This window comes from Gossypium arboreum, chromosome 13 (genome assembly GCF_025698485.1).
Source record: "Gossypium arboreum isolate Shixiya-1 chromosome 13, ASM2569848v2, whole genome shotgun sequence".
Taxonomy (NCBI): Eukaryota; Viridiplantae; Streptophyta; class Magnoliopsida; order Malvales; family Malvaceae; genus Gossypium; species Gossypium arboreum.
Window position 1 is genome coordinate 40,611,656 of NC_069082.1, and position 72,089 is coordinate 40,683,744.

Here is a 72,089-nt window from a genome sequence, read left to right on the forward strand (position 1 = left end):
TCCGGAATGGACCCCTAATTTCCAATGCCATTGTTGGGCCTAACGACCCTTTCCAAATCCTCAGCATTGCCTGCGACAATGCATCTTCTCCCACGGTCCGATCATACGGTCCATTCCCAGCCACAGGTGAGGCTGGAGCCTCTTCTACTCCAACATTGGGCATATGGCCCAATGTCGACGATTCATTCCTAACACTTTCGCGGCCTCGGCCATGGCCTCTTGTACCTTTTCTAGCACTCATCGTCGATCCACGCATTTTCTGGATTAAAATTTTTTATGAAGTTTTAGTTAGTTTAACAATTAAACCGATGTTTTATGAAAATATTTAAAGAAAAGATTGTTTTTGAAAATCCTCTACAGTTTCAAGTTCCTACGGGCTTTGGTTCCATTCTAACGAAAACATCTAATGTAGCCCTCTAACTATCTACTATATAACAATTTAAACAAACTTAAGTATAAGAATACTTACTTGGTTCGACGTCGGAGACTCGGTGTGCCGCACAGCAAGATTATGATTCAAAATATTTTAAAATCCAAGTAATAAGTAGAAAAAGAAACCAAATAATAATAAGGCCCACTTTACAGCCCGAGTTTTGCAACCTGGGCTCTAATACCACTAAATGTAACACCCCAAACCTGGTCCACATGCTATGGTCGAATTTAGTGTGTCACATTGAAGTGTTTTAGCGAAAATCGTGTTTTCATCAAAAACCCTTCTTAAAATAAAAGAAACCCTAATTAACTAAAAAAAAAACCTTTCAGTTACGAAAGCCTTGTTTAAAAAATTTTATTTTTTTAAAAAAAAATTAGTTGCGGAAACATAGAAAACATACTATAATTTAAGAAATCCATGTTCAACTTCTAGTGATAATAATAATAATAATAATAATAATAATTATTATTATTATTATTATTATTATTATTATTATTATTCAAGTAATAATAACATAATGAAAACCTTATTATAATCTGGTCTGAACACACTAAAAAAAAATAAAAACTTAAATGCTTAAAAAAAAACTAAGCTCGAATTATCTTGCTAGCTGGCCACCCAGAGTCCCTCCAAACATCGAACCTTCTACTGAGCATCACCTGAAAATAAAATAAAAGAGGGGGTGAGTTTTTGCAAACTCAGTGTGTAGAACCCTCGATGAAAAACAAGCATTCAAAGAAAAATCATCAAACATGCAATGCAAACCCATCCAAATTATCCATCCGCTACACACCAGCTCCGTCCCCCGCCACACCATGTGGGGATATAAATATCGACCCACCCAGCCCACACACCAATGGTAGCCCGTTTGCGGAACTACCTTCATTTACATATTAGGCTTTAAAAGCCATCGGTGGATCCACGATTGTCAGGCAACCATGCGATCCTCATATACTTCCTCCGTTCCATAGTTCCCACCCTATATGCAACCTAAGTAGAACATCATATGTATGCATGTCACATCCATAAAACTTACATTCAACACCTAGGGGTATTTTGGTCATTTTTGCCCTTAGGGGCATTTCAGTAATTTCCCTTAATTATGGATTTCACTTGCCTTGACCCATTAACAAGTCCCGCAAGCTAAGATGAACGAATACTATGCACCAGGTGGGATTCTAGAGAAGAGGAGGTGGGCCATTAAGACCGCTTAAGTACCAAGCTCTCCCTAGATCCAATCCTAGACATGCATATACCCGTTGCCACACCTTAACCCTTTGACTTGTCCACGGTCGCAATATATTAATTAAGTCTAATGTAATTATCATATACTAGGCCCAAAACCCCTTACAAAGCCCAAACAAATTCACATACCTGTATTTGGCCCATCAGGCCCAATCATATTCATATGGCTTATTAGGCCCAAATCACATTTATATGGCTCGTTAGGCCCAGTCACATTCATATTCATGCTCACATACAAATTCCTATCACATAGCATCAATATTCAGTTTTTGCCTATTATGGGCCCAACAGCCCATCGGGCCCATTTAGCCGATTCTGGCCCGTATGGCCAAATCACAACCCAAGTCCACGGAATCCCTCGTGGGTCTTAGGCAAGCTATTGGGCTCCCCTTTACGAGTGTTCGCGCACTCGCAAGACTACCGTAGCCAAACCTTCGGTTTTTCAGCATTTTGGCATTTCGGCATTTCGGCATTTCGGCTTTTGCCAATTCATAGTGTGTGTGCAATGTATGTAAACACCTGGTAAGCAAGCTTGCCGCAATTCCCTTAGTCATCAACATTGAACACCAATCCTTAATAGCTTTCCTTGAACACGTACTCCCTAGATCAGTACTGCAACACCTAAGGAGCAATTCAGCAGTGAGCTAAAATCCGAGATCCGATACTAATTCCACTAGATTCGGTCAAAGAGTATTCAGCTCTAGAGATTTGAATGGAAACAATTGCTTATTCGGCACCAAGGGAGAGAGGAAGAAGAATCAGCTAAATCTAAAAGTGAAACAAAGAAATAGACACAAGGAAAAATAAAAAGGAGAACAAGGGTTTTTGGCTTTTGGAGAAATCGACAGAAAGAAAAGGAAGAAAACAAAAGCGTTTTCTGCTTTTATGGAAGAGGGTTTCTGGAAAGTGAGAAAAAGATTTTGGCATTAGCCTCATACCCTTGCATTCAGTACCTATTTATAACCTTATGGCCGAACTCCTCAGGCCCAAGCCCCCATTTCGGCTCCACTTGCTCCTCACTTCTTATCTCCTTGTTTTTCTCCCTGATAACCCCTTGATCCTTTCCTCAGATTTCTCTCCTGAACACTTCCCTTGGAGTCCATTTCCACGCCACTTCCAACCTTCTAAAAGACCAAAATTAAACTTCTAAAAACATTAAGCTAGGATTCGAACCTTGGACCTCCTTGCTAGCTATTAACACCACCTCCCTACACTCTAAGTGGCGTCACTTAGCCACTCATCCACAAGGCTTTTTTTGATGCTATTTTCCCCTATCTTTATTTAAAAGCCCAACTACTTGCCAACAAGGTCCTATTAATTATTAAACTATAATTTTATTTACCTCTAGGTCTGAACTCAAACCTTAATTAAGACCTACTATAATTATTACCTGGCTAGGAATATAAAACACAATTTTTATCAAAACTGAAAACAGAGAAAGTTCAGGATTTCAGGATTTTTGGGTTTCGGGATTTTTTTAGGGTGTTACACAAGCTATTAAGTAAGGTGCCTTTCATATTCTAAGCCTTTGGTAAGGTTACCGATGAGTAAGATAGGAAAGTAAGAACTAAACATTATTTAAGCAAATTAAATTATGACAGCATAGTAGTAAGCTAAATTGATTACTAATGCTTATTATTTTACATGTAAACTTACTAAGCTTTGTAAGCTTACTTCTTTCACTTTCCCATGTTTCAGAGTACTTAAAAGCAAGCTCGGGTTAGAGGTCGTCGGAGATCACTTCACACTATCGACTATCAAGTTACCAAATGGGTATCTTCGTTTACAAATATTCTAGTTTATGGCCTGTATAGGGACTTAGCCATTTTGTGTGTATGTCCTTATGATATGGCTAAAGAATGGTATGTAAATATTTGATAATGATTAGCTATTGAAATGGCTAATTAAGAACATGTTTCGTGTTATGTATGCCTAAATGGTAGTTAATACAAAGAAATCATGAAAAGTGAAATTAGCATTAAAACAAGATTGAACAAGAGCGATGATGTGAACTTGAAAAATCACCAAGAATAGTAGAAATGGAATTAGTTGATGAATGAGATATAGAATTAAATATTATTGAGTCTATTTTCATGTGAAAGAAATAGAGTAAGAAAAAGAAGTGTATATTAAGAGATATTTGAATTTTAGTGAGATAGGGTCAGAGAAATTTCTGAATCCCTTGTTTTGAATTTATAAATTCACTAAAAATTGTTAAAAAAGGAATTATGAGTCATAGTTTATATTTCTAGATTCCTTAGTGAATATACTTTGAAGAGAAACAAACAGCATGGTTAGTTGAATTCTGTACAGCGAGAAAAATTGATTCATAGTGAGGAGAGGTCAGAGTAGTTGAATAGTGCAACAGGGGAAACTTTAACTAAAAAACTGTACTAATTGGCTGGACCAAAAATTTTGAAAAAAAATTAGTGAGAAGGTATATGAGTCTAGTTTCAGGAAAAGTTCACGAATTTAAATTTTGAGTTTTGTGACTCAAGTTATGATTTATTTAGTGACTATGATGCAGGTGGACAGTTCTATAAGGAATAATGAAATAAATTGTTTTGATTTGTCTAAGTACTCGGAAAATTTTTAATGTTCCCGGTTTGGTCCCGAACCATTTAAATTGCATGTTTTAGGGTCTCTAAGGCCCTTTTTAGGGACATATTGAATGAATGTAAATAAATTAATTTTAAAAGCAAATTTTATGCCCCGAATTAGTAAGTTAAGTCAGGTAACGCCTCGTGCTCGACTCCGGCGACGGTCTCTGGTAAGGGGTGTTACATTTATTGTTATTAGAGCAAAGGTTTAATCAATTCTAAAAATATTCAGTATGAGTAAGAGTCTAGCTATACATGCCATATTGAACTCTGATAGTGTGACGACTCTCGACCCTGATATAAAATGTTTTGTCAGACAGATGCGCACTCTAACCGAGATAAGTTTGATAGTACAAATAGTATGTTTATAATGAGTTGAGGCTCATAAATTGTAAGAATAATGGTTCATGATGTTTATGTGATAATGAATAAATTGTGTATAAGAATTGTTTGGGAAATATGAAAGATGTGATAAGACGAAAGGAAAATTTATATTGAGATAAGTGTTCATGTTAAATTGGCATTTGTATGATGCTATATGTATAACTAAAGAAGTTAAGTGAATGCTATGAGTAATTTTACTCAAGATTTATGAATGCATGTATAAGTGCACTGATTTGCATAAGATGATCATGAAGTCATTGTATTACGAACATGCATGTTAAGTTGCTTGAAGCAAATTGTATAATTGTGATAATATTTTAATATGATGAGTGTTAAGTTATATGCATAAGTATGTAAGAGGTAAGTCAGAGGTGTTACAACCTCATCCCCCTTATCAACAAGGTAATTCAGAATTAGATTTCATGAAATTCAGATTGAATAGGCTAAAGTGGAAAACTAAATAGTTCAGTTACAGATTTATTGACGATGTAATCAAAGTCGAGAATGATTTAGCAAATGAACACAGTTGCAGAAAAGATGCAAGGTTAATAATAAAATCATCCGGATAACTAAAATGTCACAGTAAAAGAAAGGTCAGGCTTAGCTAATGTGACATCCCAAAATTGACCCTAGTCGGGATGTGGTTTCGGGACCACAAAACTGAGGCATAAAAATAATTTATAATTTATTTTGATGCCTATAATATGTGTTAATTCATGTGTGACATTTTTGATGTTTCGATTTAGAGTTATAAATGTGAATTTCACTAGAAAGGGCCTAGTAGTAAACATTGAAAGTATGATGGGGAAATGTGGGATGACTAGTTGATAATGCATGCAAAAATAAGGATTTGCATGTCAAATTTCCCCTTAACATGAAGTGGCCGGCCATGACAAGGAATCATGGGCTAAACATGTCATGAAACATGTTTTGTTGGTGCACTAGGGAGAAACAATAAACAAATGAGTATGGGTAATAAAGAAAGAAAAAAAAATGTGTGTGTGTGAGTGAAACCCCCCTTGCCGTGCATTGTGGAAGAGAAAAGAAAAATTTTGTTCATCCATTTTCTCTTCTTTGGCCGAAAATACTAAGGAAAAGGGAGGATTTTTGCTTCATGCTTGGTTTAGAAGAGAACTAGAAGGAGATTTGGCTATACTTGCATCAAGATTAAGGTATGTTTGAGGTTGTGTCATGAGATTCATGCTTGTTTTGGTTGCTAACTTGATGTGCATGTTAGCCATGGTTCAAATCCTTGTTATGCCATGGAAATGGTATTTGGCCAAGGTGGATTTTGTGTTAATGCCATTGCATGTTAAATATGAAGCTTGTTAATGGTGTATGTGATGGGGATTGATGGCTCTTGGACTTTCTTTTTAGTATTTTTGAGTGAGACATTAAGTTCTTTGCTTAATCATGACCAAAATGATGGTGTTGTGATGTATTCGGTCATGGTATATCCACAAGTATGATTCATGCATGTTGCATGGTAGGTAAGATTTGAGCTTTGAATATGTGTTTGCACATGATGAATTGGTATGACATATATACTATTTCAAGGTATATATTTGCTTGGGATGATGTTTTCGGTTATGTAGTACATGAGAGATGTGTATTGAGCTACAATATGTAATCGTTAGTTAGTAAAATGCATGCTGTTTTTGTGTGGTATTAAGTGCATAATCGGCCTCAACATGGGCATGCATATTCGCCACATGAGGGAAATTGGTGTGCATGCATTCGGTTAGAGGCAAGCATATTGATGCCTATTCTTGGCTTAGAAAATTGACTAAGAGGAATACTAACTAAGGTGTTGAGTTCGATTCATGATTTTGTACATATGCGACTTTGATGCCTAATGAGTAGATATTTATATATTGGCTAGGCATCTTGAATTCCTCTTCCGATGCTCAAATGATAAAACCAATTTATTTGTTAAATTTAGCTCAAGAAGCTAGAGGTGGAGAATCAAGCAAAGGCAAAGGAAAGATAATCGAGTAGTCGATTGGAAATCGTTCATCCAATATAAGGTAAGTCATAAAGCATATATTTGGCATTGATTTAAATGATCATAATATATATATGCAATTGTGTTTAATGAATTGATGTGTAAGTGGAAATGTGTGTGTATGGAATGATGCCATTGTTGAATGTATAAAGGTAGTAAAATGCATAACGTATTGGTCTTGGCACTAAGTGTGCGGGTATAAATGGACACGGTGACAAGATTGGCACTAAGTGTGCGGATTTAAAATTTGTACAGCACTAAGTGTGCGAATTTGATTATATAGCACTATGTGTGCGAGCTGATTATATAGCACTAAGTGTGCGGACTTATTATATGCTTTTGCATCACTATTGGCACTGAGTGTGCGATATTATCGAGTTGATCACGGACAGCGGATCGGGTAAGTACCTCGAGCTCATGATGAATAGAAAATACGTCCATGCTTGGGGTTGAATTGGTAAGCCTTAAATCTATGTGATGATTGAAATTGTATGGTTGTGCTGGAAAATGAGTTAATGTGTAAAAATGCTTGATTATCTTGTTGTGTAGAATATGAAATGTGGATGTATGAATTGGTACGAGATTGGACCGAAAGGTTCGAGGTATTATGGTATGGATTCGATATGGACGAGTACCTAGTTTCATTTGTTGTACATGTAGTAGTAATTTTATCAGTGGATTGACGAATGCTTATGACTTACTGAGTTGTAAACTCACTCGGTGTTTTCTTGTCACCCATTTTAGGTCACGGGACTCGTCTTTGTTGTGTGCTCGGAACCGTCGTTGAAGTCATCACACCGGCTGAAATCTTGTGGTATTACTTTTTTTTGTTGTTGAAGAACATTTGGCATGTATAGGCTATTATATTTTGTCGATTTGTGGGATTGTAAACTTTAAGCCATGTGAAAATGGCCTATGTGGTCGTCGAGTGGGATGCTAGAACCTATAGCCACGAGTCTTAGAAACTCAAATTTTGTTAAGGTGGCCATAATTTGTGTCATGTATGATGGATGATTAAGGCCAAGGAAAATTCATGAAATTGGCATAGTCTACTGCAGTAACTGTTGCGGACAGCAGCAGTGAGATGAGATTGAAAAATCACTAAAAATAGTATAAGTAGAATTAAATAGTGAGTAAATTATGGAACTGATCCTTGATGAATCTATTTTTATATGGACGAAACGAAACGACCATATGAGCAGTATACTGGGAGATATTAAAGTTCTCGTGAGACAGGGCCAGAACGATTTCTGGGTCCCCTGTCGTGACTTTGAAAATTTACCATAAATTATCCAGAAAGAATTAGGAGTCATGCCTTATATGTACAGATTCCATTTTGAGTCTAGTTTCATTAGAAACAAACGGCACCAGTATTAAAGCCCTGTACAGAAAGATATTCAAGTTGTAACGCGCGGAGGTCAGAGCAGTCGATCCCTGTAACATGGGTGACTTTAACTAATAAACTGTACCAATTGGCCCAACCAAAATTCTAAAAATAAATCCATGGATGGATATATGAGTCTAAATTCAGGAAAATTTACGAAACCAGTTTCCGAGTTTTGGAACTCGAGATATGATTTTAAGGCGACGGTGACGCAGTTTTCCAGCCTGTCCAGAAATGCCAAATTGGTCGGTACTTTAAGAGGATTTGTCTCGTTAACCCCTCGTGTCCGACACGGCGTCGGTCACGAGTTAGGGTGTTACAATTTTATTGGTATCAGAGCTATGGTTTAGTCGGTTCTAGGACTACCATAGCGCGTGTGAGTCTAGCTATACATGCCAAATTGATAGTGCTTAATAATGTGATGACTTGACGGTTGAAATTTTTGTTTTAATTAGCGATGGAACCCGGTAGAGAGACCCTTGGCGGATGACGTTGAAAGTGTAGCGGCTGCTCTGCGCAAGGGACACCGCCTGTTGAGCCTCGGTCATCCGCGAATAATCAAAATGAAGGGGCGAAACAAGCCTTCTTCACTATGATGAATGAGTGGGTCGCGCATATGCCCGAACCAACCCGGCTGTCCAACCATTCCCGAATTTAAACACTCCACCCCAAGAGCCCGCAATGCCTCCGATTCATCGATCCTGTGAGGCTGAGTAAACCACCGTGGACTTGATTAGGAAGCGTGGGGCGAGGAGTTCAAGGCCATAGTTACTTGATGATGCCGAAAAGGCCGAAGTTCGCTCGATAACACCATTAGAGTGTTAGATGAACTGTCATGCACCCCGACGAATGTCTTAAGTGTGCTATATCCTTGTTAGAGACTCACTTACTATTGGTGGAGGACTTTAATTTCCATAGTCCCAAATGAACGAGTTACTTGGGATTTCTTCCAATCCAATTTCGAAAGAAATACATTAGTCAACGGTTCATCGATCGAAGCGTAAGGAATTCTTGGAACTCAAGCAAGGCCGGATGATCAGATCTCAATACGAACATGAGTTCGTAAGACTTAGTCGGTATGCTCGGAGTGTGTGGCTGATGAGGTTGCGATGTGCAAAAGATTTGAAGAAGGATTGAATGAAGAGTTAAAGTTACTAGTGGGAATTTTGGAGATAAAGGAGTTCGTGACACTAGTCGAACGAGCTCGCAAGGCGGAAGAACTTGGGAAGGAGAAGAAGAAGGCTGAATTTGAAGCAAGAGATTACCGTAAAAGATCGACGAGTAAAGCTCCGTTCTCGGCTACAAAGAGGTTCGTGGAGGACACCAGAAGTCGAGAACGATCGGGAATTTCCATTAGAACCCGACCATCGACGGACTCCGAGCTACTTGAGTAGCTAGTGTGGGCAATAATCGTCAAGAGAGACCTGAATGCCCCCAATGTGGAAGACGACACCTAGGTGAATGTTGGGGTAAGTCTGCATTAATAGGGCTGTTATGGATGCGGTTCAAGGACCACTTCATTAGGGATTGCACGAGCTAGATGAGAAGAATAAGATGCAAGGTGCGAGATCTAGTGGGGCGACAGACTAGAGGTAGACCCCGAGGGTTTCGAGGAGGTAGGGCGGTAATCGAGGGGAGCCACCGATACGGCTGTTCGATCCGAGACCCGAGCTCTGCTAGAGCATATGCCATCCGCGCACGAGAGGAGGCATCCTCCTGACGTTATCACCGGTACTTTTACTCTCTTTGATACTAGTGTGATTGCATTGATTGACCCCGCTCTACTCATTCATATGTATGTGAAACTTTAGCATCCAAGAAGACTCTACCTGTTGAGTCTCTCGAGTTCGTAATTCGAGTGTCAAACCCTTTGGGTCAATACGTACTGTTGATAAAGTGTGCAAGAGATGCCCCTAATAATTCGAGAATCCTGCTTTCCTACCGATCGATGCTTTTACCATTTAATGAATTCGATGTTATTCTTGGTATGGATTGGTGACCGTACATGATGCAAAGGTGGATCGCAAAAGGAAAACCATTGATTTGAGGAGTACAAATAATGAGGTAGTCCGAGTCGAGTCATCGATTTAAAAGGAGCGCCAATGATGATATCTTCTATGACCGCCGAGGTACGTGAAAAGGGTGTGAAACATACCTTGCGTATGTGTTTGGAAGTAAAGAGACGGAAAGGAAACTCGAATCGGTACCAGTGGTTTGTGAGTATTCGATGTTTTTCCCGAGGAGTTACCGGATTGCCACCGGTTCGAGAAGTGGAATTCGCATCGGTTGTACCGGTACTACGCCGATTTCAATAGCCCCGTGTCGTATGGCATTAACGGAATTAAAGGAATTGAAGGTTCAATTGCAAGAACCGACGGATAGAGGTTTCGCTCGACCGAAGTTTTTTCTCCATGGGCGACTTGTATTGTTTGTGAAGAAGAAGGACGGAACCATGAGGTTGTGCATCGACTATCGTCAACTCAATAAAGTGACGATAAAGAATAAATATCCATTGCCACGAATTGACGATTTGTTTGATCAATTAAAGGGAGCCTCGGTGTTTTCAAAGATAGATTTGAGGTCGGGTACTATCGGTTGAGGGTCCGAGAATCGGACATACCCAAAACCGCTTTTAGAACGAGGTATGGTCACTACGAATTCTTGGTGATGCCGTTTGGGCTCACTAATGCCCTGCGGTGTTTATGGATTTAATGAATAGAATTTTCGTGCCATACTTGGATCGGTTCGTAGTTGTATTTATCGATGACATTCGGTCTATTCGAGAGATGAAACCGAGCATCTTGAACACCGAGGCTAGTGTTGCAAATCTTACGAGATAAGCGCTTATACGCAAAGTTCAAGAAATGTGAATTTTGGTTGAAAGAGGTTAGCTTTTTGGGGCACGTGGTGTCCGCACGGTGTCGGGTGGACCCGAACAAAATTCGCCATAGTCGATTGGAAACCACCAAGGAATGTTACCGGTTAGGAGCTTTTTGGGGCTTGCTTGTTATTACCGACGATTTGTAAAAGGTTTCTCGACAATAGCCACGCCAATGACAAAGCTACTCCAAAAGGATGTTAAGTTTGAATGGACGGAGAAATGTCGAAAAGTTTCGATCAACTGAAAGCTTATTTGATCAAGCCCCAATTCTAGTGCAACCCGAATCGGGCAAAGAGTTTGTCATTTATAGTGACGCATCCCTACTTGGGTTGGGTTGCGTATTGATGCAAGAAGGGCGAGTTGTGGCCTATGCGTCGAGGCAACTAAAGCCACATGAGAAAAATTATCCGACCCATGATCTCGAATTGGTCGCCATCGTATTCGCTTTAAAGATATGGCGACATTACTTATTTGGTGAGAAGTGCCATGTGTATTCGGATCACAAAAGTCTCAAATATTTGATGACCCAAAGAGACTTGAACTGCGACAAAGCGATGGCTCGAGTTGTTAAAGGATTATGAGCTCGTCATTGATTATCACCGGGAAGGGCTAATGTGGTTGCGGATGCCTTAAGCCGAAATCACTATTTGCTTTATGACGATGAATGTACACTTGTCTATTCTACCCGACAATGTGTTAGTAGCCGAATTGAAGGCCAAACCATTGTTGGCTCATCAAATTCGGGAAGCTCGTAAAGTTGATGAGGAGTTGCTTGCAAAACGGGTGAGTGTGTTCGAACAAGGAATCGAGTTTCAAATTGATGATGACGATTGTTTGAGGTTCGAAGTCGTCTGTGTGTTCCAAAGAATTGAACTTATTTCGATAATTCTAAATGAAGCCCATTGTAGTCGAATGTCAATCCACCCGGTAGTACTAAAATGTACAATGACCAAACGCCAATTTTGGTGGCCCGTGAAACGAGACATTTCAATTTGTTTCAAGGTGTCCGATATGTCAACAAGTGAAAGCGGAACATCAAGTGCCATCGGGATTACTTCACCGATCATGATACCCGAATGGAAATGGGATCGAGTCACAATGGACTTTGTATCCGGACCGCCATTGTCGGTGAGTAAGAAGGATGCGATTTGGGTCGTTGTCGATAGACTAACTAAGTCGGCTCACTTTATCCCCGTCGTCACGGATTTTTCAATGGACAAATTAAGCGGAATTGTACGTTTCTCGATTGTGAGATTACACGGGTGCCTATTTCTATCGTGTCGGATAGAGACCCAAGATTTACGTCGCGATTTTGGAAGAAATTGCAAGATGCTTTGGGTACCAAGTGCATTTTAGCACCGCTTTTCATCCCCAAACCGATGGTCAATCCGAACGGATAATTCAAATACTCGAGGATATGTTGAGATGTTGCATCCTTGAGTTTAGTGGTTCATGGGAACGGTATTTACCTTTGATTGAATTCGCCTACAACAATAGCTTTCAATCAAGCATTAAGATGGCGCCTTACGAGGCTTTATACGGTCGTAAATGCCGCACCCATTATTCGGGTGAACTTAGTGAAGGTAAATTCTTCGAGGTTGATTTGGTTAAGGATGCCGAGCAAAAGTTCGAGTAATTCGTGAAAGTTTGAAAGTCGCCGGATCGCCAAAAGTCGTATGCGGATTTGAAAAGAAAAGATATTGAATATCGGGTTGGAGACAAGGTCTTTCTCAAAGTTTCACCTTGGAAGAAGGTGCTTAGATTTGGTCGTAAGGGCAAATTGAGTCCGAGGTTTATCGGGCCATATGAAGTATCCGAACGAGTTGGGCCATCGATATCGATTAATTTTGCCCCGAGCTCGAAAGGATTCACAACGTTTTCATGTCTCGATGCTTGACGATACAGTCGATCCATCACACGTAATTGCTCCATCCGAGATTGAGATTCACCTAATTTGAGCTATGAAGAGGAACCGGTTCGCATTATGATGCGTGAAGTAAAGGAGTTACGCAATAAGAAAATCCCGTTAGTGAAGGTGTTATGGCATAAACACGGAATTGAAGAAGCCACTTGGGAACTTGAGGACTCTATGAAAGAGCGATACCCGAGCCTATTTACTGTAAGATTTTGGGGACGAAAATTTCTTAAGTGGGGAGAGTTGTGACATCCCAAAATTGACCCTAGTCGGGATGTGGTTTCGGGACCATTAAAACCGAGGCATAAAAATAATTTATAATTTATTTTGATGCCTATAATATGTGTTAATTCATGTGTGACATTTTTGATGTTTCGATTTAGAGTTATAAATGTGAATTTCACTAGAAAGGGCCTAGTAGTAAACATTGAAAGTATGATGGGGAAATGTGGGATGACTAGTTGATAATGCATGCAAAAATAAGGATTTGCATGTCAAATTTCCCCTTAACATGAAGTGGCCGCCATGACAAGGAATCATGGGCTAAACATGTCATGAAACATGTTTTGTTGGTGCACTAGGGAGAAACAATAAACAAATGAGTATGGGTAATAAAGAAAGAAAAAAAAAAATGTGTGTGTGTGAGTGAAACCCCCCCCCCTTGCCGTGCATTGTGGAAGAGAAAAGAAAATTTTGTTCATCCATTTTCTCTTCTTTGGCCGAAAATACTAAGGAAAAAGGGAGGATTTTTGCTTCATGCTTGGTTTAGAAGAGAACTAGAAGGAGATTTGGCTATACTTGCATCAAGATTAAGGTATGTTTGAGGTTGTGTCATGAGATTCATGCTTGTTTTGGTTGCTAACTTGATGTGCATGTTAGCCATGGTTCAAATCCTTGTTATGCCATGGAAATGGTATTTGGCCAAGGTGGATTTTGTGTTAATGCCATTGCATGTTAAATATGAAGCTTGTTAATGGTGTATGTGATGGGGATTGATGGCTCTTGGACTTTCTTTTAGTATTTTTGAGTGAGACATTAAGTTCTTTGCTTAATCATGACCAAAATGATGGTGTTGTGATGTATTCGGTCATGGTATATCCACAAGTATGATTCATGCATGTTGCATGGTAGGTAAGATTTGAGCTTTGAATATGTGTTTGCACATGATGAATTGGTATGACATATATACTATTTCAAGGTATATATTTGCTTGGGATGATGTTTTCGGTTATGTAGTACATGAGAGATGTGTATTGAGCTACAATATGTAATGCGTTAGTTAGTAAAATGCATGCTGTTTTTGTGTGGTATTAAGTGCATAATCGGCCTCAACATGGGCATGCATATTCGCCACATGAGGGAAATTGGTGTGCATGCATTCGGTTAGAGGCAAGCATATTGATGCCTATTCTTGGCTTAGAAAATTCGCTAAGAGGAATACTAACTAAGGTGTTGAGTTCGATTCATGATTTTGTACATATGCGACTTTGATGCCTAATGAGTAGATATTTATATATTGGCTAGGCATCTTGAATTCCTCTTCCGATGCTCAAATGATAAAACCAATTTATTTGTTAAATTTAGCTCAAGAAGCTAGAGGTGGAGAATCAAGCAAAGGCAAAGGAAAGATAATCGAGTAGTCGATTGGAAATCGTTTCATCCAATATAAGGTAAGTCATAAAGCATATATTTGGCATTGATTTAAATGATCATAATATATATATGCAATTGTGTTTAATGAATTGATGTGTAAGTGGAAATGTGTGTGTATGGAATGATGCCATTGTTGAATGTATAAAGGTAGTAAAATGCATAACGATTGGTCTTGGCACTAAGTGTGCGGGTATAAATGGACACGGTGACAAGATTGGCACTAAGTGTCGGATTTAAAATTTGTACAGCACTAAGTGTGCGAATTTGATTATATAGCACTATGTGTGCGAGCTGATTATATAGCACTAAGTGTGCGGACTTATTATATGCTTTTGCATCACTATTGGCACTGAGTGTGCGATATTATCGAGTTGATCACGGACAGCGGATCGGGTAAGTACCTCGAGCTCATGATGAATAGAAAATACGTCCATGCTTGGGGTTGAATTGGTAAGCCTTAAATCTATGTGATGATTGAAATTGTATGGTTGTGCTGGAAAATGAGTTAATGTGTAAAAATGCTTGATTATCTTGTTGTGTAGAATATGAAATGTGGATGTATGAATTGGTACGAGATTGGACCGAAAGGTTCGAGGTATTATGGTATGGATTCGATATGGACGAGTACCTAGTTTCATTTGTTGTACATGTAGTAGTAATTTTATCGATGGATTGACGAATGCTTATGACTTACTGAGTTGTAAACTCACTCAGTGTTTTCTTGTCACCCATTTTAGGTCACCGGGACTCGTCTTGTTGTGTGCTCGAACCGTCGTTGAAGTCATCACACCGGCTGAAATCTTGTGGTATTACTTTTTTTTGTTGTTGAAGAACATTTGGCATGTATAGGCTATTATATTTTGTCGATTTGTGGGATTGTAAACTTTAAGCCATGTGAAAATGGCCTATGTGGTCGTCGAGTGGGATGCTAGAACCTATAGCCACGAGTCTTAGAAACTCAAATTTTGTTAAGGTGGCCATAATTTGTGTCATGTATGATGGATGATTAAGGCCAAGGAAAAATTCATGAAATTGGCATAGTCTACTGCAGTAACTGTTGCGGACAGCAGCAGTGAGATGAGATTGAAAAATCACTAAAAATAGTATAAGTAGAATTAAATAGTGAGTAAATTATGGAACTGATCCTTGATGAATCTATTTTTATATGGACGAAACGAAACGACCATATGAGCAGTATACTGGGAGATATTAAAGTTCTCGTGAGACAGGGCCAGAACGATTTCTGGGTCCCCTGTCGTGACTTTGAAAATTTACCATAAATTATCCAGAAAGAATTAGGAGTCATGCCTTATATGTACAGATTCCATTTTGAGTCTAGTTTCATTAGAAACAAACGGCACCAGTATTAAAGCCCTGTACAGAAAGATATTCAAGTTGTAACGCGCGGAGGTCAGAGCAGTCGATCCCTGTAACATGGGTGACTTTAACTAATAAACTGTACCAATTGGCCCAACCAAAAATTCTAAAAATAAATCCATGGATGGATATATGAGTCTAAATTCAGGGAAAATTTACGAAACCAGTTTCCGAGTTTTGGAACTCGAGATATGATTTTTAAGGCGACGGTGACGCAGTTTTCCAGCCTGTCCAGAAATGCCAAATTGGTCGGTACTTTAAGAGGATTTGTCTCGTTAACCCCTCGTGTCCGACACCGGCGTCGGTCACGAGTTAGGGGTGTTACAGCTAATGCACTCATTCAAGTATGATGTGTAAGGTATATGATTGCTAAATTTTCTTTCGAATAAATTCCAATTGTGAATGGGATAATGTGAATTCAATAATGACAGAATTAAACAGAGGAATGATAATTGAGCTGTATTAATAGTTGAATGTAGATTTTATAGTTGAGAAATTATAGAAAAATCTTTTACGACTATTATATGTGTACATTTACTTTCAGAGATATATATAAATATATGCAAGATCATAGATACAATTCCTACAATATGAGAATGTTATTTAAATTTACAGACAAATGAAAGCATTATAGTTTGTTTGAGCTGTGATTGATATTGCTCTATCTATTCCAGTTTTCTACTTCAACATGCAGATGAAGGTTGACAGTAAGATCTGTATGATGTTAGTGATCTGTATTGTTAACTATTTCTTTATGAAAGTAAAGGAAAATTTTATAGCTTTTTTCATAGTTGTTCCCAGTGCTTGTGAGTATTATCCTTTCCTTTTGGAAATTTTCTGAGACGCTATTGAAACCTTAACTATCCTACATGAGATGTGGTTACTAGGAATTCTGTGCAGCTCCATGTTCTGAGATTTTATTATCTCGATTTTATTAATAAATTACTATTCAAAGTATCAGCCATGAGACATTAGCAGAAAATGTTCTATTGATGAAAATGGTTTCTTCTTATTATGAGTATGTTTATGATGATTACGATTTCAGACCTGATAATGAAAGTACAGAGGTATAGTTATCAGAGGTATAAAGATTCTACTTTTTCACTGGTTGTTATTGAAATTTGTGTTTAAATCTCTCAGATGATCAGGATGTTTTATTTTCACCCGGGACATTATTTACTAAAGTAATTGAGAAGTCAGTCTTATTATGGCATTATGATTTTTGAGTAGTATGAGTATTGTGGCCTCAGTGTAGTTCAGTTCAGACATGTGTACTGATTTTCATTTTTCGTATAATCTTGATATATATATCAGTGAGTTAAAGATCGAATGCTATGTTCTTTCGAGCTATGTACTAATAATGATTTGTGATTAGCTCTTTGAAGAAATCACGATAAATGTATGTTTGAGATATCATGACAACATAGAGAAGAACAATTTTTGAAAAGTTATTGTCTTTTAGTTGAGACTAATTCAGTTGAGTAGTTGATTGAGTTATATGTATGTTTGAATTATTCATGGCTTCAGAGGTAAATGCTGATTTTTCATGTATAAAGGATAAATGACCCGAGTAAATAGTAAATATTCTAAAGGTTATGGTACAGAGTTGTATACGCATATCAGAATGGTTGCATCAGAGGTATATTTTTGCAAATCCAAGTTGTCTGATTGTTAAAGTTCTCATTGTATGAAGTTTAGTTTGGCTTGAATTCATGCTAATAAAGTATAAAAAGTTGAAGATATTGACAATTGAAGCATCCATTACGATTCAGCTTGGTTTGAATAAAGAGTTTATGGTTTCTAGAAATGTGTTAATAAGAAATCAAGAGATTTAGCTATACTAGTAAGAGTGTGAAATGTTATGTACCAAACTTTGAATCCGATACTTGAACTTTTAGAGAGTTAAAGTTCATTTTCAAGTATCTCAGAAGCTATTACAGTTAGTATTGATGTTTGTGTGAAAATGTGAGGGTATTTCGAAGAATTGTGCAACAGAATTAGCATTATCACCGAAAGGTTAAATGAGCTATGGTTGATTGCTCGAAGAAGATTGTGTATTCTTCTCAGTACGAATGAGTTTTTCTATTGAAGGATTATCTGAGTTATTCATTTTGATGTTGTCAATTCATTCAGAGTGTAAATTTTAGTTGTTATGGTTGGAAATCCAGGGTTGCACCGTGACTTCAGAAGAAAGCTACAGTAAGTTTTGACCATGAGATTGCTAAATGTTACTGCATGTCACCTTTGTACTGATAGTCAAATTGAGGAAGAGGAATTCGTAGAATTTAAAAGTGTTGCTGGAAATCAATTTCAAATCCATTTGTAGGTAAAATTTTTGGGGACGAAAATCCCTAAAGGGGAGAGAAATGTAACATCTCGAAATAGGGCCTAAATAGAATAGTGGTTGTGAAACCATGAATTTGAGGTAAAAAAATTATTTCAATTAAGTTTTAAGGTTTATTCATTGATTGAATAATTGTGTGAAAATTTCTTGAAGAAATTTTATGTATAAGTGCCTAATTTGATAATTAGGACTAAATTGTAAAATTAGCAAAATGTGTGTTCTAGATAAAAAAGGGGATTTAATTGAAATGGGTTCTTAAAGTGGAGGTCCTTATTTAGTAATTAGACCATTAGATTGAAGTTTGGACAAAAATGGGAAGTAGGACAAATTTGAAAGAAAAACCTTTAAGGGCATTTTGGTCATTTAGTAATTAAAAGAATTAAAAGGGGAAAATAAAGCCAAAATTTATCCATCTTCTTCATGGAGGCCAAATATAGCATGGGGGAAAGCCATTGTTAGGGTTTCCAAGCTTTCCAAGCTCAATAGTAAGTCCGTTCTAGCCTTGTTTTTAATGTTCTTTACGTTTTTGGAGTCCCGGTAACTTGATTTAGATTATTCTAGCAATAATTCATGCTAGGGTTCATATTTGGAAAAATACCCATAGGTTAAATGTGTTTATTTTTATGTTTTATGGTAGAATATGAAGCTTGAAATTATGTTAAACAACTTTTGCTAAGCGATTTTAAGTGAAAACGAGTAAAACGACATAATCGGTAAAAATACCTAATGTTCATAAGTACATGATAGAGTGGGAATTTGATGTTGCCATAGAAGGGAAAAATGTTCAGTGTGTCATAAAACATAAGAAAAATGGATAAATTTCAATTTCCGAGCCTAGGGGCAAAATTGTAATTTTTCTAAAATTTGAGTTAGGGAATGTTTTGAATAGTACATTAATTAAATAAGTAAAATATGATGTTTTAGATCTCAAAAAGTGAGATTTGGACCTAGAACAAGAGAAAAATCGAAAATCGAGAAAGTTGGTAAAATGGTCGTTTTGGTATCGAGGTAAGTTCATATGTTTAATAAGCATTTAATTATGCATATTTGAATGATAGATTGATATTTTGGCCATAAATAATTTAGTATTGAGTTTTAGATATAATGATTAATGTTCGATAATAATTCTATATTAAAAAGATAACTTGTATAATTTATATGTAAGACCATATTTTGTATTATGGCTTTGTACGATAACAAGAAAGCAATTGACTAGCATAGTTTGATGAGAATAAATTAAGTTGATGATATGATGAGATTGAGAATGTAAGTATGTAAGTTGAGTAGCATTTTATTATTATGCAATTACTGTTATTAGTATTGTTATTGTTGAGTTATGCGACTAACCTTGAGAATTTTGAACAAGTATGTTTCAGCTATGACTTGATAAGACATTGATATCTCAAAGTCCATGGTTGTACCATGGAAATTAAGGAAGAAATGACAGAAAATTCCATGTTCATAACATGGCATTAAGGAGGAATTGGCAGTTAAGGATACCATGTAAGACCATGTCAAGACATGGCATTGGTAAGGCAAGGATCCCGTGTAAGACCATGTCAAGACATGGCATCGGCATTGATTAAGGACTCCATGTAAGACCACATCAAGATGTGGCATTGGCACTAAGACAAGGATACCATGTAAGACCATGTTTGGAACGTGGCATTTGGTAAGACAAGGATACCATGTAAGACCATGTTTGGAACATGGCATTTGGTAAGATAAGGATATCATGTAAGACCATGCCAAGGCATGACATTGATAAGTTCTATAAGGCAAGGAAATCATGTAAGACCATGTCAAGACATGGCATTGATGAGTTACTATAAGGCAAAGGTCCCATGTAAGACCATGCCAAGGCATGGCATTGGTGAGTTCATAAGGCAAGGATACCACGTAAGACCATGTCAAGACATGGCAATGGTAAGTTCAAAAAGGAAAAGGTTCCCGAGTAATCCAAAGAGTAAGTTAAAGAAACGACAAGGTGAGAACATGAAGAAAGAGAACAGGTATGCATTTAAGGCTTATTTAGTATTGAGATTGTAAGTAATTGAGATTATCAAGTATTAAGTAAGTGATGAGTTTTCAGTTATGCTTGTGACACTTTATGACATGATTGACAATATGCCTATATTAAGAAAGAGTACTCATGTGTTAAGTGAGATGTTGCAGGTATGCAAGTAAGCTATTAAGTAAGGTGCCTTTTATATTCTGAGCATTTGGTAAGGTTACCGATGAGTAAGATGGGAAAGTAAGAACTAAACATTATTTAAGCAAATTATGACAACATAGTAGTAAGCTAAATTGATTGCTAATGCTTATTACTTTACATGTGAACTTACTAAGCTTTATAAGCTTAGTTCTTTCACTTTCCCATGATTCAGAGTACTTAAAAGAAAGCTCGGGTTAGAGGTCGTCGGGGATCACTTCACACTATCAACTATCAAGTTACCAAATGGGTATCTTCATTTACAAACGTTCTAGTTTATGGCATGTATAGGGACTTAGCCATTTTGTGTGTATGTCCTTATGATATGGCTAAAGAATGGTATGTAAATATTTAATAATTATTAGCTATTGAAATGGCTAATGAAGAACATGTTTCGGTGTTATGTTTGCCTAAATGGTAGTTAATACAAAGAAATCATGAAAAAGTGAAATTAGCATTAAAACAGTATTGAACAACAGTAGTGATGTGAACTTGAAAAATCACCAAGAATAGTAGAAATGAAATTAGTTGATGAATGAGATATAGAATTAAAGCTTATTGATTCTATTTTCATATGAAAAAAATAGAGTAAGCAAAAGAAGTGTATATTAAGAGATATTTGTATTTTAGTGAGATAGGGTCAGAGAAATTTCTGAATCCCCTATTCTGAATTTATAAATTCACTAAAAATTGTACAAAAAAGAATTAGGAGTTATAGTTTATATTTCTAGATTCCTTAGTGAATCTAATTTGAAGAGTAAAAACAACATGGTTATTTGAATTCTGTACAGGGAGAAAATTGATTCGTAGTGAGGAGAGGTCGGAGTAGTCGAATAGTGCAATAGGACAAACTTTAACTAATAAACTGTACTAATTGGCTAGACCAAAAATTCTGGAAAAAAATTAGTAAGAAGATATATGAGTCTAGTTTTTGGGAAAATTCACGAATTTAAAATTTGAATTTTGTGACTTGAGTTATGATTTATTTAGTGACTATAACGTAGGTGGACAGTTTTATAAGGAATAATGAAATAAATTGTTTTGATTTGTCTAAGAATTCGAAATTTTTTTAATGTTCCCGGTTTGGTCCCGAACCGTTTCAATTGCATATTTTAGGGTCTCGAGGGTCATTTTAGGGACATATTGAATGAATGTAAATAAATTAATTTTAAAAGCAAATTTTATGCCCCGAATTAGTAAGTTAGGTCAAGTAATACCTCGTGCTCGACTCCGGCGACGGTCTCGGGTAAGGGGTGTTACAAAGCCATATACCAACATGCTACTTAAGACAATACAACCATAATTATACTTTTACTAGTATTCTGGTCATGTTGTTTTCTCGAGTCATACTTACCAATATATTTATATCTGGAGCTACGGAACTCCAAATTAAGATCCACTAATTTGCCTTGAAACTAGACTCACATATCTTCTTACCATAAAATTTTCAGAATTTTTGGTCTAGCCAATAAGTACAGTTTATTCTTTAAATTCTCCCCTGTTTTGCTGTTTCACAACTTTGACCTTTCTTCACAAAAAATTATTTATCTCTTAGTACGGGATTCAGATAATGTTCCGTATGTTTCTATTGAAAATAGACTCATTAAGGTCTTAGTCATATGAAATCTAACCCATAATTATTTTTTTTTACAATTTCTAGTGATTTTTCCAAATCAGAACAATTCCGAACTCATTCTGACTCTATCTCACAAAAATTCAAATATATCATAATATGAAATTCCTTTACTTACAAAGTTTCATTTATATGAAACTAGACTCAATAAGCTTTAATTTTATATTTAATTCAACCTCTAACTTAATTTCCCCCATTTTTGGTGGATTTTCAAATTTGGACTATTGCTGCTGTCCAGACAGTTTTAGAGCAACAAAATGATAATCATCATAAGATTGCCATAAAAATTATTCTCATATGTATCACTCATTTATTTGCATTCTTACCACAAGTCCATTTAACTTCCCATGTCCAACACATGTTCATGGGTTTCGAGTACATACCTGTGTTATCTCTTAGCACCACCACTCGTCCAAACGTGACAATCATATCCATCATAATAGTATCTTATAACATAAATAAGTTTGTCATGACAAAAACCCTTTTTATTCATTTCTCATATTAATCCCGTTAAATTTTCTCGAAATTTTCAATGGATATCCCATGTATCGTCAAATCATACAAGTGATCATTTCAAGTACGCACTCCTGCGAACCTCACATCTTATGGCGGGATTACCAGTCCAGGCTAAATCCCCCGTAGTATAAACTCATAGAGTAAATGTCGAGATTACCAGTCCAGGCTAAATCCCCTGTAACGGCAATTACTCTCATGAGCTTAGATCTGAATTACCAGTCCAGGCTAAATTTAGACCCTAATCGGATTACCCGTTGATAAACCGTAATTTATACATATTTCTATCCCATGCTTAGCACATTTTATGGATGATTTTTCCTTAGATTTGGTGAATTCGATGCTCCTAATGCCTTAATTTCATGTTTTATACTTAGGTGAGCATAGGAGACTGAAAGGAATGAGAAATGGGCCAAAAATGGAGAAAATGGACCAACATATGAAATCAACACGGCCTGGACTTCCTCTGTAACACCCCTTACCCGAATCCAAGGCCGGAACAGAGTGCGAGGCAGTACCAGACTTAACCATACACATAGACGAAAATCGGGCCATAAAATTATATTTAATTCAAAACTTTTTGAACACATGCATAGACTTATATTTAAAGACATATAACGTGGCATAAATGAGCACTTACACATCCATAATCATGCAATAACATGTCTTTCACTTTAAACATATTTGCTTACCATCCTGTATATAATATAAATTCTTAGAACATATTTGCTTACCATCATGTATATAGTATACATTCTTATATTAACTAGAACTAGACATGCTAAATCTTATTCTCATTTTATACCATCATAACGTAGTTACTAATTTGTCCATTAAACATCCATATTCAAGGAAACATTACTCATTTCCATTTAATTCATGATCCATTGGCCTGCATTTAACTTACCTGATGTATTACCAATCATGCATAACAAACAAAGCTAACTATATCATCACATCAAAACATAGGACATGGCATGATTAATTAAACTTATAAACCATAATGGGTAAGGACCACATCTTATGATCATATACGATAACTCAATGCAGACTGATACGTATGGTCAAAATCATAATAATACTACATATCACAAACCAACTTCCTATACATGCCACTCACTTGATATTTCTAATATTTGAATTAATTCTCCTAAAAATGATAGTTTGATAGTGTGATTTTGACTCTGACGATCTCCAACCCCGAGCCGACCTGCCAATACTAAAGAAATGGAGAGGATGGGTAAGCTTTACGCTTAGTAAGTCCATATGAAATTAATAAGCAATCACTAACATGCTTTTCAAGATAAAACACTATAATTGTATAATTACACATGTTCAGGTTAAACTGTTTTATCGAGTTATAGTTATTAAATCATTCATATCTGAAGCTACACAATGCCAAATTTAGTTTTGTTAATTTTCCTTGAAACTATATTCATATACTTTTCTCCAATAAAATTTCCAGAATTTTTAGTTTAGCCAATTAGTACAGTTTATTCATTAAAGTTTCCCCTGTTTTGCTGTCCAACAATTCTGACCTCTCTTCACTAAAAATTATTTATCTCATATTTCAGGACTTGGATGATGTTCTTTTCCATTCCTCATGAAATTAGACTCATTTAATATTCTATTCATATAAATTATAACTCATTATTATTTTTGTACAATTTTTAACAATTTTTTCAAGTCAGAACAGGGGATCTTGAATTCATTCTGACACTGTCTCACAAAAATTAGAATATCACATAATATAGAACTTTTTTTCTCCCCCTGCTTATTTTATATGAAAATAGACTAATTAATATTTAATTCCATATTTTTTTTGAAATTTAATTCAACTTACACAATTTTTGGTGAATTTTCAAAGTCATGCAACTGCTGCTGTCCAACACTGTTTTACTACTAAAATTCACTCTTACATAATTTCACTTAATCCATTTTGTCTTATCGAAGTTCACTCAAATATCGAGTACATTGCTCATAATTTTCATAAGCATATACCTGCACTTATTCATCATATAATCATGTTCACATGTATTTTTATTTAATCAATTTTCCCGTTGAACTCTTCAGAATAATAACTGATACTCAGTTGCCTGCACATATTTTCACACTTGTAGACAAGGCTATCTAGTACGCATAGTAGCCTGCACTTAGTACTACAATGTGACCAATTATCCGGTACACATAGTAGCCTGCACTTAGTACTGCACATGTGATCGAAGTTATCGGGTACGCATAGTAGCTTGCACTTAGTACTACACATGCGACCAATTATCTGGTACACGTAGTAGCCTGCACTTAGTACTACACACGTGACCTAACCATCTGATACACGTAGTAGCCTACACTTAGTACTACACACTTGATCGAAGTTATCGGGTATGCATAGTAGCCTACACTTAGTACTACACATGCGACCAATTATCTGGTACACGTAGTAGCCTGCACTTAGTACTACACACGTGACCTCACAATAGATCATTCGTATCATTTCTATTCCGAAGGCTCAAACGGGAAATTCCTTACTTTCCAACATGTTACAATTTATTCATAGTCCTTCTTCAATTTGCAATTTACAACAAATAGTTATTCTATAGGCAGCCACATTTCATATGATAACAAAATATAATAAAATAAAAAGAATCGATAAATTATTTACGTACAAATTTGTCGAAATCTCATCAGGTACAACCGTGTAGCAATTCATACAACCCAGGTAATAGTAATTTAACACTCAATTCATGTAACAATAATTTGCCATTCAATTTCACATGACACAACAAACATTACATTTTTCCATATCATACATACCATCCATCAACTTCTCTTAAACATATTAAATCATACAATTTATGCCATATCAATAGAGAATTACAATTCATGCATGGTATTGCATTATTATTAACACACGAACTTACCTCGATCTAGAAACGACAATTTACCATTTTAGCCCGTAACCTTGCATTTTCCCGATTTAAGCCCGAATCTCGATTTCCTTCATCTATAATATCACATTTGGCCTAATAATTAGTCACATTATTCATACGGGTCCAAAAATCATATTTTTACAAATTTTCATTTTGACCCCTAAACTTTTGCATATTTACACTTTTCCCCAAGGTTCAGAAATTAAACTTCATCCTATTTTCTTATGTTTTATGACATGCTGATCATTTTTCCCTCCTATGGCAACATCAAATTCTCACTCTAACATGTACTTATGAACATTAGGTATTTGTACCGATTATACTGTTTTACTCGTTTTCACGTAAAATCACTTAGCAAAAGTTGTTTAACACAATTTCAAGCTTCATATTCTACCATTAAACATCAAAATACATGCATATCATTCATGGGTAAATTTTTAAACACAAACCCTAGCTCAAAATAATGGTAGAAATAGCTAGAACATGTTACCGGGACTTCAAAAATGTAAAGAATATTAAAAACTGGGCTCGGGATCACTTACAAATGAGCTTGGAAAGCTTGAAAACCCTAGCCATGGTGTTTTTCATGAAAAATTCGGCCATGAGAAAGAAGATGAGCAAATTTGGCTTATTTTGGCATTTTTAATTCATTTAATTACCAATTTACTAAAATGCCCTTAATGAAAAACTTTTAAAAACCTGTCATACCATGTCCATTTTTGTCCACAAACTTCAAAATGGTCTAATTACCATTTAATGACCTTTAATTTAAAAACTCATAACAATTAGACACTTCTAATATGTAGAACTCAACTTTTGCACTTTTTATAATTTAGTCCTTTTAACCAAATTGAATGCCCAAATGTCAAAATTTTCAAATCAAATTTTCACAAAATCATTCCGTGAAATCGTAGACCACAAAAATATAATAAAAATGCATTTTTCTCATTAAATTTGTGGTCTTGAAACCACTGTTCCAACTAAGCCCAAAATCGGGATGTTACATCCTCACATGGGTAGACCACACGACCGTGTCAATTTGGAAGAGTCGAAGCACGACTCACACGGGTAGACCACACGCCCGTGCCTATTTAACAGGCTTGACCACGGCCTGGAGTAATCACACACGGGCGTGTCCCTGTCGAGCCCAAGCAGAGTCCTATTCGGAAAAGGCCACTTTTGAGGGCTCTTAGGCATTCCAATGCCTATAAATACACCGTAGAAGAGGAGAAGAGAGGGGACGCACAGGAGGAAGCAAGGAATTGCTCAAGAAAAGCCGATCGATCCATCTCAGAAGCCGAATTCACCATCAAGACTGAAGATCTCCCTTTAAATTCTTTTAGGAGTTTTGGGTTTTCTTATGTTTTGTTATTTTTATTCTTTTGAGATGTTTTCTTTCATTAGTATGAACTAAAACCCCTAAATACCTAAGGGGAATGAAACCTAAGATGGATCTTGTTATTATTATCTGAATTGTATGATAAATATTTGACTTGTTCTTAATTATGTGTTCTTAATTCTTGTTTTGATATTCCAGGATATTGATTCAAGTTAAAGCTCTTATTCAGAGGAGGAATAGACCCTGTCTAAGAGTAAATTTGTCATAATTAAACGGAGTTGGTTGCGCGTCTAGAGATAGGGTGACAAGATTTTTCCAGATTAGGGTGAAACCTAATAAGGGGATCCATAGATCGAGTTAATGCAACCCTAGGGCGTTAATTAGAAAGAGATAATAGTATAACTTAGGGATCTCTACGGAACAAGTTGAATGAATAATTTTCCGATTCAGAGTCAAATAACAAGTGAAGTCTCGGTGGATTTTTCCTTAGGTATTGTCTCAATCAATCGAGTTTTCCAAAAAGTATTTTCCCTAAATTTATTTTCTGTGATTTCTTAGTTTAATTAATTAGTTAGATAAAAAAAATCCTTTTATTTTTTTAGGCTAATAAAAAGAAAGTTGATGGTAGTACTTTTAGTTCCTTTGGTTTCGATAATTCGGTCTTGCTAAAGCTATACTACTGTTCGATAGGTACACTTGCCTTCATCGTGATAATAGTTAGTTTCAAGAACGATTCATTATAAATATTTAAAACCTATCACGAATATCACGTATCACCCGTCCGGGCTAAATCCATATTGCACATCTATTCTTCGGGAGGCTAGATCACTTTAGGAACACCCGTCCGAACTAGATTCTTTTTTCCATCAATTCCTTTTTACGGGTCCATCCAATATTCCTTTCATTCAATCGGGGTTTTCACTTTTCATCAAGTATAGAATATTTAGATATGACCTTGTAATGTACATTCAAACCAACTCATTTTCATTTTTATTAAGCATTAAACTATACAATGAAAATAACATAGCACCTTGTTTCCATACAACTTACTAATTTCATTTAAAATGTCATGTTCTATCAAACTTCCATTAACATCAGTTTCAACACAATCATAGCAAGATATATTTTATGTATAATGATAACAACATGAATAACATGCTTATTAAATCACACGAACTTACCTCGAATACGAAAATGACAAATTTATCAATTTAGTCCATAACCTTGTATTTTCTCGATTTAAGCCTGAATCTCAATTTCCTTGATCTATCATTTAAAAATTTAGCCCATTTAGGACTCACATTATTCAAATTGACCCAAAAATCATATTTTGGAAAAATTACATTTTTGCCCTTAAACTTTGTTAGAATTACACTTTTTCCCCTAGGCTCGTAAAATGATTTTTATTCAATTTCCTTGTATTTTAAGCCTAGCTGAATCATTTTCATAACTAGAGAAAGCTAAAATTCTCATAAAAAACACACCTTTATTCCATTTTTACAACTTTTACAAAATGGTCCTTTTGGACGTTTTCATCGAAAATCACTTTGTAAAAGTCGTTTATTTAACACCTAACACTCATCTTCTACCATTAGACATAAAAATGCATGCATGTCACACATCGGTCAATTTTTAAACATGAACCCTAGCTCAAATTAATTGTAGAAATAGATAGATCTTGTTATGTGGATTGCAAAAACGTAAAAAATATTAAAAACGGGGATAGAATAGACTTACAATCGAGCTTGGAAGCTTGAAAAACCCTTGCCATGATTTCCCCATGCAAGTTTCGGCCAAGAGGTTGAAGATGGACAAAAATTGGCTTTTAATTTTGTTTTTAATTCATTTTAATAACTAAATGACCAAAATACCCTTAATGAAAAACTTTGGAAACATGCCTAACCATGTCCATTTTTGTCCACCAACTGAACCAATAGTCTAATTACCATATAAGAACCTCCAATTTAAAATTTCATTACAATTGGACACCTCTAGCATATAGAACTCAACTTTTGCATTTTTTATGATTCCTTTTGACTAAATTGAGTGTCCAAACGTCAAAATTTTCAAACGAAATTTTCACAAAATCATTCTGTGAAATTGTAGACCATAAAAATATAATAAAAATAAAGTTTTCCTGATCGAATTTGTGGTCCCGAAACCACTGTTCTGACTAGGCCCAAAATTAGGATGTTACATTTTGAGCTTCCCGATAGGCTCTTCGTGAGCTTCCTGATTAAAAGTTCTTCGTGAACTTTTTGATTATTGCTCTTATAAGCTTCTCGTTATATAGTCCAGATATGATTTCCGTTACATGACTCACATGAGTTTCCTGTTATATGGATCGAGAGAGGATTTACCGATTATGTGCTTTAATGAGCACCCCCGAATATGAATTGATGGTTTCTGATTTGTACACTTCGAGTGTACTACTTTTGTAGCCATTGATGTTTTTCAATGATTCAACGGGCAAAATCTTGACATGAGAAGATATGAACACGAAATGAATTATTACACGTATCTGCCTGAAATACATGAAAATGATGATACATGATATATGGAAATATGAGATGATGATATATGAACATGGAATTTGTATGATGAATATGTTCATCCATGATTATAGATTTGTACTCCTTGTGTAACATCCCTTACCCATTTTAGACACTAGAGCAGGGTACGAGGCATTACCGGACTTAAACATAAGTAAACATACAATTTCGAGTCATAAATTTGGTATCAAATTAAAACTTTTCAACAACCAATCATATCATCCCTAAATCGAGCCTACGAGGCCCAAAACATGCTTTGGAAGTGATTCGGGACTAAACCGTGAACTTTATAAATTTTTTTCATGCTTTAAGGTGACACGCCTGTGTGGCTTGGGACACGCCCGTGTGGGTAGGCCGTATGGTCACACACGCTCGTGTCCCTAACCTGTGTAACTCTCTATTTGTCACTTGAGAGCAAATTGAATTCACACGGCCAAGACACATGCCCGTGTAGCTGAGACACACGGCCATGTCTCATACCTGTGTGCTCGATACTGAGCATTCTGTTTTGCAACAAGTTAGGTGCAGGGGACACACGGCCAGATCACATGCCCATGGGCTGACCGTGTGTCACACACAGCCTAGACACATGCGCGTGTGGACAAAAACAAGACTATTTACCAAGCCATTTTGCCACCCTCACTTGCACACATCTCCACAACACCACATGGCACAAATTCAAGCATGTAAGAGCAACCAAACAATCACAACCAAGAAAATAACATGTCATTCTCATTCCATTATTAATAAAACTTAAAACATCAACCTCTCCACATCAAATTATGCAAGATTCCACATTCATAAATGACATTAATATAAATACACTCATAACCAACATTAGCCAACTTGCAAGGCTATATACAAAATGAACCATGAACCATTATAAGCCAACACATATAACCAAAAGAACAAGTCCTTATGTAATATCCTGATTTTGGGCCTAGTCGAAATAGTGGTTTCGTGACCACAAAATCCGAGATAGAAATAATTATTTTATGATTATTTTAAGGTCTATGATATGATTGCATGATTGTGTAAAAATTTCGTGATGAAATTCTATGCCTAAAGTGCTTAAATTGAAAGTAGGGACTAAATCGAATAAGTTGCAAAACTTGCATTCTAGAAGTTTTTAGTATGAAATTGTTTTGGAATATTAATGAGGAGGTCTTAAATAGCAATTTGACCAATTTTAAGTTCATGGAAAAAATTAGGACATGGAAGGAATTTTTGGAAAGTTTAGTAGTAAGGGTATTTTGGTCATTTAGTTATTAAAATGAATTAAAAACAAAATTAAAAGCCAATTTTTATCCATCTTCTTCATTAGGCCGAAATTTCAAGGGTTATCCATAGCTAGGGTTTGTTTCAAGCTTCCAAGCTCCATAGTAAGTGATTCCAAGCCCGCTTTTAATGATTTTTACGTTTTGGAGTCCCTAGCTCAATTAAGCTTATGCTAGCAATAATTCAACCTAGGGTTCATATTTGGAAAAATACCCATAGGTGAAATTTGTGTATTTTGGTGTTTTATGATAGAATATGAGGTTTTAAATTATGTTAGACAACTTGTGCTACTCGGTTTTAAGTGAAAACGAGCAAAAGGGCTTAATCGGTAAAAATACCTAATAGTCATAAGTACATGTTAGAGTGAGAATTTGATGTTGCCATAGAAGGGAAAAATGATCAGCATGTTTTAAAACATAAGAATAAGGAATAAATTTTAATTCCCGAGCCTAGGGGCAAAAGTGTAAATATGCAAAAGTTTAGGGGCAAAATTGTAATTTTTCCAAAATATAATTTTGGGTCAATTTGAATAATGTGAGTCCTAATTAGACTATATTTTAAATGATAGAGCAAGGAAAACTGAAATTCAGGCTAAAATGGGGAAAATACCAAGTTGTGGACGAAATGGTAAAAGTAGCCATTTTCGCATACGAGGTAAGTTCATGTGTAAATGTAGTAACATAATTGTTGTTTTAAGGAATTTAATGTTGTTTTAAGGAATTTAATGTTGTTTATATGATATGATGCTTATTATTATCATGAAACGTTATGTTTTGTGGTTATTGTTGAATAATATGTAATTATGTGAATTACTTGATGAGTATGAACTATCACCGAGTATCGGTTCCGATATTCCGTGGAAGACGGCAAAGATGTGAGATCGAGGAAAAAAACCCGTTTGAACCTTAGGAATAGATTAGGATACAAGTGACATGTCACTAGGATGGTTGAGCATCCGAGCTCGTTGAGTTGAGTCCGAGTTCACTTATGGATGCGAATGTCCGAACTCGTTGAGTTGAGTCCGAGTTCGAGAGATGTAACTAGGCATCCGAGCTCGTTGAGTTGAGTCCGAGTTCACTAATGGATGCGAACGCCCGAGCTCGTTGAGTTGAGTCCGAGTTCACTTATGGGCGGGTTACATGGTAGCTTGGCTACATATGTGGCACTTATGTGCAAACTTTCCATGTATCCGAATTATATTCCGATGTGTTCAACGGGTAAAGTTCTACTGAAATGGAGGAATACTCAAGATGAAAGGGACGTATTGGTAAGTGTTGTGAAATGGATACTTTGAACAAGTATCTTAACCCTCGGGTTGAAAAATCGATATAACAACAATATGGTAAGATGATAAATGAAAATGTGATATGAATGTCTTGGTGATGATTATGCAAATGATGTTTTATGTTTGCTTATATGGTTATGTTACTTGCTATTTGCATGTGAACTTATTAAGCATTTATGCTTACTCCTCCTTTTCATTCCTTGTAGTTTTGACAAGCCAGCTCGAAATCGGGACGGTCGGAGGCTCGCTCACACTATCCGTATACCATCTTGGCATAATGGCTTGTATATTTTGAGTATGGCATGTATAGCATTATAATCATTTTGTATATATGGTCTTATGACATGGTTATTGAGTGGTATGGAAATGCTTGGTAATGATTAGCCATTGGAATGGCTAGTCATGATCATATTTGGTGTTATGTATGCTAAATTGCTAGCTAATCCATGGAAACCATGAAATAGGTAAAATTTACCATAAAATAGATTCAGACAGCAGCAGTGACGTGAGTTTGAAAAATCACTAAAAATAGTAGAGATACAATTAGATTATGAATAATATATGGAATTGAAGAATTATGAGTCTATTTTCATATGGATGGAATAAAACAGGTATATGAGTTATATTTTATGAGATGTTTAAATTTTTGTGAAATAGGGCCAGAGCGATTTCTGGATCTCCTGTTCTGACTTTGTAAATTCACCATAAATTTTACAAAGATAATTAGAAGTCATGATTTATATGTACAGATTCCTTATTGAGTCTAGTTTTATTAGAGAGAAACGGAATAGTCATTGAAGCTCTTTAGATGGAGATATCTGATTTGTAATACACAGAGGTCAGAGTAGTCGAACCCTGAAACAGGGGAGACTTTAACTAATAAACTGTACTAATTGGCCCAACCAAAAATTCTAGAAAAAAATTAGTTGATAGATATATGAGTCTAGTTTCAGGAAACATTTATGGAATTGGATTTCGAGTTTCGTAACTCGAGATATGATTTTTAAAGCGACTGTGATGCAGTTAGCCAGCTTGTCTGGAAATTTTAAAATGAATTGTATGAGTTGTTTAAGTAATGAATTAAGTCTATTAACACCTCGTGTTCGACTCCGGAAATGGTCTCGGGTACGGGGCGTTACACCCTATACATGCCATAAACTCAAAATACTTGAATTCATCAATACCCAAAATGATAGCTTGATAGTGTGATAGGACCTCCGACGATTTCCAACCCGAGCTAGTTAGATGTCACTGTAAAACATGGGAAAAGAAAGGGGTAACCTATTTAGCTTAGTAAGTTCGTATGAACATAATAAGCAACTCTTACCAATCATTTACTAAGTCCAACAATATAAACACAAGATAATATAAATTGCTATAAAACTCACAGTTATAATTTATTCGGTCACATTGTTTACTCTAATAATTTGCAAGCAAAATATAACATGTCTTGATATTAGCCTAACAACCTTAATCTCTCCATTATAATAGATTACCACATTCAACCAATCATTTCAGACCTTATAATAAACATGCACATTAAATATTAGTATTCACCTTTCAAGTATATATTTTAACATCTTTCAACTGTTTAAAGCTCATATCTTCCCATAATCATTTTAATAGGCAATTATACCACTCTTTCCTTTTTCTTATATCCGATAAATCTCAATTTAAATGAATAAAACACGCTATATCATAACCCAATTTGGCCTAAAAGCCAATCACATGATCTTCAATCGAATTTATCATGAATTTCATACATCACAAGTATCGACCAATAATTACAAGGTTTTCACAAAATCATTCTCGTGGAAATCATGAACTCACAATTTCATGAAGTCAATGCTTATAAACTTTACGTACATAGCTATACCAATTCGAAATACTTACATGCTCTTTCTCTTCTTTGACATATCCATTAAATTATCCGTTGAACCACTTGGAATACTAAAGGATACTCGGAAATCTCGTGCTCATAGTACCGTACCAAGGCCATATTCCAGATATGGTCTTACATGTAATCTTGTATCGATGCCAATAACCTAGCTATGTTCTTACATGAAGTCTTATATCGATGTCATATCCCAGATATGGTCTTACACGTAATCTCAATAACCTTAATGTCATGACATTTGTATCCTATCTATTCCTAAGGTTCAACTGGGACTTTCATTGTATCGAATCTCTATCGGTCACTTTAGTAGTATCGTACTCAATAGCATTCACATTTCATTTCAATAATATAGAGTTTACCACAATTATATCGATTAAGCATTTATACATATATAATTTAATGCTTATTAAACATACGAACTTACTTCGGCATAAAAATGAAGAAAATGACCAAACCGTCAAATTCTCGTTTTTCCCCCGTTCTAATTCTGAACCTTGTTTTTCTTGATCTATAATATCACATTTAACTTATTTAATCATTATACTATTCAAATTAGCTCAAAATCAGATTATGGCAAGAATTACATTTTTGCTCCTAAAGTTTCACATTTTTTACAATTTAGTCCCTAGGCTCGTAAAATGAAATGTACTCAATTTGTTCAATACCCATGCCTAGCCGATCCTTATACATGCTTATAGCAGCCCACATTTTTCATTTAATCACACTTTAACACCTATTTTACAACTTTTTACAAATAGGTCCTTTTAGGCATTTTCATCGAAAATCACTAAGCAAAAGTCGTTTATCTAACAACTAACATGCATTTTCTATCATTAAACATCAAAATACACACATGCCTAACATGGGTCAAATCCTAGACCTTAATCGTTCCTCAAATTAGCGTTATAAATAGGTAGATCATGTTAAAAGGATTTCAAAAACAGAAAAATCATTAAAAACAGGGCTAGAACGGACTTACAATCGAGATTGGAAGCTTGAAAAACCCTAGCCATGGTTTCCTCTTGTAAATTTTGGCCATGGGAGGAAGATGGACAAAAATTGACTTTTATTTTGGCTTTTTAATTCATTTAATTACCAAATTACTGAAATGCCTTCAATGAAAAACTTTAGAAACATATCTAACCATGTCCATTTTTGTCCACCAACTTAACCAATTGTCTAATTACCATTTAAGGACCTCGAATTTAAAATTTCATAACAATTAGACTCCTTTAACCTATAGAATTCACATTTTGCACTTATTACAATTTAATCATTTTGACTAAATTAAGTGCCCAAACGTTAAAATTTTTGAATAAAATTTTCACAGAATTATTCCATAAAATTGTAGACCATAAAAATATAATAAAAATAAATTTTTTCTACGTCGGATTTGTGGTCCCGTAACCACTGTTCCGACTAGACCCAAAATTGGGCTGTTACAACTCTCCCCCCTTTAAGGATTTTCGTCCCCGAAAATTTTACTAAAAAACGATTAGGGTAATGTTCTTGTAGTTTCCTCAACCTCATCAAAGAGTCCTCTTCGAGGGCAATACTTCCAGAAGCACTCTGTCATTAATCTGGAATCCAATATCTAAAATATTCAAATTTGTGTATTACTAATGTCAGTTTGAAGTTGCTTTCAACTTTCATGAATCACTTTCACCTTTTTCCTCAAAATCACAAATCAATTCCACCTCGTACATCTCTTTCCAATCACCTTTGAACTCAGAAACACAGTGTCAGAGCATATCGTCAAAGATTCGAATACTCTCTGAATAACAAACAAGCTACTATTGAGTCTCGTACAACATTTCCTGCATAAGCTCTGGATAATTCATTGCGGGAAATCTATCTCGGAGTAATAATAACAGAAATTAGAATCAAAGGTCATCTTACACTGTACTCGTTTAGTTTATTACTTACTATAACATTCCTGAGGTTCTCAATCTTGTAAAGAAAACATCGCTTTAGCTTTTTAATTTAGCTAGATTTAGACTTACATCAAATAAGATATTCATGTAACCAACACTCAGAAAATGAACAAAGTCTTTACATTCAAGCATCTGTACCGTATTTACTCTTCCAAAGGTTAATCGTTAACTAATCACAGTCTTTCAATAGTTCAAGCCATCAACGTTGTCTTAATTTTAGATTTTTCTATAACATTAGATACTTTATACTCTTGGAATCAAGAAGCATATGACGTTTTTCGTCGAACAAATGATGTCATCAATTTCTCAACACCGACATATTAGCGACCAACTCTAAGTCACTCGTCGAACAATTCTTTAACGAGATTTTAACCGTCTGAAAGCATAAACTGTCACTTTACATTCTCGTATTAAAACACATTCTAATCTGTTCGATAGTGCATCACTGAAAAATCCCGATTTCTTTACTCAATTCAAACAGAATCCTAGAACCAGTGCTGCGGCTAATAACACCCTCGACTATTTTCAACTTTGCTAACATGCAACAGACCATTCAAACTTTCACAAATGTGATAACTTTATCAATCGGATCAACTTTAACTCATAGTGACATCATTTGATTAGAACAAATCTAATAAGTATATCTCTATATCATACTTTCTAGAATATGAATTCTTCCTTCAAACTGTTTATCTATTCACCCAAGAATTTACAAGATTTTATTTTCTTACCTAAGGATAAACTTAAATGCATATAACTCAAATTACCTTTCAACTAACTAGCTTGCTCAGATAAAACAAAACAACTGAGTCGATCCCAACTATCAAATAATAACATATCAAAATACTCCTTTCTTCATGCTGTTAAACAACTTAAACATACAATCTTTTATAATTCCCTTAACATGCTAATTGAAGATCTTTACAACTGCATCAGCTCAAGGAAACAAAATATCCTGATTGAATTCATTGACCTTAATCAAACTAACCTGAGAAAAGAGAACCATCATACAATTTTAGCTTGAGCTTCCACTATCTATACCTTTTTCGATGTCGATTCCTTTCACGAGAATTAGAGAAATCCTGATACCAGAATCACCATGTTCCTATGATCGAACCAGAAATACACCCATAATAGACATAGTTATCACAAGCCAAAGAACACACTTTAAAAATGAGCCATGATTGATAATTTACGAAATAAAAATGATAATAAGACTGAGATAAAGAAATCTAAGATGTAAAACCATACTAGAAGTTCGAGAACATAACTTATAAGAAATTAATAAAGATCTTGATGATTCCTCAAAGAAAACCAGAAGAAAAACAATGCTAACACGTCTGGAATCAATTGTAACAGAGATAATATATTTTTCCAAATATATATATGAAACAAAACAACATCCAATAGAAACAGAAGAATAACCGCACATAAATTTTCACCATCAACTTTTATTCCAAACATAATAGAATAGAATCCCAAAAAGAGAGATAAGATATGCTAATCATCAACCAACCAGACCAATAGTGTTTTCATCTAACATTATAATCATCTAGCATTCTCATATGATAAGCATTTCATCAAAAAATGAACAATCACATATATCTCTAAGGATAAATGAATATATAAAATATCTAGGAGAGATCATCATAATCTATTCAATTACAACTGTTACACTCAAACATCTTTACGATTCAAACATCATTTCTCTGACTAATTCTCTCATCACTAATCCCGTATTATTCCATTCACTAACGAAAATCAATCCAGAAGAAATTCCAGGAAATACATACTTTAGACATCATACCTGAATGAGTCAATTAGCTGAGATTAACTTTTTCTTTAGCCATGACATTGCGAAATCTGAATGATCTTTAGATTAACCTGCCATCTTTTCCAAAACTGTATTCACTTGCCAAACTATTCTCAACTCTACCACATTATTAGGTATTTCGCTACTGAACTCTTTAGTCTCTCACTTGTGAGCTCACTCAACATAAATCTCGTGAAATTTCGTTATAAAATACCATATTGGTAAAGGGGTGAGGTCGTAAAGCCTCTAACTTGACTTTCGTATATACATATGTGACTTAACATTCATCATCATCATAATATCATCACAGTTATACAATTTACTTTTGGCAAATTAACATACATATCTATGTTACACGAACTTTCCGATTATCTTATTCAAACAAGTGCACTTATACATACATTCCAAAATTTTGAGTAAGTTTACTTATCGCATTCACTTAATCAAACAAGTTAGGCACATAACATCATATGAATGCTAATAAGCATGGATGCTTATCACAATATAAACTTTCATTTCGTTTCACTTTTCCATATTTCAAGAATAATTCCCATTGAACCAGTGTAATTTCAATGGATATTCAGGTAGTATACTCAAGGTATACATGTCAACAATCCATCAATTCATATTCGAAAGTGCCCTTTTGGCACATATTCATAGAGCACACTCCCGAGCCATATATGATCTAATAGGATTGCCAGTCCAGGCTAAATCCTTTTTATGTCATATGCTCTAAAGAGTTTAATCTGGATTACCTGTCCGAGCTAAATCCAATCCATAACATTTATAACATTTTATCCGTTTAACAAAATCACCATAATCCATCGAAATACAACGTTTAACCGGAACAATGACATTTTACCCATATTTCTTAACTTATGGTTATTTCATTTTGTACATCATCACATACATATCATTAACTGTTATTCATACCTTTCCAAATTTCGACTCATCACAAACACATTTTTAAATATCTTAGTATCACTTTCAGTGTTTTAAAAAAAAATAGCTCGGTTGGAAAGCATCTCTGTCTCAACAAAACAATTTCATCAGAGTCAGGAGATATCACACTATCATAGGTTATATATGACACGTATAGCTAGACTCTCACACATGCTAGGTTAGTCTGTGAATCGACTAAATCATAGCTTTGATACCACTAAATGTAACACCCTTTACCCATATTTGACACCAGAACAGTTTACGAGGCATTATCGGACTTAAACACAAGTAAAAATACAATTCCGAGTCATAAATTGGACATTAAATTAAAACTTTTCAACAACCAATCGTATCATCCCTAAATCGAGCCTACGAGGCCTAAAACATGCTTTGGAAGTGATTCGGGACTAAACCGTGAACTTTAGAAATTTTTTTCATGTTTTAAGGGTCACGCGCCCGTATGGGTAGGCCGTGTGGTCACCCATGCCTGTGTCCCTAACCTTTGTAACTCTCTATTTGTCACTCAAGAACAAATTCAAGTCATACGACCAAGACACACACCCGTCTCCTGAGGCCGTGTACTTCACACAGCTGAGACACACGGTCGTATCTCATACTCGTGTGCTCGATACTGAGCATTCTGTTTTGCAACAAGTTAGGTACAGGGGACACACGGTCGGATCACACGCCCATGTGGTTGACTGTGTGTCACACACGACCTAGACACATGCCCATTTGTCTACCCGTGTGGACAAAAACAAGGCTATTTACCAAGCCATTTTGCCACCCTCACTTGCACACATCCACACAACACCACATGGCACAAATTCAAGCATGTAAGAGCAACCAAACAATCACAACCAAGACAATTAACATGTCATTCTCATTCCATTATTAATCATACTTAAAACATCAACCTTTCCACATCAAATTATGCAAGATTTCACGTTCACAAATGACATTAATATAAATACACTAATAACCAACATTAGCCAACTTCCAAGGCTATATACAAAATGAACCATGAACCATTATAAGCTAACACACATAACTAAAAGACCAAGTCCCTATACATGCCATAAACTCAAAATACTTGAATTCATCAATACTCATATGATAGCTTGATAGTGTGATAGGATCTCTGGCGATCTCTAACTCCAGCTAGCTTGACGGCACTATAAAACATGGGAAAGGAAAGAGGTAAGCTATTTAGTTTAGTAAGTCCGTATGAACATAATAAGTAACTCTTACCAATCATTTACTAAGTCCAACAATATAAACACAGGATAATATAAATTGCTATAAAACTCACAGTTATAATTTATTCGGTCACATTGTTTACTCTAATAATTTGCAAGCAAAATATAACATGTCTTGACATTAGCCTAACAACCTTAATCTCTCCATTCTAATAGATTACCACATTAAACAAATCATTTCAGACCTCATAATAAGCATGCATATTAATTATTAGTATTCACCTTTCAAGCATATATTTTAACATCTTTTAATTGTTTAAAGCTCATATCTTCCCATAATCATTTTAATAGGCAATTATACTAGTCTTTTCTTTTTCTTATATCCGATAAATCACAATTTAAGTGAATAAAACATGTTATATCATAACCCAATTTGGAAAAAGCTAATCACATGATCTTCAACCAAATTTATCATGAATTTCATACATCACAAGTATAGACCAATAATCACATGGTTTTCACAAAATCATTCTCATGGAAATCATGAACTCACAATTTCATGAAGTCAATGCTTATAAACTTTACGTACATACTTGTACCAATTCGAAATACTTATATGCTCTTTCTCTTCTTTGAGATACCCACTAAATTGCTCGTTGAACCACTTGGAATACTAAATGATACTTGGGAATCTCCTACTCACAATACCGTACCAAGGCCATATCCCAGATATGGTCTTACATGTCATCTCGTTTCGATGCTAGTAGCCCAGTTATGGTCTTACACGTAGTCTCATATCGATGTCATATCCCAGATATGGTCTTACACGTAATCTCAGTAACCTTAATGTCATGACATTTGTATCCTATCTATTCCTAAGGTTCAACTGGGACTTTCATTGTATCGAATCTCTATTGGTCACTTTAGTAGTATCGTACTCAATAGCATTCACATTTCATTTCAATAATATAGAGTTTACCACAATTATATCGATTAAGCATTTATACATATATAATTTAATGCTTATTAAACATACGAACTTACCTCGGCATAAAAATGAAGAAAATGACCAAACCGTCAAATACTCGTTTTTCCCCCGTTCTAATTTTGAACCTTGTTTTTCTTGATCTATAATATCACATTTAACTTATTTAATCATTATACTATTCAAATCAGCTCAAAATCAGATTATGGCAAGAATTACATTTTTGCTCCTAAAGTTTCACATTTTTACAATTTAGTCCCCAGGCTCGTAAAATGAAATGTACTCAATTTGTTCAATACCCATGCCTAGCCAAACCTTATACATGCCTATAGTAGCCCAAAAATTTCATTTAATCACACTTTAACACCCATTTTACAACTTTTTACAAATAGGTCCTTCTAGGCATTTTCATCGAAAATCACTAAGCAAAAGTCGTTTTTCTAACAACTAATATGCATTTTATATCTTTAAACATCAAAATACACACATGTATAACATTTTCAAACCCTAGACCTTAATCAGTCCTCAAATTAGTGCTAGAAATAGGCAGATCATGTTACAAGGATTTCAAAAACATAAAAATCATTAAAAATGGGGCTAGAACGGACTTACAATCGAGCTTGGAAGATTGAAAAAACCTAGCCAAGGTCTCCTCTTGTAAATTTTGGCCATGGGAGGAAGATGGGCAAAAATTGGCTTTTATTTTGGCTTGTTAATTCATTTAATTACCAAATTACTAAAATGCCCTTAATGAAAAACTTTAGAAACATACCTAACCATGTCCATTTTTGTCCACCAACTTAACCAATGGTCTAATTACCATTTACAAACGTCCAATTTAAAATTTCATAACAATTAGACACCTTTAACCTATAGAATTCATATTTTGCACTTATTATAATTTAGTCCTTTCGACTAAATTGAGTGCCCAAACGTCAAAATTTTTGAAAAAAATTTTCACAAAATTATTCCAGGAAATTGTAGACCATAAAAATATAATAAAAACAAATATTTATTCGTCAGATTTGTGGTCCCAAAACCACTGTTTCGACTAGATCAAAAATCGGGCTGTTACACCTTGAGTGTATTACCGTGTGACATTGATATTTCAAATGATTTAGTGAGTAAAGTTACGACATAAAATAATCTGAACTTGAGACGAATTATTATGAAAATGTATTTGAAATACAAGGATATGATTTGTATATGGTATATGAATACATAATGTGGAAAGTATATGTACATAGAAATCAAATTATTGTTGAGCCCATACATGTCTCTTGGTTTTTATATGAAATATATAACTAAAAAAGGTGATGAGGATATGTGTTAGGGCTCGTGATCAAATTGATTAAATGTGCCTTGTATGTTCATATTGAATTTAAATGAGTGGTAATTAAATTACCAGGTTATACGAACTTACTAAGCATTATATGCTTACTCTGTTTTATTTTCCTCTGTTCTATAGTAATTCAGGAGCTCATTGGATTGGAAGCTTGGCGGGGATAACTCACACTGTCCATCGGCCCATTTTGGTATATATGGTAAATCAATTATGGTTATAATGGCATGTATAGGTTAATTAGCCAATGTTGGCATGTAAATGTTCTGGTTATAACTAGCTTGTAACGCCCCAATTTTCAAGAATTCTGTGAATGTTGGCATAGGTTTAATTATGTTAGTGGGCCTCTAGACGGCCCAAGCTTAAGATAGAACCCGCTAATTTTAGTTAATTTTTGTTCCATAAGAAAAAGGGAGTGAAATTATGAAATAGGACCTATGTGAAAATATTTGAAAATGCTATAGGCTAATTTGTAGTGGCCAAATAAATAGGAGTGCAAAATAGGAGGATTTGCATGTCAAATTCCCCACTTTTAATGTAGTGGCCAGCCAAGGTGATGGATAGTTGATAATGTATGCATTTTAGCATTTTAATAGTTAATGGATGATGGGCATTAGCATTTTAATAGTTAATGAATGATGGGCATTAGTATTTTAATAGTTAATGGATGATGGACATGATAAGCATTATGGGCATATTTTTATTGGAATTATGGCATGAGTATGGCACAAATATTAGTATATCATTTATGTGTCATAAAATGTTGAGTGATAAGAATAACAAAAGGAAGTAAAGGAAGGTTGTTGTTCATTCTTTGTTCTCCATAGCTGAATTTGAGAGAGAGCAAATAGGGGAGGAAACCCTTGAATATTCGGTCACTAGGAGGAGGAAAAATTGAAGGTAAGTTCTTGGTACTTTGCTTCTATCTTGATGTTCATGAGTTCTTCTTGATTCTACCCTAACTCATGAAGCATATTTTAGTTTTTGGTTGTTGTTTCATGTTCTTTTGATGAAAAATGGAAGATAGGTGAAGTTGAGCCAAACAAATGAGCATGCATGTGCCTTAGATGCTAAAGGGAAAAATCGGCTAACATGTTGTGCTTTAAAATGATGAAATGGAGATTATACTTAAGTAAAATCATAGATATGTGATGATTGATTGGTGATATACATGTTTAAATAACAAGCATGCAAGTTAGGTGTGAAAGAGTGATTTGGTAATAAATCTGCTTGGGACAGCAGCAGTAACGTGACTTTGAAAAATCACCATAAATTGTGAGAGATGAGTTAGAAGCTGAATAAATTATGTAATTAAACCTTAATGAGTCTAGTTTCAAATGAAATAAACTAGAACATATTTTGAATTCTGTACAATGAGAAATTTGATTCGTAATGAAGAGTGGTCAGATTAGTCAAACAGTGAAACATGGGAAACTTTGAGAAAAATCTGGTATTTATTGGCTAAACCAAAAATTCTGATAATTTTATGGATAGAAGATATATGAGTCTATTTTCAGGGAAAATTAACGGTACTTGATTTAGAGTTTCGTAGCTCCAGTTATAAATGATTTACTGACTATTGCTCAGGAAGACAGCTTGCAGTGAAATTATGATTATGTGGTAAACATTGACAAAAATTTGTTAATGAGTTGCTTATTAATTTCTTATAAGCTCACTATGATCTGTAGGTGTGGTTGGCCGAATATTGTAAGGGGTTAATATGTAGTTTGTATTTGAATAGTTAGATTAACGTGTTAGTAATCCAATTGTAGGCGGTTTGTGTGTGGATCTCGTCAACATATCGTCGCAAACAGGTGTGTAACTAACACCCTCTTTCTTAGTCTAGATCGGCAAAAGCCGAAAAGCCGAAATGCCGAAAATCGGTATTTTGTAGATTTGTGAGTGTGCAAATGCCTGTGAGGTAAATCGATTAATGTTTTTGGTAAGCTGCAATGTTTGGACTGTAAAGTGCATGATTTCTCTACCCTCGATATTTTTGGGCTTAATGGGCCAAAATTGGAATGATGGGCCAACGGGCCCAATTCGGTAAGAACCCTCGGTAGTGATTCTGTTAGTACGTGAAAGGTAGGAATATGCATGAAAAACCCTAAAATAGATAAATTATGGAAATACCTTTAAAAGTGAAAATTTACGCTTTACCTCGGAGATAAATTACCAAATACCCCAGGGTTAAATTGACCTAAATGCATGTTTGATCGTTGTTATTTATTGCATGCCATGTTGTTATTATCGATGCATGGACCGGGATATTGACGAGGAAGTACTGAAAGTGGCTTGTCCACGATTTGGAGGCTTTGCCTCAATTTATCGTTAATCGAAGCGGCAAAGGTTAAGCATCAGTGAGTGTTAAATTTGGGTGGGTTGAGCTATTCCCACATGGAGTGTATGGTTGGTACGGTGGAGTGTAGTGGTTGGTGGGTTGAGTAGTCTCCCAAATGGGCTTGCATATGTTATTGATGTTGCATGTATTTTGAAATGGGCTTATGGGCCATATTGTTATCTCAATAAGGGCTAAGGCCCGGTTTATTGTAATCTGAAAGGGCTTTGGTCCAAGACCACTATTACCGAATGGGCTTAGGCCCAATAGGCTAAAGTCGACTTGGGCTTTGAATGGGTTTTCCTTACACTTGAGTTTCCCCAAACTCACCCTTTTATTTTCATCCACGCAGAAATCCCCAACCATAGGGGCTTGAGTCGTGAGGGAATTGAGTGGCCACCGCTCGAAAGTTTGATTTTCTTCCGTGAACTGGACATCCTTTTATTTACGTTTGAAGTTTTGGGTTTTTAAATGTAATAAGGCCGCTTAATTATTTTTTTATGGTTTTAATATGTATTACTAAGATAGGTATTACTTATTTTAACTGTTGAAATTGGATAGCTTTAGGGCGCGTTTTCAAAAACAACAATTGATTTCAAAATAACATGACAACAAATAAAGCTTCCGCAATGAAAGTATTTTTCGAAAGTAATCACTTTTCCTAAAAACGACTTAATCAAATCAGTTTCCTAGAAATATCCATGACGTTAAGGTGTGGCAATGGCGGTATGAATGTCTAGGATTGGATCCGAAGGGAGCTTGGTACTTAAGCAGTCCGATGGACTCACCACCTCTTTTCCGATTTCTTACTTGGTGCACAGCTTCCATTCACTTTAACCCTTAATGAATTAATCTTTTGAACATCAAGTACGATTTTCTGGACTTAGAATGGAAAATTTTTTTAACGTTTTTGATGTGGCATGCCGGATCCGGCCATAACTTCTGGGCCGGGTTTGGGGTGTTACATTTAGTGGTATCAGAGCTTAGGTTGCAACAACTCGACTGTGGATAGGGTCCAAAAAAGGTTTTCAAAACTTTATGCCAAAAAAAAATAGAGGGTAATTTTGGAAAAACCTGACTTTTGAAAATAAAATTTTCTGTTTAAAGGAGATAATCTCCGAACTTATTTTTTTAACACAAATGTTTGGAAAATGGATTTCAAAAGTCTAAATCTTTTGAGTTTATCTGAAAACCGATGAGGTGGCACATCTGAATCCCGCACCAAGGTCGTAAGTACTATTCTATTTTATATATTGAATCGCATCTTGTAGTTAGTACTAAACCTTAGAGATAGTACTATAGATAATATAGCGTAAAGGCTACTGGCCGAGACCGTAGGGTAAACTAAGCCCTAGGAAACCGAGACAAGAGCTAAATTATGGTTACGTGAGAACAACCTCAGTAACCTTATCTGCTCATAAGATATTCGTAATAAGCAAAGGAAACAATAAACTAATCGCATAAAATTCGTGAATCGGATAAATCGATATGAGTACGAGAGCTACTCGGGAAGAGGCCGTGGTCGAGGCCGTGGTCGAGGCCGTGGTCGAGGCCGAGTAGTACTCAAGCCGATCTTCGTCTTCTAAACACATACCATTTGGAGTAGCACGACCACCACCGGTGGATGAGAATGGGCCGTATGATCGGGCCGTGGGGATGACGCCTCGTCCCGTGCCATGTTAAGAGTTTTGGAAAGGGTGGTGGAGCTAATATCGACCCATGAATAGGGGTCCATTTCGAGCGACTCAAGCCAACGGAGCGGAAGTTTTAGGGTGTATCTGAGTAGCCCCAAATGTGGTGAAATCTTGGCCGGAAGCCACCGAGCGGATTATGGATGACTTGGACCGCCAAGAGAGCAAAAGTTAAAAGGAGCAGTATCCTTACTACGGGATAAGGCATATCAGTGGTGGATCACTGTGAGAGAGGGTACCCAGTTGAGAGGGTAACACAGGAGTTGTTTAAGCATCCTTCAAGGTGAAGTATGTCGGAGCTAGCTATGTGGATGCGCGAAGGAAGGAATTCCTGAACCTGACCCAGGGTGGTAAGACCGTTGTTGAATATGAGGCAGAGTTTCTACGATTAAGCCGGTATGCTAATGGTATTGTCTCTACCGAATCTGAATAGCAGTTGTTCGCTTTGAGGATGGCCTCGTGGATGAGCTAAGGGTGCTCATAGCTCCGCAAAGAGAGCGCGATTTTGCTGTACTGGTAGAAAAGGCTAAGATAGCCAAAGAGGTAAAGCAAGCTGAACGAAGGAACTGTGACAGGGATCGAAATAGGTTCAGGAGAGATGCTGGACCAACTGGTGCTGCAAACCGAAATGTTAAGAGAGCTAGGATGGAAGAACCAGTTCGAGCGGTTCCGGTGAATACTGTTAGACCACAAGCTTGTGGAGATTGTGGTAGAATGCATCTAGGGGAATGTTGGAAACGTTCTGGGGCTTGTCTTCGTTGTGGATCAAAGGAATATAAGATCAGGGATTGTCCTAAGAGGCCAGCTCAGGCTCAAGTGGTTGAAAAAAGGGCTGTGCAACCCGTGCAAACAGCGCAAGGTGGACCATCGCCGTCGAGAGGTCATGGCCGAGGTCGCGGTGGCAATGGCCATGGACGTGGGGCACCTGGAAAGGGTACTATTAACACTGAGGCTCGTCAGCCAGCTTTGGTATATCTTTGCTCGTCGCCATGAGGAGGGTGACGACCGACGTCATAACTGAACGCTTTTTATTTCTAGCATGCCGTATACTGCCTTGGTGGATATTGGATCTACTCATTCCTATGTTGCATGTGCCATATCTGGGTCGTTGGGTGTGAACTCTGAGGAGATTGTGAGTGGGGTATCTGTACTAAGTCCTTTGGGTCACTCGGTTAGGGTAGACAAACTGTATAGGGATGTACCCTTAGAAACTCAAGGTAAGATTTTCCCTAGAGATCTGATGGAGTTACCATTCGGAGAGTTTGATCTCATTTTGGGAATGGACTGGCTTGTTAAGCATAAAGCGACTCTGGATTGTGCTGCTAAACGAATGGTGTTAAGGACCACAAAGGATGAGGAGGTTATGGTGATAGGTGAGCGAAGGGATTATTTGTCCAATGTGGTGTCGGCATTAAGAGCCGAAAAGTGGATTCGAAAAGGTTGTGAGGTCTATTTGGCATTTGTAAGTCAGTCAGAAGAGGAGGGACCGACAGTGGATAAGGTTAGGACCGTAAAGGAGTTCCAAGATGTTTTTCCGGAGAAGCTTCCAGGATTGCCTCCGAACCGAGAAGTTGAGTTTGGAATAGATTTGTTGCCTGGAATGGCGCCTATGTCCATCGCACCGTATAGGATGGCACTGAAGGAGTTAGTGGAGTTAAAGGCTCAAATTCAAGAGTTATTGGATAGGGGCTTCATTAGACCAAGCGTGTCTCCATGGGGAGCACCGGGGCTATTTGTGAAAAAAAAGGACGGGACAATGCGCATGTGCATCGATTACCGCCAGTTGAACAAACTGACGATAAAGAACAAATACCCTTTGCCAAGGATTGATGATTTATTTGACCAACTTAGAGGAGCTTCGGTATTTTCCAAGATTGACCTTCGATCTGGATACCATCAGTTAAGGGTAAAGGAAGTGGATATTCATAAGACAGCATTCAGGACTCGATATGGTCATTACGAGTTCCTAGTTATGCCGTTTGGGTTGACGAATGCACCTGCCGCTTTCATGGATCTAATGAATCGAGTGTTCCAACCTTACTTGGACTGATTCGTGGTATTTTTCGTCAATGATATTCTGGTATACTCGGAAACTGAGGAGAAACATGAGGAGCATCAACGTATTGTGCTGCATGTGCTGAGAGAGAAAGAACTGTATGCAAAGTTTAGTAAGTGTAAATTTTGGTTGCGAGAAGTGGCTTTTCTAGGTCATGTGGTTTCTGCTGAAGGAATTAGAGTGGATCCTCAAAAAATTGAGGCGCTTCGGGATGGAAGCCACCAAAATTAGTATCTCAAATTGAGTTTTACGGGTTTGGCGTGCTATTCTCAAGGTTCGTAGAAGGATTTTCTCGATTGCTTTGCACCATTGACGAAATCATAAGAAAGGGTAGCATTTGTCTGACCGAGAGTCGACAAAAGCTTTTGACCATTTGAAAAAGGTATTGACCAAGCACCGGTGTTGATTCAACCGAGTCAGGAAGGACTTCACTGTATGCAGTGATGCGTCACATGTGGGGTTAGGATGTGTACTGATGCAAGAGGGTAAGGTGGTCACTTATGCTTCCCGACAGCTTAAGTCTCATGAAGCGAACTACCCTACGCACGACTTAGAGCTAGCAGCAGTGATCTTCGCGTTGAAAATCTGGAGACATTACTTATATGGAGAAAAGTGTATCATATACACGGACCATAAGAGCCTAAAGTATCTGTTAACTCGTAAGGAGTTAAACCTTAGGCAACGAAGATGGGTAAAGTTGCTTAAGGATTACGATGCTCGATTGAGTACCACCTGTAAGGCTAACGTGGTGGTGATCGTTGAGTCGAAGGGTTGTTTCGATTTGAGAGCCTTGTTTGCACGTTTGAGTCTGTTTGATGATGGAAGTCATTAGCGTAATTGCAAGTGAGGCCTATTTAGACCGAACAAATTAAAGAAAAAGCAGTTAAAGGATAACTCGTTGGTTCTTCGATTTGACAAGTTGAGAAGGGTGAGAATGAGGATTTTGGACCTAATCTTGAAGGAGTTTTATGCTTCCGAGGAAGAATTTGTGTTCAAGGACTCGACTTGAGATCAATATTGAAGGAAGCTCATGGGGACTTTGTGCCATGCATCCTGAGGGAATAAGTTGTATCATGACTTGCGAGAACTGTCTTCGGTGGCTTGGGCTTAAACGAGAAGTAACGAGTTCGTGGGAAATGTTTGACATGCCAGCAAGTGAAAGCTGAACATCAATTTCCTTCTGGATTACAGCAACCGATGAAAATTCCATTGTGGAAGTGGGAGAGAGTCACTATGGACTTTGTGAGTGGGCTACCTTTGACACCCACCAAGAAAGATTCTTTGTGGGTAGTGGTGGATAGGTTAACAAAATCGCCCATTTCATACCAACAGATCTGATTACTCCCCGCAAAAGTTGGCTAGGTTGTATGTGGCGTAGATAGTACGACTACATGGAGTGCCAGTGTCGATTATTTCCAATCGAGACCCTAGGTTTACATCTCGGTTCTGGAAGAAGTTGCAGGAGGCATTGGGTACACGTTTGGATTTCAAGATCGCCTTTCACCCACGCATGATGGACAACGAAGAGGGTTATTCAGATTTTGGAGGATATGTTAAGGGGTTGTATCATCGATTTTGTGGGAGTTGGGAGGACTACTTGCCATTGGCGAGTTTGCATACAATAACAGACTACCAAGCAAGTATTCAGATGGCTCCATATGAGGCACTTTATGGGCGGAGATGTCGACGCCTACGTGTTGGACGAGTTGGGTGAACGACAAGTGCTTGGACCGGAGTTGGTGGTAGATACCGAAAGTAAGGTTAAGTTGATAAGAGATCGATTAAAAGAGGCATCGATGAGATGAAGTCGTATCACGGACCTAAAGCGCAAAGAGATAGAGTTTGCGGTTGGGGATATGGTTTTCTTAAAGGTTTTCCTTGGAAGAAGATCTTGAGATTCGGCAAGAAAGGTAAATTGAGTCCGTGGTTTATAGGGCCTTATCGAGTTCTTAAGCGGGTAGGGCCGATGAGCGTATCGCTTAGAGTTACCACCGAGTTAGACAGAATCCATGACGTTTTCATGTGTCTATGTTAAGACGATATCGATCGGATCCTCACATGTTGTGCCAAGGAGGAGATTGAAGTAAGGACCGATTTGACCTTTGAGGAAGAACCCATACAAATTTTAGATCGAGAGGTTAAAGTTCTAAGAAGGAAGTCGGCCCAGTTGGTAAAAGTAATGTGGGCGTAATCATGGGAGGAAAAAGCTACTTGGGAATCGAAGAGACTATCGTCAACAATACCCTCAACTATTTGGATCGTAAAATTTCGAGGTCGAAATTTCTTTAAGGAGGGTAGAGTTGTAACGCCCAATTTTCAAGAATTCGTGAATGTTGGCATAGGTTTAATTATGTTAGTGGGCCTCTAGACGCCCAAGCTAAGATAGAACCCGCTAATTTTAGTTAATTTTTGTTCCATAAGAAAAAGGGAGTGAAATTATGAAATAGGACCTATGTGAAAATATTTGAAAATGCTATAGGCTAATTTGTAGTGGCCAAATAAATAGGAGTGCAAAATAGGAGGATTTGCATGTCAAATTCCCCACTTTTAATGTAGTGGCCAGCCAAGGTGATGGATAGTTGATAATGTATGCATTTTAGCATTTTAATAGTTAATGGATGATGGGCATTAGCATTTTAATAGTTAATGAATGATGGGCATTAGTATTTTAATAGTTAATGGATGATGGGCATGATAAGCATTATGGGCATATTTTATTGGAATTATGGCATGAGTATGGCACAAATATTAGTATATCATTTATGTGTCATAAAATGTTGAGTGATAAGAATAACAAAAGGAAGTAAAGGAAGGTTGTTGTTCATTCTTTGTTCTCCATAGCTGAATTTGAGAGAGAGCAATTAGGGGAGGAAACCCTTGAATATTCGGTCACTAGGAGGAGGAAAAATTGAAGGTAAGTTCTTGGTACTTTGCTTCTATCTTGATGTTCATGAGTTCTTCTTGATTCTACCCTAACTCATGAAGCATATTTTAGTTTTTGGTTGTTGTTTCATGTTCTTTTGATGAAAAATGGAAGATAGGTGAAGTTGAGCCAAACAAATGAGCATGCATGTGCCTTAGATGCTAAAGGGAAAAATCGGCTAACATGTTGTGCTTTAAAATGATGAAATGGAGATTATAATTAAGTAAAATCATAGATATGTGATGATTGATTGGTGATATACATGTTTAAATAACAAGCATGCAAGTTAGGTGTGAAAGAGTGATTTGGTAATAAATCTGCTTGGGACAGCAGCAGTAACGTGACTTTGGAAAATCACCATAAATTGTGGGAGATGAATTAGAAGCTGAATAAATTATGTAATTAAATCTTAATGAGTCTAGTTTCAAATGAAATAAACTAGAACATATTTTGAATTCTGTACAATGAGAAATTTGATTCGTAATGAAGAGTGGTCAGATTAGTCAAATAGTGAAACATGGGAAACTTTGAGAAAAATCTGGTATTTATTGGCTAAACCAAAAATTCTGAAAATTTTATGGATAGAAGATATATGAGTCTATTTTCAAGGAAAATTAACGGTACTTGATTTGGAGTTTCGTAGCTCCAGTTATAAATGATTTAGTGACTGTTGCTCAGGAAGACAGCTTGCAGTGAAATTATGATTATGTGGTAAACATTGACAAAAATTTGTTAATGAGTTGCTTATTAATTGCTTATAAGCTCACTATGATCTGTAGGTGTGGTTGGCCGAATATTGTATGGGGTTAATATGTAGTTTGTATTTGAATAGTTAGATTAATGTGTTAGTAATCCAATTGTAGGCGGTTCGTGTGTGGATCTCGTCAACATATCGTCGCAAACAGGTGTGTAACTAACACCCTCTTTCATAGTCTAGATCGGCAAAAGCCGAAAAGCCGAAATGCCAAAAATCGGTATTTTGTAGATTTACGAGTGTGCAAATGCCTGTGAGGTAAATCGATTAATGTTTTTGGTAAGCTGCAATGTTTGGACTGCAAAGTGCATGATTTCTCTGCCCTCAATATTTTTGGGCTTAATAGGCCAAAATTGGAATGATGGGCCAACTGTAACAGCCCTAATTTGACCCTAGTCGGGATGTGGTTTCGGGACCACAAAACCGAGTCATAAAATTTAGTTAAAATTTTATTTGCATACCTTATATGTGTGGTAGTACTAGTATAAAAATTTGGTGATTCAATTTTTATCTTAGGAATGTGAATCTTGCTCGAAAGGATTTAGTTGAGAGACTTAGAAAATTTGATAGGTAAATAAGTGAGGACCAAATAGTATGGAATTATGAAAAGTTGGGTTTGCATGTCAAAATGCCCCAAACTAAGTTGAGTGGCGGTCAAGCATGGCTTCATCTTTCCAAGATCATGTTGTTATAATTATTTAATGTTGGTAAGATATTAAAATAGAGGAAATAAAGATTAATGATAGGAAAATGAACAAAAAAATAGGTGTTCATCCTTGCTACCTCTTAGCCGAAAAACCAAGTGAAGGGAAAAGAGAAAAGCTTTGGAGAAGTCGGCCATACTAGTATCCAAGTTGAGGTATGTTGGAGTTATTCCTTTAAATTCATGTGTATTGTTGGTTGTTAGTTTGAATTCTATCTAACCCATGGTGGGATTTGGGGTTGTTGGAGAGTTGGGATTTGACAAAAAAATTAGTAGATACCTTGATGCTATTGACATGTTAGTTGTGTGGATGAACTAAGTTGCTTGTTATGTTAGCATGAAAGTGAAGATGTTAGTCATTTTGTTGGAGGTGCCAAGTTGGGACTAAGAAGGGAGGAGTATTCGGCTAACATAGTTGAAAGGGATGTTGCCGATATTTAGAATTGGGTTAGGGAGTGGCCATAATGGGCATAGAGATGTTGAACCTAAGAAATGTAGCAACGTGCAAATTTATATGATATCACAAATGGAGGTGAAGCTATGCTAGATTGGAAAAAAAGGTTAGTCAAGTGTGCATTAGAAGAATTTAGGTGTTTAGATGATGTTATAGATGACACTATACATATATATATATTCGGCCATCAAAGGGAGTACATAGGTGAGGTTGAGTCAAATTTTTTGTGCACAATCGGGTATGTATATATATATATATAAGTATGCCCATTCATGATGTTACCTTTAATCATGTGTATAATCGACTAAATGAGTAATTAGTAAGAGGGGTTGCCGAATCTACAAATATACATATGCATGTGTAATTGAACTATAAATGTATAGCAAGATGATTAAACTAGTTTATTTATCTATTAAGCCCGAGAAGTTAAAGAAGGAGAAACAAGCAAGGGCAAAGCCAAGGACATCGAGTAGCCGGGTCGGAACCGTTATACTCAACGCAAGGTAAGTCTTTAAGCACTTGTTGTGAGAACTCCTTGGATAGATATTTTTCGGAGTGATTCTCCTATTTATTAATATGATTATATGTACAATTTGAATTTAGTAAATTGCTTTACCATGATGAATTGACATAAGGCACAATGTGTGCAAAGACTATGTGGCACTATGTGTGCCGATTGGAAGGTTGAGGCATGAGGCTATCTCAAATGCACGATGTGTGCGATTCACTATGGCACTATGTGTGCGATTCACTATGGCACTATGTGTGCGATTTACTATGGCACTATGTGTGCGATTTACTATGGCACTATGTGTGCGATTTACTATGGCACTATGTGTGCGATTTACTATGGCACTATGTGTGCGATTTACTATAGCACTATGTGTGCGATTTGCTATAGCTCTATGTGTGCGAACATAATAAGCACTATGTGTGCCACATTCGGTTGTGGAAATAAATTGTGCATGAACGAGGTAAGTGATTGAGTTACTAACTAAATATCGAAATTGGGATTGTACGGTGTACGCATAAAATTATCTAGTGCATTGTTATTCCAACTTGAGGAAACGGATCCAAATCGATTGGGCTGACTTGGCGTTTGATTTGGTTGAAGGATTTGGCATGAGACCGAACCAAAAATTTTAGAAATTGCAGTATAGTTTGTTATGGCTAGAAACATCTATTTTGTATTATTTGATTATGCACTTATGATTGTTATTGTTGATGGTAGAGTAGTGCTTACGAGTTACTGAGTTATGTACTCATTTGGTGTGCTTATTTGTTGTTTATTTAGGTTCTTGATCCATTTTGCGTGCTCGGGACTGTCATCGAAGTCATCACACAGTCTAGCGACTTTTGGTATCTTCTTCTTAGATGGTTTAAGAAAACATTTCGGCATGTATAGGCTATTATGTTTTGTTTGAACTTGGTATGTAAAATTTTGAATAGCCATGCGAAAATGGCTTATAAATGTTTTGAGCATAATGTTATAATCATTTGGTATGTATATGCTCATTAAGAGGCATGGAAGTGTTTGGCAATGACCAGCCATTAGAATGGGTCATCATGCTTATATTTTGGACCATATATGAAAAAGGGGTGGTTGAATCATAGAAACTATGTGTTAGAGAAAGTCTACCCTAGAAAATGATGCTGGCAGCAACAGTGACGTGGATGTGAAAATCACTAAAAATAGTAGGAATGGAATTAAATAGTGAATAAATTATGTAAATGAACCTTGATGAATCTATTTTCATATGGAGGAAACGAAACGGTTATATGAGTTGTATGTTAAGAGATATTTGGGTTTTAGTGAAACAGGGCCAGAACGGTTTCTGGATTCCCTGTTCTGACTTTGAAAATTCATTATAAATTAACCAGAAATAATTAGGAGTCATACCATATATGTATAAATTCCTCCTTGAGTCTAGTTTCTATAGAAACAAACGGCACCCGTATTGAAGTCCTGCACAGGGTGTTATTTGAGTTGTAACACATGAAGGTCATTGTAGTCGGCCCCTGTAACATGGGAGAGTTTAACTAATAAACTGTAATAATTGGCTTGACCAAAAATTCTAGAAAAAAATATGTAGATGGAAATATGAGTCTAGTTTCAGAAAAAAATTACAAAGCTGATTTTCGAGTTGTAAAACTCAAGTTATGATTTTTGAAGCGACTAGCACACAGATTGGCAGCTTGTCTGGAACTTCTCAATAAGTGGTTTGAAGTCTATTGACACCTCGTGTTCGACTCCGGCGACGGTCTCGGGTTCGGGGTGTTACAATTTTATTGGTATCAGAGCCATGGTTTAGTCGGTTCTAGGACTACCATGGCACGTATGAGTCTAGCTATACATGCCTTAATGTTAATGTTTAAATGTGTGATGACTTCTGACGGTTAAAATGTTTTTTTTTGTTGTTTTGATTAGTAAATGGATCCCGATGTAGAGAGAACCTTGGCGGATGACGTTGAAAGTGTAGCAGCTGCTCCTGCACAAGGGACGCCGCCTGTTGAACCTCATTCATCTGCGAATAATCAAGGTGAGGGGGCTAAACAAGCCTTCTTTACCATGATGAATGAGTGGGTCGCGCAATATGCCCGAACCAATCCGGCTGTCCAACAATTCCGAATTTGAATAATCCACCCCAAGAGCCCGTAATGCCATTAGTTATCGACCTGTGTGAGGCTGAGTAAGCCACCTATAGATTTGATTAGGAAGCGGGGGCTGAAGAGTTCAGGTAGTAATTATCGATGATGCCGAAAGGCCGAGTTCGCTTGACAACACCATTCGGTGTTTGATGAACTCATGCACACCGATGAATGTCTAAAGTGTGCTATATCCTTGTTGCGGGACTCACCTACTATTGGTGGAGGACCTTGATTTCTATAGTCCCAAACGAACGAGTTACTTGGGATTTCTTTCAAACGGAGTTTCAAAGAAATATATTAGTCAACAGTTCATCGATCAAAAGCGTAAGGAATTCTCGAACTCAAGCAAGGCCACATGACAAGATCGAATACGAACATGAGTTCGTAAGACTCGATCGGTATGCCCGGAGTGTGTGGCTGATGAGGTTGCTATGTGCAAGAGGTTTGAAGAAGGCTTGAATGAAGATCTAAGACTACTAGTGGGTATTTTGGAGATAAAAGAATTCGTAACACTAGTTGAACGAGCACGCAAGGCGGAGGAACTTGAAATGAGAAGAAGAAGGCTGAATTTGAAGCTAGAGACTATCGCAAAAGATCGACGGGTAAAGCTCCGTTCTCACCAGAAGAAATTCGGGGAGGACACCAATAGAGCGAGGACGATGCGGGGATTTCCATTAGACCACGACCATTGACGGACTCCGAGCTACTTGGTAGCTAGTGTGGGCAATAACCGTCAAGAGAAACTCAATGCTCCCAATGTGGGAGAAGACACATAGGTGAATGTTGGGGTAAGTCTACCAATAAGGCTTGTTACGGATGCGGTTCAAGGACCACCTCATTAGAGATTGCACTGAGCTTGATGAGAAGAATAGGATGCAAGGTGCGAGACCTAGTGGAATGACAACTAGAGGTAGACCACCAAGAATTTCAGGAGGTAGGGGTGGTAGTCGAGAGGGGCTACTGACACGGCTGCTCGATCTGAGACCAGCGCTCTGCTAGAGCATATGCCATCCGCAAGACGAGAGGAGGCATCCTCCCTAACGTTATCACCGGTACTTTCACTCTTTTCGATACTAATGTGATTGCTTTGATTGACCTGGTTCTACTCATTCTTATATATGCGAAACCTTAGCATCCAAAGAAGACTTTGCCTATTGAGTCTCATCGAGTTTGTAATTCGGTGTCAAACCCTTGGGTCATTACGTGCTTGTCAACAAAGTGTGTAAGAAAAGTCCCCTAGTGTTTCGAGGTTCTTGTTTTCCGGCGGACTTGATGCTTTTGCCGTTCGGCGAATTGACGTTATTCTTGGGTTGGATTGGTTGACCATGCACGATGCGGTTGTAAATTGCAAAGGCAAGACTATCGATCCGAGATGCGCGAATAACGAGATAATTCGGGTTGAGTCTACGGACTTAAAGGGTTGCCACCGTAATATCGCAATGTTGGCCCGAAATATGTAAGAAAAGGGTACGGCGTACCTTTGCGTATGTGCTCGATGACAAGGAGTCGAAAAAAAACCCGAATCTGCGATGGTTTGTGAATACCGGATGTTTTCCTCAAGAATTGCGGGTTTGCCACTGTTCGGAAATAGAGTTTAGCATCGAATTGGTACCGGTACCACTCCAATTTCGATAGCCCGTGATCGTATGGCACCAACGGAATTAAAGGAGTTGAAAGCTCGATTGCAAGAATTGGTGGATAGAGGTTTTGCTCGCCGAGTTTTTCATACAGGGCGCGCCGGTGTTGTTTGTGAAAAGAAGGATGGAACCATGAGGTCGTGATCGACTATCGTCGACTTAATAAAGCGACGATAAAGAACAAATATCCGTTACAGCGTATCAATGATTTGTTCGATCAATCAAAGAAGCCTCGGTGTTTTCGAAAATAGATCCGAGATCGGGCTATTATCGATTCTTGGTTCGAGATTCGGACATACCCAAGACCGCCTTGAGCGAGATATCGTCACTACGAGTTCCTAGTGATGCCGTTTGGGCTTACTAATGCCCCTGCGGTATTTATGGATTTGATGAATCGGATCTTCAGACCATATCTGGATCGGTTCGTAGTTATCTTCATTGATGACATTTTGGTCTATTCGCAAAATGAGAACGAACACGCTGAACACCTGAGATTAGTCTTGCAAATTTTACGGGATAAGCAGTTATATGCTAAGTTCAACAAGTGTGAATTCGGTTAAGAGAGGTTAGTTTCTTGGGTCATGTGGTATCTGCGACGGTATTCGAGTCGACCCGAGCAAAATTTCAGCCATACTTAACTGGAAGCCTTCAAGAAATATTACCGAGGTTCGAGCTTTTTGGGACTTGCTTTACTTACCGACGGTTTGTAAAAGGATTCTCGATGATAGCCACACCCATGACAAAACCGCTTCGAAAGATGTCAAGTTTCAATGGACGGAAAAGTGTCGAAAAAGTTTCGACCAATTGAAAACTCATTTGACGAAAAGCTCCAGTTCTAGTACAAACCGAATCGGCAAAGAGTTTGTCATCTATAGTGATGCCTCCCTACTTGGGTTAGGTTGCGTATTGATGCAAGAAGGTCGAGTTGTGGCCTATGCGTCGAGACAATTAAAGCCACATGAGAAAAATTATCCAACCCATGATCTCGAATTGGCGGCCATCGATTCGCCTTAAAGATATGGCGACATTACTTATTTGGTGAGAAGTGCCATGTGTATTCGGATCACAAAAGTCTCAAATATTTGATGACTCAAAGAGACTTAAATCTGCGACAAAGACGATGGCTCGAGTTGTTAAAAGATTATGAGCTCGTCATTGATTATCACCCGGAAAGGCTAATGTGGTTGCGGATGCCTTAAGCGGAAATCACTTGTTTGCTTTATGACGATGAATGTACACTTGTCTATCCTACCCGACAATGTGTTAGTAGCCAATTAAAGGCCAAACCATTGTTGGCTCATCAAATTCGGAAGCTCGAAAAGTTGATGAGGAGTTGCTTGCAAAAGCGGCCGAGTGTGTTTTGAACAAGGAATCGAGTTTCAAATTGATGATGACGATTGTTTGAGGTTCGAAGTCGTCTGTGTGTTCCAAAGAATTGAACTTATTTCAATAATTCAATGAAGCCCATTGTAGCCGAATGGCAATCCACCCGGAGTACGAAGATGTACAACGATTTGAAACGTCGGTTTTGGTGGCATGGTATGAAACGAGACATCTCGACTTTGTTTGAGATGTTTAATATGTCAACAAGTGAAAGCGGAACATCAAGTGCCTTCGTGGTTACTTCAACCGATCATGATACCCGAGTGGAAATGGGATCGAGTCATAATGGACTTTAGGTCCGGCCGCCGTTGTCGACTAGTAAGAAGGATGCGATTTGGGTTGTTGTTGATAGACCGACTAAGTCGGCTCACTTTATCCCTCGTCTGGATTTTTCATTGGATAAATTAGCTGAATTGTACGTTTCTCGATTGTGAGATTACACGGGTACCGATTTACATTGTGTCGGATAGAGATCCGAGGTTCACCTCACGATTTTGGAAGAAATTTCAAGAAGCTTTGGGTACCAAGTTGCATTTCAAGACCGCCTTTCACCCCAAACCGATGGTCAATCCGAGCGAATAATTCGGATACTTGAGGATATGTTGAGATGTTGCATCCTCGAGTTCGATGGTTCATGGGAACGGTATTTACCTTTGATTGAATTCGCTTACAAAAATAGTTTCCAATCAAGTATTAAGATGGCGCCTTACGAGGCCTTGTACGGGCGTAAATGCCGTACACCATTGTTTTGGACAGAGCTCGGTGAGAACAAAAATTTTCGGAGTGGATTTGATTAAAGATGCTGAATGTAAAGTAAGAGTAATCCGTGAAAATCAAAATAGCCTCCGATCGTCGAAAGTCGTCGCGGATCTGAAACGAAAAGACATTGAGTATCGTGGGAGATAAAGTGTTTCTTAAAGTTTCGCCTTGGAAAAAGATACTCGATTTGGGCGCAAGGGCAAATTGAGTCCGAGGTTCATCGGGCCATATGAGATATCCGAACGAGTCGGTCCATTCTATGATCGTCTGATTTTGCCCCCGAACTTGAAAAGATTCACGACGTCTTTCATGTTTCGATGCTTGACGCTATAGATCTGATCCGTCCCACGTAATTAGTCCATCAGAGGTTGAGATTCAAGCCAATATGAGTTATGAAGAAGAACCGATTCGTATCCTAGCTCGTGAAATGAAGGAGTTGCGAAACAAAAGGGTTCCATTAGTAAAAGTGTTATGGCTCAAACACGGGATGGAAGAAGCTACTTGGGAACCCGAGAACTCTATGAAAGAGCGTTACCCAAACTTATTTACGGTAAGATTTTCGGGACGAAAATTTCGTAAGTGGGGAGAATTGTAACAGACCTAATTTGACCCTAGTCGGGATGTGGTTTCGGGACCACAAAACCGAGTCATAAAATTTAGTTAAAATTTTATTTGCATACCTTATATGTGTGGTAGTACTAGTATAAAAATTTGGTGATTCAATTTTTATCTTAGGAATGTGAATCTTGCTCGAAAGGATTTAGTTGAGAGACTTAGAAAATTTGATAGGTAAATAAGTGAGGACCAAATAGTATGGAATTATGAAAAGTTGGGTTTGCATGTCAAAATGCCCCAAACTAAGTTGAGTGGCCGGCCAAGCATGGCTTCATCTTTCCAAGATCATGTTGTTATAATTATTTAATGTTGGTAAGATATTAAAATAGAGGAAATAAAGATTAATGATAGGAAAATGAACAAAAAAAATAGGTGTTCATCCTTGCTACCTCTTAGCCGAAAAACCAAGTGAAGGGAAAAGAGAAAAGCTTTGGAGAAGTCACCATACTAGTATCCAAGTTGAGGTATGTTGGAGTTATTCCTTTAAATTCATGTGTATTGTTGGTTGTTAGTTTGAATTCTATCTAACCCATGGTGGGATTTGGGGTTGTTGGAGAGTTGGGATTTGACAAAAAAAATTAGTAGATACCTTGATGCTATTGACATGTTAGTTGTGTGGATGAACTAAGTTGCTTGTTATGTTAGCATGAAAGTGAAGATGTTAGTCATTTTGTTGGAGGTGCCAAGTTGGGACTAAGAAGGGAGGAGTATTCGCTAACATAGTTGAAAGGGATGTTGCCGATATTTAGAATTGGGTTAGGGAGTGGCCATAATGGGCATAGAGATGTTGAACCTAAGAAATGTAGCAACGTGCAAATTTATATGATATCACAAATGGAGGTGAAGCTATGCTAGATTGGAAAAAAAAGGTTGGTCAAGTGTGCATTGGAAGAATTTAGGTGTTTAGATGATGTTATAGATGACACTATACATATATATATATTCGCCATCAAAGGGAGTACATAGGTGAGGTTGAGTCAAATTTTTTGTGCACAATCGGGTATGTATATATATATATATAAGTATGCCCATTCATGATGTTACCTTTAATCATGTGTATAATCGACTAAATGAGTAATTAGTAAGAGGGTTGCGAATCTACAAATATACATATGCATGTGTAATTGAACTATAAATGTATAGCAAGATGATTAAACTAGTTTATTTATCTATTAAGCCCGAGAAGTTAAAGAAGGAGAAACAAGCAAGGGCAAAGCCAAGGACATCGAGTAGCCGGGTCGGAACCGTTATACTCAACGCAAGGTAAGTCTTTAAGCACTTGTTGTGAGAACTCCTTGGATAGATATTTTCTGAGTGATTCTCCTATATATTAATATGATTATATGTACAATTTGAATTTAGTAAATTGCTTTACCATGATGAATTGACATAAGGCACAATGTGTGCAAAGACTATGTGGCACTATGTGTGCCGATTGGAAGGTTGAGGCATGAGGCTATCTCAAATGCACTATGTGTGCGATTCACTATGGCACTATGTGTGCGATTCACTATGGCACTATGTGTGCGATTTACTATGGCACTATGTGTGCGATTTACTATGGCACTATGTGTGCGATTTACTATAGCACTATGTGTGCGATTTGCTATAGCTCTATGTGTGCGAACATAATAAGCACTATGTGTGCCACATTCGGTTGTGGAAATAAATTGTGCATGAACGAGGTAAGTGATTGAGTTACTAACTAAATATCGAAATTGGGATTGTACGGTGTACGCATAAAATTATTTAGTGCATTGTTATTCCAACTTGAGGAAACGGATCCAAATCGATTGGGCTGACTTGGCGTTTGATTTGGTTGAAGGATTTGGCATGAGACCGAACCAAAAATTTTAGAAATTGCAGTATAGTTTGTTATGGCTGGAAACATCTATTTTGTATTATTTGATTATGCACTTATGATTGTTATTGTTGATGGTAGAGTAGTGCTTACGAGTTACTGAGTTATGTACTCATTTGGTGTGCTTATTTGTTGTTTATTTAGGTTCTTGATCCATTTTGCGTGCTCGGGACTGTCATCGAAGTCATCACACCGTCTAGCGACTTTTGGTATCTTCTTCTTAGATGGTTTAAGAAAACATTTCGGCATGTATAGGCTATTATGTTTTATTTGAACTTGGTATGTAAAATTTTGAATAGCCATGCGAAAATGGCTTATAAATGTTTTGAGCATAATGTTATAATCATTTGGTGTGTATATGCTCATTAAGAGGCATGGAAGTGTTTGGCAATGACCAGCCATTAGAATGGGTCATCATGCTTATATTTTGGACCATATATGAAAAAGGGGTGGTTGAATCATAGAAACTATGTGTTAGAGAAAGTCTACCCTAGAAAATGATGCTGGCAGCAACAGTGACGTGGATGTGAAAAATCACTAAAAATAGTAGGAATGGAATTAAATAGTGAATAAATTATGTAAATGAACCTTGATGAATCTATTTTCATATGGAGGAAACGAAACGGTTATATGAGTTGTATGTTAAGAGATATTTGGCTTTTAGTGAAACAGGGCCAGAACGGTTTCTGGATTCCCTGTTCCGAATTTGAAAATTCATTATAAATTAACCAGAAATAATTAGGAGTCAAACCATATATGTATAAATTCCTCCTTGAGTCTAGTTTCTATAGAAACAAACGGCACCCGTATTGAAGTCCTGCACAGGGAGTTATTCGAGTTGTAACGCATGAAGGTCAGTGTAGTCGGCCCCTGTAACATGGGAGAGTTTAACTAATAAATTGTACTAATTGGCTTGACCAAAAATTCTAGAAAAAAATATGTAGATGGAAATATGAGTCTAGTTTCAGAAAAAAATTACAAAGCTGATTTTCGAGTTGTAAAACTCAAGTTATGATTTTTGAAGCGACTAGCACACAGATTGGCAGCTTGTCTGGAACTTCTCAATAAGTGGTTTGAAGTCTGTTGACACCTCGTGTTCGACTCCGGCGACGGTCTCGGGTTCGGGGTGTTACAACAACGGGCCCAATTCGGTAAGAACCCTCGGTAGTGATTCTGTTAGTACGTGAAAGGTAGGAATATGCATGAAAAACCCTAAAATAGATAAATTATTGAAATACCTTTAAAAGTGAAAATTTATAGTTTTACCCACGGAGATAAATTACGAAATACCCTAGGGTTAAATTGACCTAAATGCATGTTTGATCGTTGTTATTTACTGCATGCCATGTTGTTATTATCTGATGCATGGGACCGGGATATTGACGGAGGAAGTACTGAAAGTGGCTTGTCCACGTACTAGAGGCTTTGCCTCAATTTATCATAATTGAGCGACAAGGTCAAGAATGTGGAGTGTTAAATTTGGGTGGGTTGAGCTATTCCCCACATGGAGTGTATGGCTGGTACGGGTGGAGTGTAGTGGTTGGTGGGTTGAGTAGTCTCCCAAATGGGCTTGCATATGTTATTGATGTTGCATGTATTTTGAAATGGGCCTATGGGCCATCATTGTTATCTGAATAAGGGCTAAGGCCCGGTTATTGTAATCAAAAGGGCTTTGGTCCAAGACCATGTTACTGAATGGGCTTAGGCCCAATAGGCTTAAGCTGACTTGGGCTTTGAATGGGTTTTCCTTACACACTGAGTTTCCCCAAACTCACCCTTTTATTTTCATCCACGCAGAAATCCCCAACCATAGGGGCTTGGAGTCGTGAGGGAATTCGAGTGGCCACCGCTCGAAAGTTTGATTTTCTTCCGTGAACTGGACATCCTTTTATTTACGTTTGAAGTTTTGGGTTTTAAATGTAATAAGGCCGCTTAATTATTTTTTTATGGTTTTAATATGTATTACTAAGATAGGTATTACTTATTTTAACTGTTGAAATTGGATAGCTTTAGGGCGCGTTTTCAAAAACAACAATTGATTTCAAAATAACACGACAACAAATAAAGCTTCCGCAATGAAAGTATTTTCCAAAATTAATCACTTTTCCTAAAAATGACTTAATCAAATCGGTTTCCTAGAAATATCCATGACGTTAAGGTGTAGCAATGGCGGTATGAATGTCTAGGATTGGATCCGAAGGGAGCTTGGTACTTAAGCAGTCCGATGGACTCACCACCTCTTTTCCGATTTCCTATCTGGTGCACAGCTTCCATTCACTTTAACCCTTAATGAATTAATCTTTTGAACATCAAGTACGATTTTCTGGACTTAGAATGGAAAAATTTTTTAACGTTTTTGATGTGGCATGCCGGATCTGGCCATAACTTCTGGGCCGGGTTTGGGGTGTTACATAGCTATTGGAATGGCTTGTGATGAACATGTTTTGATATGTATAAATGAGGCTATAACATGTTTGGTGTGTGCTTAAATGGTTGATTGATAAAATCATGTTGGCATATTTGTAACACCCCTAACTCGTATCCATTGCCGGAATAGGATTATGAGGCATTACCGATCAATACACATCATTTACATACATTTATGCATTCATAATTAAAATCCATCCAACACATTTACATTGTCCCTTATATGGCTCTACGAGACCTTAAAATATGATTAAAAGAGGTTCGGGACTAAATCGATAACATTTGAAAACTTTGGGAAACTTAGAAAAATTTTCATGCATTTAATGGTCACATGCCTATGTTAACAAGTCGTGTGCCGCACACGGCCACCAGACACACTCGTGTCACAGGCCGTGTGAAAACAGGGCAAACAGGGCATACATACTAACTTGCACCACACGGCCGGAGACACACCCATGTGCCATGGCCGTGGGCAAACTAGAGGGGTTACTAACTTGGGTCACACGGCTGACCACATGCCCACGTGCCAGCCCGTGTGTGTCACACGGCCAATAGACACGTCCGTGTGTCTAGGCCATGCCAAACCTGTAGGGTATACTAACTTAATTCGAAGGGCAACCCTAGGGGATACATAGCCGTGTACTAAGGCCATGTGTCACACACGATCGATCCACATGCCCATGTGCTCAGCCGTGTGGAGTGAAAATAGGCTTGGTTAAAGCCACATTTCTCACCCTCCTCAGGCTTACCTAAAACACCACATTTCATGCCATGTAGAGACCATTCTCTTAACTACTCAATTCTATAGCCAAAACATACCAAATCAATATCCCAAAATCATCAAACTTACGTAACTTCTAAATGCATTTTCTCATCATCTATCATCTATTTCATGCCTCAAAACATACCATTTCATCATCTCAAAGTCAAGCCATAACATACATCTTCCAAGCAATAATATACCAATTAACATCTGGCTAGTAGAGCAATCATAAAACCATAACAAACATGCCCAAAACATAAGAAAACCTATACATCACATAATTCAAGCCAACTTAAATGGCCAAATTCACACCAACATTTACATAATTTGCAAGCCAAATCTCATGGCTAAAATCATAACTCAACTTATCATCTTAACACTAGCCTATACATGCCATATACCATATATATAAAACTTCAAAAGTACCAATAAGATAATTGATAGTGTGACAATGTTCTTGATGATCCCTGATGTTCGAGCTAGATTCGATAATCTATAAAATAGAGAAAGAACACACAAATTAAGCTTTAAAAGCTTAGTAAACCATACATAAATAAATAACCACATGAATCAACGTCATTTCCAACAATAGGCAAAATATGAGTAAGCAAATATAGATACAAAAACTTTCTCAATGTTTACATATTCAATATAACAAGTGAATTCATCAAATACTTCCTTTTTAAATACTTGTATAAATCTCGTACGTACCTGAGTCACTTAACTCATTCACACATTATTTCTTTACTTGACTTTACCCATTGAACCATTCAGATTCGTTAAAGATACTTAAAAATCACATAAAGCTCGTACAATGCCATATCCTAGATATGGTCTTACATGTTATCACATATCGATGTGTAACAGCCTGGTTTAGACCCTAGTCAAAACGAGTCAAAAAATATTTTAATATTATTTTTCGTGCTTATAATATGTGAATTGATATCTGTAAAAATTTCGTGATTTAAATTTATCATTTGTGTGTCGAATTATAAAAAAAGACCTAATCACAAAAAATGTAAAAGTTGCATTCTACATGTTTAAAATGTTTAAGTGCAATGTGATATTAAAGTAAAGGTCCTTATGTTGTTATTAAACCATTATTAGCTTGAGTGGACTATTATGGGCATGAATTAAATAGATTTCATGTTTTATAATTAAGGTTATATAGGTAATTTGGTATTTAAGTTAATAAAATTAAAACAAAACAAATGATATTCATTTGTTCATCTTTTTTGACCAAAAATTGAAGAAGGAGAAGCCATTAAAATACCTTAAAGCATTCGACCATTGCATGATTCATTAGTAAGTCCATTTATGCTAATTTTTGATAATTTCTATGTTTTCATAATCGTTGTCAAGTATTCTATCAAGCCCATGTCTCAATTTAAGAAATTGATGAAGATTTTGAGTTGAGCCATTGATGCTTTTGTGAGCTTTGTAATGTTAGTTGATGAAATATGGAAGCTTGATGATAGATAAATATGTTTTGTATTGAGATTTTTGATGAATTTGATTATTATGGGCGAAATTGTGAAATTTGTAAATTGAGGGACTACAATGTGAAATAAATGAAAGTTATGAGATTATATGAATTACATCAATATTCGGTTAAGTATGTGTATAAGGAAATTTTATGTATTTTGTGATTTTGTTCATTAGGGACTAAAATGTCAAAATGTCAAAATGTGAGGGCTAAATTGTAAAATGCCCTAATTATACGTTTTTGGATTGAATTGAATGAATTGTTGAATAAAAGAGTTAAATTTGAATGTGTATAGATCAAGAACCAAAGAAAACAAAATTAAATCCGGAAAAGTTGAACGTAATTGAATAGCTGTTTGTTTCTGTTCATTCCCGTACGAGGTAAGTCGATATACTAATAAATGTGTTTTGAATTGATTTTTATTGTTTATATGATATTGAATAGTGATGAATGGCTACTTGAGTTGAATATGAGAAATCCGAGAAAGTTCTGATAATGTGACGACGTCTGAAAAGTCCCGTACGAACCATAGGAATAGTTAGGATATATATGTCATGACATAGGATTTCGATACGTGATTTCGTATAAGACCATGTCTAGGATGTTGGCATCGATTTGAGATTTACATGTAAGACCCTGTTTGGGATAGTGGCATCAATATTTGATTACATGTAAGACCACGTTTGGGAAGTTGGCATTGTATGAGCTTTTCGAGCTATCCACGTATCCTATTTGATTCCATACAGTTCAACGAGCACTCCGAGAAACAAATTACTATGTGAATGTGTATCCAATGCAGGTGCGTTTGAAATGTATATCATGTTTGAAAATGAAAGGTAAGTATATGTACATTTGTGGATATATGATATATGTATGAATTATCATGAGAATGAGATGTGTTATATGTAAGTGAACCATGATCAAATAAGCTATATGAGACATATGGATATGTGATTGTGTTTTTCCATGAGCTACATGAATGAATTGGTTTAGAAATGTGTTATGTGACAAGTTTATTTGTATATGGCTTACTAAGCTTTTGAAAGCTTACTTTGTGTGTGTTTACAATTGATTTGTAGATATCGAAGCTACCGGGAGCTCGGGGATCGTTGAGGGTCATCACCACACTATTGAACTCTATTTTGGTACCTTTTGAAAATGTGAATATTGAAGTATGGCATGTATAAGCTAGAAGTATTTGAATATGATTTGTGAAGTGTATATCATGCCATGTGATATGGCTAGATTAAAGTTGCTATTTGGTGTGGTTTTTGGTATATAAGTTGTGTTAAAAAATGAAATGTTTTGATCTGCATAAATGGCCTAGTGAATTGATTATTAAATGTTCTGATATATCCGGTAATGCCTCATAACCCTAGTCCGGCAACGGATATGGGTTAGGGGTGTTACACGATGCCACTGTCCCAGATAGGGTCTTACACGAAATCATATAACGATGCCAATGTCCCAGACATAGTCTTACACGTAATACAATACAATGCCACTGTCCCAGACATCGTCTTACATGTAATCACATCTCAATAATCCTAATGTCATGACATTCGTATCCTATACTTTTCCTAAGGTTCGTATGGGACTTTCGGATATCGTAACTTCATCCATTCTTACTCGTAATTGCTTGTTCAACATCCATAGCAATTCAACAACAAATAAACATATATAAATCAATTTAAAGACGTTTATTTACATATGAACTTATCTCGTATATACAATGAACGGATCGAATCGACTACTCGACAACTTTAGATTTCCCCCGATCTAAATCCGATTTCTTTCCTTCTTGATCTATATAAATTCAAATTTACTTCATTTAATCACCTATTCATTCAATTCCATCCAAAAATACCTATTGGGCATTACTGTACTTTAGCCCCTAAAGTTTCACATTTATTCAATTTAGTCCCTTTTTCATAAATACAAAAAATTCACAACTTTCAGTAAGGTCCATGCTTAGCTGAATTACCATAGTGCCCCAGTAGTCCATATTTCACATTTATTTCACATTTCAACCCCTCAATTTACAAATTTCACAATTTAATCCTATTTAAGCATTTTCATCAAAAATCACTTTACAAAACATGAAAATCTATCAACAATTATTCATTTTCCATCATCAACATTCAAAAACATCAAGCTATCATCAATGGCACTTCATGAAATCATCAACAATTTCAAAAATTAGGACATGGGCTAGTTAGAACACGAAGCAACAATCACAAAAACATAGAAATCATTAAAAATTGAGCTCAAAACATAACTTAGTCAAGCTATATGCTACCCAAACCCTAAAATGCTCTCAACCTTCTTTTCTTTCTTCTATTTCGGTTATGGATGATGATAAATAAGATGAAAATGATTTTGTTTTATTTATTAATTACATTAATACATAGTTTACCATTTTACCCTTGGTTATTAAACCATTTAATCATCAAATATAAGGCCATTAATGTCCATCAACATTATTAATGGCATAATAACATCATAAGGACCGTTGGTTTAATAAACCATAACAAATAAATATATTTAACATATAGAATGCCACTTTTGCATTTTACGCGATTAAGTCTTTTTTTTCAAATTAAACATCCAAAGATAAAATTAAATCATGAAACTTTCACACATACATGCTATCATGTTGTAAACACTTAAAATAATATTAAAATAATTTTCCAACATTGGATTTGTGGTTCTAAAATCACTATTCCGATTTAAACAAAAACCGTGCTGTTACAATATTGATGATTAATTTTAGCATATTTGATAAAATATGCATATAGGAAAATTTGATAAGTTAAGTAAGTTTGTATATTTGGTTACATGATGGTAAAGTGTCATCTGAGGTGCTTAAGAGCACATTGGTTGTATGTGATGATATGTCATGCATGAGACTTAGTTTTGACTTGAATTAATTATTTTAAAATGGCTTGTGAATATGTTAAAGTATTGGTGTAGGAGGAAGACAAAATGAGTGAGAAATGTGGCTTGGAAAATTGCCTATTTTTTTCCACACGGGCATGTGTCTCAGCTGTGTGTGACATACTGCCTAGCACATGGGCATGTGACTTGGCCGTGTGTCCCTTGCATCTTTAAAATGTCAAAACAAAATGCTCAGAATTAATCACATGGCCTAGCACATAGGCGTGTGACTTGGCAGTGTGACCCAAGTCAGAGAGTTAGTTGGCCTGAGACACAGGAGTGTCCTTAGCCATGTGAGCCACACGACCTAACCACACAAGCATGTGACCGTGCACCTAGATTTTTTTTTTGAGATTTTGCAAAAAATTCTCTAAGTACCCGGTTTAGCCCCGACCTAATTCTAATGTTTGTTTTGAGCCTCGAGGGCTCATGTAAGGGACTACACGTACGATTTTGATTAATTTTTGATATGAACGGGAAACAATATAAAATATCTGTATTTAATCTGTAAATTTTGATAATACTCCATAACCCTGTTCTGGTGACGAATTCGGGTTAGGGGTGTTACATAGTAGTAGTTGCCCAAATGCATTTTTGGCGTATAGAATGGGCGGACTCTGATGTGGAAATAAGTAGACAAAGGTTCCTATTCAGATTAGGATGATAAGTGAAGCGAAAATGATGGTTACAAAAAAGGATGGTTATGAGGTATGAGGCCACGCTAGAAGGCATAATACCTCTAGTGACCAATGTGATTCCATACCAGTTGATTTGTAAGGAAAGTTGGTTGGTAACTGTAACAGCCCGATTTAGACCCTAGTTGGAACGGTGATTTCGAGACCACGAATCCGAGTAAAAAAATATTTAAATATTATTTTTTGTGTTTATTATGTGTGAATTAGTATGTGTGAAATTTTCGTGATTTAATTTTGTCGTTTAGGTGCCCGATTAAATAAAAGGACTTAATCACGTAAAGTGAAAAATTTGGTGGTTAAATATGTAGGGACCGAATTGGACTTGTCTTATTAATATGAAGCATTTAAAGTGATATTAAACCATTTCATAAATAAGTGAACGGTTTTGGACATGATAGATATTGTTTACTAATTAATTTTGAAAGGTTAAATATGTAAAATAATAAGTGATATATATGTTATATTATTATACAAATTAAAAAGCCATGTTAAATGTTCATCTTTTGACCGAAATAAAAATTAGAAAGAAAAGAAATAACAAGCTAGGTACTCGGCTATTGTTGGTTCAAATTCAAGGTTAGTTTGGTTACGTTTTTTGATAATTTTTATGTTTTTGAGATCGTTGCTTTGAATACTTTCCGACCCATGCTAGAATTTCTGATTTTGATGAATGTTTTGAGTTATGCCATTGATGAATATTTGTGTTTTATGATGTTTGATGATAAATTATGAAAGATATGCTTTGGATTAATATGTTTTGTGTTGGAATTTTTGCTGAATTTGAGTAATTAGGGCTAAATTGTAAAAATAATAAATTGAAGGAATAAAATAAAAAAAACAAATGAAATGTTTGTATTTGTATGTACTAAAGGAACATTCGGCCTAAGCATGTTGCATGGAGATTTTGTGTATTTTGTGTTTTATGCAATTAGGACTAATTTGTAGAAGTATGAAATATCAGGGGTAAAATGGTAATTTGTCCATTTATGTGTTGTTGGATTAAATTGAATAAAATTGTGTTTGAATGAGATTAATTTGAAATTATATAGATCAAGAACAAAAGAAATCAGACTTGGATCAGGGAAAAGCAAAAATAGTCGAATAGTTTATTTACATCGTTCGTCGATATCTGAGGTAAGTCTTTAAGCAATTAAACATCGTTAATTCTGAATGTAATTTAATTTAATATGATGATTTGGAATTTATATATTTATAGTAGAGTTAGCCGAATATGATTAAGCATGAAAATAATGTATTTGAGTTTAATTCGACTGAGTTATAACGTTTGAAAGTCCATATGAACTATTGGAATATCTAAAATTTTCGTTATATGAATTATGTAGAGACAGCTTTATAATAGTGATATTTAGGCTTTGAGCCTAGGAAGCTTTGTGCTGGTGAATTAGATCGGGTTTTATGCCTAGCAGGCTCATTGCCAATGTATGAAATCAGACTTTGAGTCTAGCAGGCCTTGTGTCGGTGTGTGATACAGGCTTAGGCCTAGCAGGCTTTATGCCGGCGAATTATTATAAGTTTATGCATAAAAGACTTTATGCTGATGTGGTAATTGAATACGTTAAACGAGCTAAAATGATTAGGTATGTGATATTTGGTTACTTATTTGAAAATAAAGTGAAATAATTTCTTGATATGTGATGAAAAAGGATATATGAAGTTGTTGTTGTATATGTGTTAATATGAGAAATATATTTGGCCTTATAGTTGTATATGATGTAATGTTAAAGTTTGAGTGATGAATATATGTATATAATTATATATGTATATTCGATTATATAAGACAACATGGTTTCGAAATTTGGAGGTATATTGATGATGTATATATGTATATTCGGCCAAGGAGAAATTGTCCTATGAAAGAATAT